Source organism: Hesperophylax consimilis, chromosome 2 (assembly GCF_061612785.1).
Source record: "Hesperophylax consimilis isolate HC1 chromosome 2, BYU_Hcon_1.0, whole genome shotgun sequence".
Lineage (NCBI taxonomy): Eukaryota > Metazoa > Arthropoda > Insecta > Trichoptera > Limnephilidae > Hesperophylax > Hesperophylax consimilis.
In genome coordinates this window covers 16,582,943-16,655,031 of record NC_142837.1, presented here as the reverse complement: position 1 = coordinate 16,655,031, position 72,089 = coordinate 16,582,943, and the positions used below count along the sequence as shown (strand labels likewise).

The following is a 72,089-nucleotide window of genomic DNA, read 5'->3' as shown; positions in this document are numbered from 1 at the left end:
CATTTCTTTGAATAAATTGTACAATTCCTTATTCGAAATAAAACAAAAATGTTACCTACGTAAAACATGTATGGTTTATAATCAAATTAATTAGATGGCCATTTAAAAATCTGTTTACCAATCTTATGATTTCAGAGAAAATTAGAAACACACTTTTTTAGACGCGAGGTCAACTACTAGTTTGTACGTACATCATCGACTGAAATAATCTGACAGCAAAGCACGCACTCGGCTGTAGAATCATTAAGTGAAGTGTGTACTGTGAAACTGTATATTTATAATTGAATAAAGCAAGGGATGCCGTAGCACTCTCCGCTCTTGGGAACGTATTCAAAAGAGCGAGCAGATCTTCATGTGGAAATGGGAAAGACACGAAGAGATGGAAAGAGAATGGATGAAAGATGAGAGTACCTACCTGCACTCAAATGAGTAGGCTCTCATAGAGGAACGGACTTTTCATGCTGCCTCAAGGGCGTATAATTTTTTTTTCCATAGGGTACTTACCGAAGTACACGTAGATACTTATGTTTTCACGGAACGCGTGGAGTTATTGTAGGTATTACTGGTGGGTAATTTTATCTCATGTAAGAAATATAGGTTACATATATTCACATTTTATGTTGATCTTAAATCCTCTCCAAAATGTTAAATTTCAATTCAAAACGCTATGGTACAATCAGTGCCGCCAGTGCAAACCTCAACGGCGCTGTGTCAGGTTATTATCAGCGCCTTTGCTCCTTGCGCTCCTTGCCGCCTTGGCAAGTCAGCGCCCGGAGCGGACTGCTCCAATTGCACCTGCAGTCTGTACAGGACCGTTCCTGAGTACAATCAAATTTCCAATACGATATAGTCACTGGAGACCTATTGAAATTGCGCAACATCTAATTATAAAAATAATATTGAAAAAAAAACTTCTAATTTTGAAAGAATTTTAAGTATTTAAATCTAATGATGTTGTCCGAAATCACATAATAATTCAAATAGTAAAAGAAAATCAAAATCCTAGTTTTTTTACTGAAGGTTTTACTCGTCAAAAATGTATATTTCCAACTCAAAAATGTAACAGCTTATTTGCACAACATCATTACATAAATCTAGGGAAAAAATACTTCAAAAGCCTACTAGAAATTATCAGAATAATCGAAAACGAACCAACACCCACAAAAAGCGATTCAAGAGCAATTCAATATGGAAATATCAACACGATGAAAATATCGTCTTAATTAATATAACTTTGTTCTTAATTAAATTAATTTGTGTATTTTATTGATTTTTTCACAATAATATTTCCTTAAATTAAAATTAATTATAGATTCAAAATATTTTTCATCCTGATGCTCACCACTCTTCTAAGACCCCCCCCCGTAGTAAGCGTTCAAAGATCGTTTGAAATGGAGATATCTAAATACGAATGTTAGAGGGAGGGCGCTTATATTAAAAAACATATAATAATTAAGCGAAAATGATGTAAATATTTAATAAAACACGACTCCTTTGAAATAGAGCAAAAATCTCTCGACAAATGGTTTAGTTGCATTTAAAGATACACTGTGTTTTTTTTCATGCATACTCTACCGGACAGCCGATGGAAGTATCTAAATAATAATTAGATAGTGCTTATCTCACACGATGAGTCATCTTGATAAGATTTTAAATCACCGTACACGTGTTATATCGCCATTTCAAAGATGAATTACTTAGGGACCTTAGTAATTCATTCTCGGCGCTATGATGCATTCAAATATTTCTGTTTAGATATAAAAATAATTGCTCCACATTAACACGTGTAGAAACTGTTGAATTTAAACCCAAAACCTAAGTAAGGTTAACGAGAAACTTATAAATCGGTAGAAACTGGGTATGCGGGGGGTTAAACATAGGCGCCTGCTTTTATAAAAAAATATACATAAAAAATGTGAAAACTAATTTTTTGAATTATTTTGGTTAGCAAAAAATATTATACTTTGAAAACTGATAAATAAACTGTTAAAATTTAAAAAATAAATAAATCGAAACCCATAAATGCTCTCGTTTTTTATTCGCGTCAGTATCCCAACAATATTTAAACCAAAATCATTTAGTATTTTCTTAAACCGAAATATTTTTGGGTTGTCTAGACTCTAGAGCGACTCTAATAACGGGGGTTTGCTCGACGCTCACATTTTAATTATTTCTAATGAACGTGTTACTAAAATCCCAAATGTTTTTACAGGGATCCCTACGGGATATGTAAGTTATTTATATTTAAGATTAATAAAAACGGTTTAAAAATTTTATAAAACGTTTTACAACTACTAAATTAGCGGTAAGCACCAGATTTTATTTTTCTAGACAATGAATTAGTTATTCTAGACTTCCCGAGGGATCCCTCTACAAAAATTTGATAATTTAGTACTACGTTCATCAGAAATGATTAAAATAAACCCCACGGAAAGGTCGGTTTTGTAGGACTGCTAGGGCAAAGTCGACTGTGCGTAGGTCCGTCCATTACGGCCGGCAGGCCGCGCGCCGAATACTGTTTTCACTTTATTTTAGAGATTACATTCGATCCAATACACGTGCGCTTCATTTGCGTCGCTTTGATTCTGGCTTATTGTATGGTATTGTCTCGACTTAAGGTTAAACGCAACGCTCGTTGTATTCTACGTGTTCACAGATGGCGTTAATTAATTAATTTTGTTTAAATACGCTTTTGCAAGGTATTGTTTTACAGTATTAAGACAAATTATTTGTTTGCGCCCTCATATACGCAATATGAATATGAATAAATAGTTTTGTCCATATAAAAACTCAATTCTATCGAGAAAGGCATACAAATACAATATTGGATTGAATCATCGGTAAAATATTGTATTTGTGTGCCTTTCTCGAAAGAATTAAGTCTTTAAGGTTAAACGCAGCGCTCGTTGTATTCTACGTGTTCACAGATGGCGTTAATTAATTAATTTTGTTTAAATACGCTTTTGCAAGGTATTGTTTTACAGTATTAAGACAAATTATTTGTTAGCGCCCTCATATACGCAATATGAATATGAATAAATAGTTTTGTCCATATAAAAACTCAATTCTATCGAGAAAGGCATACAAATACAATATTGGATTGAATCATCGGTAAAATATTGTATTTGTGTGCCTTTCTCGAAAGAATTATGTCTTTAAGGTTAAACGCAACGCTCGTTGTATTCTACGTGTTCACAGATGGCGTTAATTAATTAATTTTGTTTAAATACGCTTTTGCAAGGTATTGCTTTACAGTATTAAGACAAATTATTTGTTTGCGCCCTCATATACGCAATATGAATATGAATAAATAGTTTTGTCCATATAAAAACTCAATTCTATCGAGAAAGGCATACAAATACAATATTGGATTGAATCATCGGTAAAATATTGTATTTGTGTGCCTTTCTCGAAAGAATTAAGTCTTTAAACGAACAAAACTATTGATTCATATTCATATTGCGTATATACGGGCGCAAACAAATGATTTGTCTTAATATTGTAAAGCAATACCTTGCAAAAGCGTATTTAAACAAAATTAATTAATTAACGCCATCTGTGAACACGTAGAATACAACGAGCGTTGCGTTTAACCTTAAACGAACAAAACTATTGATTGTTATAATCTACACGTTCATAGATGTACACTTTTTAAAAATAATGTAAAAATCGGCATCGGCCGTGGGCCTCCACCCTAAGGTTGGTCCTAGGCCTTGGCTCCTCATACATGTGTTTATGGCACTAAACTTGATACATAGTCACATTTATTATAAAAATAACAGATTTGTAGTTATGGTGAAGCCAGAGATTGCTGGGGAGGGGGCAGGAGGGGGAAGCTACAAAATATACAGTTTTACATGCTTAACTTTGTACTAGCTACCAGATCTGAACAGCCAGATTCTTCCAAACATTCTCTATCTTTACTCTAACCTTTCCCTAGTATATGTCGCCTCTCATCCCTTAATATTTGGTACGTCGCAGTCCCACCCCACAGGTAGTTGGAAAATATCATTAAAAAATCTGTTATTATATGTTTCTCTGAACAACGAAATCATATTATTGTCGATTAAGCGGCATCTAATTTCCATTTCTCAAACCAGATTTTTATTCAAATTAAATTTACAATAAAATTGCATTACGAAACCGTTGGATCAATACTTATGCACATCAAAAGGTTCAAAAAAACTCTCGTAGATGGCGATAACTTATACTTGCTACGTTGCTACTACCAGAGTCAGATAAGTATATTTCGGAAACACGTTAATATCGCATATTTTTACATTTGCTTTTGATTTTATTCAAAATAAATTTTATTCAAACTTTTTCTCTCCATTTAAATTTTATTGAATTTAATTTTATGAACTGACTTTTGACAAATAGAAGCTAATATGACTATATTATGTTTTCGTAATCACAAACGCTTCCATTTTGATCGCCATCTTTCGGTTTGCTTTCACACGTCTACTTTCGCTAAACGAGACAAAATGAAGTACGTTGACAGTGATGAGGTTTCGTAGTATCATACGTAAAGGTCGGTAATTTATATTTTTTTTACTATTTGATTATCATAGAACCCTTCTTTACTTTTGAATTTCAGCTTTATCGTTAGGATCTGTTTTCTCCCAAATACACCCGAAGCCGCTAGGCTGGGTTTTGCATCTTCCGCATAATTAAGTTTATTATATTGTATAGCTAACTAGTTAATATTATGAAACTTTCTTTAAAGGTTCTCGATGCTGATGACGTTTGATATAGGAATTTCGTTTTAGACGATAATATACGTCAAAGAATCAAGATGTCAACAACTAAGCAAGTAAAAGTTGACAACTGGGGAGTTTTCTTCCTTCAGCGTCTGAAGCATTTCTTTAACAGAACGGACTATTGCGACTTGACTTTACAATTTCAAGATTATGCCCAGTTGAAAGTCCATCGACTTGTTCTTAATGCCTGCACAGAGTACTTTGAACTTTTGGAGAGAACGTGTGAGATGTACGACGATTGCTTGGTGATGCCGGACGACCTACAAGTCGATGTGGTCGTTCCGATAGTAAATTTTATGTACACGGGGCAGCTGGAGTATGAATTCAGTCTCTACGACCGTCTGTATTCCACCGCGCAAATAATGAACATGACCGTTCTGACCAAGCTCCTCGACGCCCAGAAGGCAGAGTCGACTCCTTCTCCGGGAAACATCATCTTAATGAACGACCAAATTGACAAGAAGCTCAACAACAAACCTACGAATGCAGACCTCAGCAACTTCTCCAAGAAGAGGTTAATGAATCGGCGCCAGTACGGCCCGGGCCCCGGGCTGAAGATGGAACCTTCCAGTAAAGTGTTTCCCTCCCCGAGAACCAAATCCAAGTTTGACACCCCCCGTCCCACAAGATATGAAGTACCGGAGGAACTAGAAAATGAAGATATCTTCGAGTCTTCCTTTGCCGATATTTCCTATGAAAGTCGACCGTTAATGAAACCGGCTAAGAATCGAGATGCGCAAGGATCGGTGAGATCCCAGAATATATATGATGAAGCTTCTTGCTCCAGGAAATTTGAAGAACTCCAGCGCGGGACTTCCTACAAGAGGCCGCGCTCCTCGTCCTCCGACAATCCGGATGGCAAGCACATAGATCTAGACCAAGTCAATGAATTTGCATACCAACAGAAGCTGCGTTCCGAGTATATAGCTCAGGATGATCAATCCGATGATGATATGTTTGAGTCTTTAAATATTGAGTATGAAAATAAAGACCCTTTGAGCCAAAGTCTGGTCAAAGAGGATTCTAACCTCCTTTTCAGTCAAATCAACGATAACTCTCAGAGTAAAGGTTCCAAGTCCGTGGCTCCCAAAGACTCCCGGGCCACATTCAACCATGCCAAAATCATCAGCGAAGTTTTAAAGAAGTATCCGCATCTCGTTAAGAATAATAAGAATATTAAATTAAAAATAATGTCCGGAGCGAATAAGGCTCAATTGAGCCCTAAGAATTCTCTTAAATCCTTCACGCCCCCTCAATCCAAAAAGTTTGCTCACAACTCTTCCATGAAAGGTTCTCAGGATGACGGGGATATTAAACCGGAATGGACGTATATCAGCAAGAACATGAACTCGGAGGCCATGGCCAAACTGGTCTCCCTGGGTGCGGGCAACACAACGGGACCGTGGTTATGCCTCATGTGCGGGACGCCCGGCAAGGCCCTAAACTTCTCCACCTACCACAACTACTACCAACACATGGTGATGGTGCACAAGGAGAAGATCTCGGCCAACATCTGTGAATACTGCGGCTACAAGTCCGGCAAGAGAAACCACCTCTTGCACCACCTGTACACCAAGCACGACGTGCCCCCGCCCTCCACACACAGCTTTCCCAAGTGCAACCAGTGCTCTTACATCGCGCTCACAGAAGCTTTCCTCATCAAACACAAGCTGTCCCACTTGGACAACAGGGAGTTCTCTTGCAACGTTTGCAACGCCATGTTCCGCACCAGATCTCAGATGCTCTTCCACATCCAAGTTTCTGGACACAAGATCAGTCCCGACAGAAAGGCCTCCAATCAATGTGTCTATTGCAACAAAATATTCTTAAGAGAAACTAATCTGTACACTCACTTGAAACTGGCTCACAAAGAATTAGCAAGAAAAGATGGAATTATAGACAATTCTGACGAAGAAATCTACGACGATGAAATCAATTACGCTGATAGCGGGCAAGGGAAGTATGCGCAAGAGAAGCATGTCCAAATTAAAGAAGAATATGATGGAAAAATTCAAATAATTTCTAATAATGTTATTAATAAGCGAAACAACAGAACTATGCAGAAAGTTTTGAATTCCCAGCTTATTAACAAAAATGCTATTGAACAAGTCAGGAAGGCCTACACTTCCCCTGTGCGGAAACTCAACAGGGCAGAGTCATCCAGCATGATGCATATGATGGACCAAAGCTCAGAAGCGGAAGCTTCAGCAAGTGTTTCTAGTGGAAGTCTGGGACTCGTAGATCGTATCGTTGTATTGAATGATACGGAATACATTCTTCAGTCGGGCCAAGGCGATACCATTGAACAGACAATAGGTCATGTTCAGGTGGGGAATGAAGAGCTCATCCTTTCCAATCTACCTGGGGATGAATATGAGAATCCTCCAGAGATCAGCAGACCCCAACAGGTTTGTACTCCTCAATTAGTAGCCGCCAAAACATTCAAGCCGGCGCCAAAAAGCGCACCCGTGAGAAGCTACCTTCATAGCCAAAACCAACCTATTCAAATAGTCGTGTCTGGGAACCAACAGTTTAAATCAATCGCTACAACGGCGCCCCTAATGTACGCCACAAGTAGCAACTCCAGTACTGTAGATTCCACTGTAAGATATTTACAGGCACCGCCAAACACAGTTCAACTTCAAAGTACGTCTCAAGGTAACGTCATGCTTCTCCAGGATCAGGACTTTATGAGCGAAGCAATGCCTGCAGACGGTTCCAACATCGTCGTAGTGTACAGTCACCCGATGGGAGAGGGAGATCAAAGTCAATTTACCGAGGTCCATGAACATGAATTTGTAAATTTGGGTGATAATCTGCAAGATCAGGAAATTGAATCACACATCGATAATGCTGAGCCAGTGGGAACAGAATCGGAGGTTATCCTATCTGAACAAGGAATTGTTCATGAGACTGTGGAAACTTGGCAAGAGGACACTATCGAAACTACACAGGAACAAACCGAGAAAGGAGATGTAATGGAAGAAGTGCAGTGTTCAGAAGACGTGCTTATTCACCAGGAGATTCCATTGACTGAAGATGACAAGGTCACCACTTCTGAAGATTTATCTTCTGAAGTGCATATTGAAAGTAGTGACCCCCTGGCAGATACGCATACTATCACTTTGGAACCCAATGAAGTTATCATTTCAGAGCAAGAGGTGGAAAATCATATATCTTCTGAAACTGACACGGATGAACAGCATAACGTCATTGCAGACGACAGCTTAAATGCTAATATTGAAGAAGTATCTTCAAGCGTAGACCAAGAAAGTATAGAAGAACCACTCGGTGAACTCGGCACCACCGATCAAGATGAAATAGGGAATATAGACCAGCCAGATAACCTTATCGTGATAGAACCAGATGAAGCTATGGAAGTAGGGCATGATGATTCCAGTGTTATGGATAATGAAGTTTCCGTAGAAGCGGTAGAAGTCGACGAAACCATTGAACATGAAGGAATCATTGAACCAGAAGGAATTTTAGAACACGAAGGAACCATTGAACCAGAAGCAATTATCGAACACGAAGGAACCATTGAACATATAGAGAAACTTGCTTCCGAGTGGTCTGATGACGAAACGTCCCAAAACAAAGTTTGTAGCCAGGATTTGAACAAGTCTGACTTGGGAAAGGAAGAATTATTGATGGATCCATCCATGGAAGTAGAGGAATCAATCGAAAATATTGAAAAAGAAGTTCAAAAACATATTTTACAAAAGGAGAGAGAAGCGGAGTCTAAATCAGCATCGCCGTCAGCCGAACAAATTATCGAGGGCACTGAAAAATCATTAAATGAGGAAAGTGTCGAAGACATCCCAATTACTGAAAGTACGGAAGATGTACAATCAAATAATGATATTATTGAAGAAGTTGTTCAAAATAGTGAGAGTGAGATTTTAAGTGAAGAGCTGACGGAAGACAATGGCCACGATGTCCCCGAGGAGACACCGCCTTGCATCAGTTCTACCCTGAAGCAGAAGACTGTTGAGAAGATCTCCAACCTCTTGAATGACTGGGAAGACAATGACTCACAGCCGGAGGCCATGGAAGTGGATGGCAAGAAGGGTACTGTTGAACCCCCAAAAGACCCTATCCATAAGTTAGTAAGCGATTGGGATGACGAATAAGATAATTAACCCATTTTAAACTATTTCCTTTTTTAGCAGTGAATCTACAATAATTAATTAAACAAACATACATTATACATATTATCAGTGAATTTATTTTTCACTTGATTTTTATTAGTTTGAAGATAATTTTATATATCTTTATCCTTATACATATTATAAAATTCTATTTGGTAATAATAATAAAAATATTACCAAGCATGAATGAATGCATACTTTTGTTATATTTTTATGCACTTTCCAAATCGTTAGTATGAATTTATTATAAGTTGTATTATTCTCACATTCAATCTTATCACTAATACTAATTTCTTTATAAGTTTAAATAGCAGCATCAAGTTAGACATGTTCGCTTCAAACATAAACATGGCCAACTTGCCCACGTCCAGGCAACTCAGCTTGTTCTTTATCGCAGACGCCAAACATGCGCCAGCTGAATGCAAACTTGTTTTTTTTAATTGTCTTACCAGATAATGTGTTTATATCTATATATATAAGTAGTTTCCCCAGAATAGCTACTTATATTCTGAGAAATAATTTTGTAATAGGATACACCGGCGAACAAGAAGTAAAAGCTTGATATATGTATATATATTATCATAATCACATTTCTTTTTAGGAGTTATTAAAACTGGTAATGGTTATTACTTTAATGATTTCAATCACCTAATTATTAAGTGTATAAAACTGTACTTTTATAAAATCCATGTGTTAAGAGCTAGGACCGTAATGACAGATTTTATAAATTACCACAATTACAAACCATTTGAAATATGTACCTCTTTGCGAAAATTTCCTATTGCAAGTCCATTGCTAAGGCCAATTCTTTTAGATTGTAATACATATTATATTTGAACAATAATGGATAAATGATTATCTTCTAGCAAATCATTAATAAGCTAATCAATCATTCTAATTATATTGTTAATTGAGTATCATTTTGAAATCACTGCTTTCAAATAAATTATTAATGTTATTCCAGTATATCAGCCCTCCACACTAGTGATCAAATTCATGTAAAGTTGTCAAAAAATGTGAGATTGAAGATTTATATAATATATGTACCTGCATTAAGATCATTTTTCTTTCATATTTTCAAAAGATATTACGCATAATGAACCTCTTAATTCAGATTAACCTCTTAATACAGTTGGCTCTCCGCTCATAATAGCCGGGAAATATTAAAAACTTAATAATATAAACATAAACTCAATAATATTGTGAACATAAATTAAAGCATAGAAACGGATTGAAAAATTTTTCTATGTTGAAGTAACAATGTTTCATTTTTTCTGATTAATTAATTGGATCTTTGCTTGCTTTTTGATTGAAGCTTGGTTCTTCAGTTGAATCTAAGATTTGTTTTATACTTAACAAGAATTTGATGGCTAGTGTGGAGGGTTGTAAAGGAAAAGGTGCCTGCGTTTTTATACCATTCATCACAGTTGTATAGATTATTATTTAAATCAATATAATAAACTTAGAAGTAGCTTTTTATCTGCACATGAATTTGTATTGTTTCGAAAATGGAAAAAATTAAGGTTATATGTATATATAGAATATTATCAAAAGATGTTTGTTTGTTATTTCGACCATACCTATTCCCAAAGTTCATAGTAAATATATACTTAACAAGGTTGGTTCATCGGGGGGGTAGAGCAGTGATTGGTTACAAAGTTGTGACATCGTTTATCATTTTCCATCGGGAGATTTGAATTTACAGCCATGCAAGTGGCTTCAAGCGACCCTGAATGCATTTGCAAATGATTTATTTATAAAACGTTGGTAATATTATACTATGTAATTATTATAAATTAATGTTTGGAATAAAAGGAAAAAATTCTAGCAATATTTTCAGTGTTATTTCTACATTGATGATGTAGACTCGAGGTTATTAGAACCTTGTACCTATAAAATATTGCTTTTGTAGGCATTCAGATTTTCAAATAAAAGTCTCATTTAGCAAACTAGATATCATGACGGGGAAAGTGTTGAGAATAATTTAATTCATACAAAGAGTCGCACAGGGTGGTAGATATTCTCAGTATCACCTTGGTGAAAGACCACCATTCAGATTTTGAAATGCTTTAGCCGTATTTTGTTACCATATGTGAATGAAGTTCCCTGACATACCTTTAACCACCTTTGGTTTGGAGCCCCAAAAGCCTTGACTCAATGTGGAAATGAGTGGTCCGTTTGATAAATTCCCCCGTCTTAGCAAACGGATTCCAATCTTTAGAGCACAGTCGTCAAGTATGAATGCTGTCCTTGTTCTGCTGGTATGCCAATGAAAGATGCTCCGAGGAACTAGTGTCATATATACATCCCTGATGCACACCCAACATTTATACTTGACATTATTTGTCTCATGAGAATGGGTCGTTTCTACAACACGTTTTTGAGTTTGGCTGTGAAAAGCATTTCGTGTTTCCTCCCTTCTACAACTATCTTGAAGAGACCCATGTTCACAACCTCATCTTTTCAAAAAGACCGCCCACACAGCATCCCCAAAAGATGACAGAGATTAGTTTCCTCGAGGACTTCTGTTTGGAGTTAAAGTTAAAAAAATACTTGTATCTTTATACATGTTCAAATTTGGCTTATTTGGGTATAATTGTTGTCTATTGACATACGGCTAAAGCCATTTCAGGCAACGTTTCGATTCTGAATGGTTGTCTTTCACCAAGGCGATACTGAGAATGTATACCACCCTGTGCGACTCTTTCCATGAATACTTTCCCTTCCATGATACCTCCTTTGCTAAATGAGACATTTATTTGAATGTCTACAAAAGCCGATGATATTGACCATACCCGTGGGGGTTACTTGACATTACATCACTTGACTTGCAATACAAGGGCATCAATATAAATCATGTGTATCTAATAGCCATTTTCTTAGATTATATTTGACTAGCAGTACAAATATTTATTTATTTTTATTGTCATTGGTAGTTTATTAAATATTTTGGGTACAATATAGTTTAGGGATCTTTCACTACACTTAGGAACCACTAAACCTTCATTTTGAGTGAATCTTGTATTATAAACTCTTTCCCTAAACAGGGAATCGGGAAATATAACATTACTTGACTTACAATATTATACAATAATATTCCTCTAACGGGTAAATCATTCAGAGACTTATATATTAATTTATTGTTACTTCTGTGCGTATATTTATGTATTAACAATTACAGTAATGTTTTATGTAACTTATATAAGTGTTTCAAGAATGTCCCCAAGAAGTTATTCCATATCGGATAATGGATTCAGCCAGAGATAAGCAGATTAATTTTAAAGTACCTGCATAAATTATTGAAATATTTTATTTTATAAATCCTACCCACAAAACAAACGATACTAATGTGTACAACCCATTTCATGCGGCCGTCAATAGTTACACCCAGATATACATATTTTTTGACAAAATCAATGGTTCCACATGAACAGGAATGAGCAACATTTTTATGTATGCAGTCAAATGTGTGCGTACATTGCGAAGGCATTATATTATATCTGGCATGTGGAGATTTTTTATGCATAATTTTAGTATTTTGGCATCTATTATGAGGCCTGCATCGTGAGATCATTTCAGTGGGGCTATAAAATCATGCTGCATAAGGATCATTGCAGTAATCAGGTATTTGTGTGATATTACAAGTGCGGTATTGTTTGCATACACAAAATGTCTAACAAATGAAAACAATTTTCTCATTATTGAAACATTTATGATATAAAAGGTTGGTCTTAAAATTGATCCCTTTGCAACACCTGTTGAGTATTATTTATTATAATATATTTTATTTTACTACATTTTTTGAGAATTTTTACTGTTATTTGTCGATCAATTTTTTTAATAAAACTAGCAGCTTTTCTTCGATTCTTATTGCCACCATTGTTTCTTTGTATCAATTAATATCAGTATCTGAAATTAGACGACCATGAATAGTAAATAAACCGGTATAATCAGCCAAATTGTCGAGGGGATGAACGCAACTGACTTGCAGGTCAGAAGGGATATGAAATAACATATCCAAAGTGATATAGACTTCATTTATTATTTAAAAGAAGAATTTGAACACTTATATTTGTACTTGTATTTTGCATCTCCTCTACTATTACCGACTTTCTTCAATATTTTTCATCAAGTACAAGCCATCCTCTAAAATATTTTGATTGAAAACACTATGCACCTTTTCAATCTGTTTATTTTTGACCGGACTTGACTTTTCAGACTAGTATGATAAGCTAAGGTATTTATAACATAATAATATATGCAAGGTGAAACTAAAAAACGCATTGCTAATGTATTAATAACATATTGATTTTTTGATAAATATACAGAAAATAAGGGACACGGTTAATATGCATTTAAATAGAAGACACTTTATATCAGTTAGATAACAATGAGAAATATTTCAGTTTCCGAAAATGGAAAAAATGCATTTTAATTGCCATTTTGTTAAAAAAATTGATAGTTTGACTTCTTTTCTTCACGCCTTGAAACACCAAAACGTGTTATCTGTGAAGTAAAAATTAGACACCAGATCTCGTGAGACGTGTACTAGGTAGCTGACAATTTGTGGAATTATTGAATTCGTAGAGTTATTGCCGGGTGGCAGACTGGTATAACATAGCAGTAACATTTCGTTTTTATCTTTACTTTTCTTCAGTGTTGTAGCGATATCCTTTGGTTCAACACGTTCTCCATTTTCGTTTCTACCTCCATTCCTGTTACAAATTATTTTTATAAAAAGATACATCATTGTGAAACACAATTTGGCACGCAAATCTGCTTTATGGAGTGGATCGATAAAAAAAAACCACCCGCAAACATTGTGTTAAAGGGTGTAAAAACTCTGTCCCCATTCTCCGTAGTTTTACGGATTTTTGTTGTTAATTACATTTTAAATAGTTGAAATTACATATTTATTTATTTACATATTAATTAACCTTTTTTTGAGACAGACTACGTAAAAATGAAATTAATGCATCTGTGCTTTATACATAACATTATTTTTTACTAATAAAAACCTAATTTTTCTATTTGAACACAAATTAAAATAAACAATATTTTATAAATCAATTGACTTCATTTTCATCATAGGGCCGTGGAATCCGGACTTGTTTCCAGTTGTCGATATCTGTTTCCTTTATTTTCTCATATTCTGATTCCAATGTGACTTCTCCGGGTTTCTTCATTCCAATATTTCTTCTTTCCTCTTCTGTCATCAAACTTTTTTGTGAATATTCATATCTAAATAATAAAATAGAAATGTGATCGCTTAAAAATAATGTCCACACACACAATATTTCATGTTTTATGTCGTAAATTACAATGACAAATGAATATAAATAGCGTAAACTTTTCGAAACATGCCGAAGTGTGAAATTTAACCTCACCTTAGATTAGTAAACTGTTTTAAAACGAATGATGCTCCAACTACAAGTATTAAAAATGGCACAGCTAATTTTATGAATTTCTTTTTTGATAATTGTTTGATTTTTACCATAAAGCCTTCCATTATACAATAACTTTAGTAAAGTTCAATCGCTCTTTTCAATTCCCATGACAATATCCATACCATACAATTATACAATATCTGTCAGATGTCATTTCAATTTCATAGATAATTTTTGTATTTTGGTTTTCATTTCAGAGATTTCTAGTGATGGGAATGATCGAAATATTTATATAATCGATTTTTTTTAACCGAAACATCAAAAGAATCGAATGATCCATTCGAATGAATCGCTCGGAGTGCGGGAGCAATAGCTACGGACAGGGGCAAAAAATTTTCCGTCGAGGGGGGGGGGGTAGGATTCTAAAATAGAAACTCGAATATCAAGACTATTCCTATCGTAAAAAAAATTGTTTGCATATTCCGGTTGTAATTTATTTTCATTAGTATGGCAATATTTTTGGTAAGCAGGTACTAGCGAAATTTCAATCACTAATTTTCATTCCTGGCAATGATTCCCTTGTTGTCTGCTAGTAACATTAGAATTATTCCTGTTAGCCACGAATTTCAAATATGTATGCATATGCAATTAACATTTTTATAAATAATTAATAAGATTCGAATATCTACATACGTACAATTTAAATAAATTATTATACAAGTTTTTTTAAGTACAATTAAGTAAATAAAGTTATTTTACTACAGAAAGCGTTTCATTTTAATTACTAACTAAGAGACACCGATGTTAATTTCAAATAAATTAAATATATTTGTTCGTAGCATAGGTAGCAGATATATTATGTTTATATGAACGAACACATGTCACTTGATGAGTTTAATATATACTGAATATTGTATACTGCCCGAAGAAGCTACGGTTGTAGTGAAACCCGATCAGCATTAAATAAAAAAATGGTGTTTGCTAAGTTATTGGTTTATTTTATTTTAAATATACACTACCCGAATGTCCCGAATAGATGATACATAACCTAAAAATAACATAGGTAGGTATTAAACCTTCAATTGTGAAAAACTATCACCATGAAAATCTTTTACACATAAACTATACCTACTGGAAACGTAAATCGTCACCTAAAAGTATTAATTCATAATTTACAATTCACACACGAGGTTGATTATAACATCAACACGCTTCAGTAGGCAGCCAACAATGTACTTATAAAATATTTCGTTTGTCAAGCAATCTGAGATATTTTGACATCTCGAAATATAACCTCTCGAATGTGAGAATCGATTTGCGTTTTCGAACGAATTCTGACAGTTTGAAAACGATTGTCTCGGACTGAACATTCGAATGATTTGACATTTCAGAGCGATTGTCTCGATTTCACTTTCGATGACATTTGAAAACGATTATTTCGGACCGTGCATTCGAATTAATTCTGACCAATCACACCGCTTGGCTGGCATCGATTATTTCTGACCAATCACAGCGACGACTTTCGATGACGTTTCAAAACGATTGTCTCGGAGTTGCATTCGAATTAATTCTGACAATGAATCGAGATATTTCGAATGGTAAAAAAGATCGAGTAAACCATCGATGATTCATCGATTCCGCCCATCGCTAGAGATTTCATAATGTCGTCAGTCTTCAGTTATTATTATTTTTATATCTTTAAATGGCTTTTACATAAAAAAAATATATCGTGACCTACGCATGATATAAAACGTAAGGCGGACTACGTTTTGACAGAAAATATGAAAGACTCATTATTGACAGTGACTGACATAAATAAACCACTCTCGTGACTGACTACTGCTACTGGCCACGATTGTGATGATAATTATTGACTGACATGGCTGAGCGTATCAAAGTCCTTTTTTACATTTCGTATGTGTGTAAATTTGTTTCTACGGTCCGTTTCAAGATGGTGGCCGTTGTAAAGGTTCAGTAAAGATTATTTGTTCTAGATCGTCGTGTGTATTTGAACGTTCTATTTCGATGATTTTTTTTCAAAATTAAGGTACCTACCTGTGATGTTTCTTTTATATTAATTATTACAGCGTGTCACAGTTGAATACAAGAATAGTAAAATACCTATAATATATATATATATATATATATATATATATATATATATATATATATATTAATTATGTATAATAACCAGAGATGTACTTTATTTGAAATAAATCCATTTCAAATGGAAATGCAAAATGCAAAATGGGTATTTTCCATTTTGCATTTTAAATGCTTTTCTAAAAACCATTTTGCATTTTGCATTTTAAATGCTTTTCTCAATGCATTTTCCATTTTAAATGCTTTTTGCAACATTCTTCCTGCAATCTCCACTCATCTTTTTTTCATAAGCCCCAAATATCAGTCGGTCCTCAACCTCACTATGAGAGATAATTTACATTTGTCAAGTTGCTCCCTGGTAGAAGCCCTGGCAATTGAGTGATACCATTACAAAAAATACTGATTCAAATACTGAACATGGGGCCATGACGCTGTAATATTAAATGTTAGATAGCAGTTTCTATGTTTTTACGTTGGCAACATTTGTCCCGCGCAAATTTTTTGTGGTTTATAAACCGTAGTCGTGGCATTTTTTGATTTACCATCATGTAATATGTCTGTTCTACATTGATGTCCATTATTAAATGACAAAACTGTTTAAAAATTCTAAAATTATTTTAATTGTTCGACCTGAGAAACCATTTTGCATTTTCAATGCATTTTGAAAATAGGTATTTTGCATTTTGCATTTGAAATGCTTTTCTAAAAACCATTTTGCATTTTCAAATGGAAAAGTTTTGACCCATTTCCATTTTGCATTTCAAATGGTTTTGGGTACCCATTTTGCACATCTCTGATAATAACACACTTCATTCGCAAAATCCAATTCGAGGAAATGGATTTTGTTTCCTTTTAAATATATATATTTTTAGAGATTTTCTATATATTTGTCACCACACTCCAACTTTAAATTTTTTTATCTGAAAATAAAGCCTACTTTTGTAATAAGACTCCATAAACTGAAGTTAATGTCAGTGTTTAGCCATTTAATGATTTTTATTTGTAAAAAAATTATGTATTTTACTATATGTTTTCTTTCTTCATTATCGCACAAACAAACACAAACACACACGGGCGTTTAAAAAGAATGTATCATACTATATTAAAATGCAACTTATATTTACATATATTTTTAAAACTTAAATGCACTTTACCAAATTTGCGTACTTATATCATTATAAAATCATTTTTAAATGCAATTTCAAAAAACAATTAAAGCAAACAAATCCCAGTATTAGAAATTATTGAGGATCAACTCACAACCATCTCATATGAACTAATAATTCTTCATCCAATCTATCAATTTGTGGATCGGCACAAATTAATATATTTTTTTAAATTCAGGAAAAACTTTATTAGAAATGAACTCTCACACTCTTGTCGGAGAAAAATTCAATGAACAGTTTTTCTTCTATCTCTAATAGGTACCGAGATAAAGACGTACAAATGCAAAACAGGTTAATTGCACGACTAGGTTTGGTTTTTCGTGAATTTCAGTGCAACTTTATAAAAAAAATTACTAAAAAACTATAGGTAGGTATAGTGTTTTAAACTTTCTTGGAATTTATTATTATTTATAGAAATTTTATATCTTGAAATTAGTAGTGCGGGCGCAATAACAATATATAAACAAATTTCACCAGCTAAATTTCGTCTGATTATAACTAGTTATTAAAAACTAAACAAAACAGGAAATTGGATTTCACACCTATTGTACTGCTTTACCGCGAGTCCACATTTCCTGAGAATATTTTTTCGTTTTCTTAGCTTGGTTACATTATTTGTTTTTGTTTTTACTCCCCATTTTCAATTATGGACATATAAAAACTCATTATTAGTATTTATAAACACAAACAAAATGCATTTTTCCATGAGAAATAAATCATTAACTCAGTTAAATACAGAATAAAAACATCAATTTACAAGTAGTATTTTGAGATTTAAAAAATGAATCTGTAAAAAACGAAGTTTTTTTTGCTGTAAATACATCTGTTTTTATTAATAAATATGTATATAGATTTTATTGAATAATAAATCTTTCTCCCCAGGGACTGGAGTCAACCACGCTAACATCTGAGCCAAATCCCAATTTGGTAGGACCGACATTTATTGCGTATACTGTAATGTCATCCAATTTCAGAGAAATGCGTATATGTCCACTTCTGTGTCACCAAAATGCATTATCATCGACAACGAGTATATCTGTCGAGTTTCAGCTCGATTGGATGTCTGGTAGTTCGTACATACTTTCAAGAAAACGAAAGTGAATTTCAAAAAGATTTATGAAAAGGTATAATATTTTGGTCACGAAAAATAATAATATCAGAAAAAAACACAAGCTTACCCTCACGGTTTGAGAACTAAAAATGCTCCTAGCTAAAAGTCACCAGGAAAGAAACCGTTAAAAATACTGGCACAGATCTGACGTCTGTTCGTTGCCACTCTCAGCGGGTGGTTCATTTATGCTCAGCGGGCTTCTGAAGAAATACTAGAATTCAATACAAAGTTTCATTCAAAAAATTATTACGTAAGCGCCAAAGTGTATTTTAATTTTTTATGAATTATTTAATAAAAACGGAAAAAAGTTAATCAAGTCAAGTGGTAGCAAATAAACATAGCCATAACAGAGATTCTTTTTAAAGTTGTTTCTTATGTTTGTTTACGCTTATATTTTGCATGAAGTAATTAACAATTTAATTTTAATTCTGATCAAGCCAAGCGATAGAACAAACTTCAATGTATCCATATTATATTTTTGGTATTAATAACCTATACCGATCGGTAGTAAAGATTAATCTAAATAGTGCTTTCACTTATAGTTTCACCTTAAGTTGGCACATAGGTGTGTATTTTCTCACTAAGATTTTTGGGGAGATTTATTAAATAAGAGAAAATTAGAAACACATTTTTAAAAGTGAGGTTTATCGTTCTCAGAACTTCAAGTTATTACCTGTTGACAATGATATGCCGAAGACACAAAATCACATTTCATGAAAACAATAATTTACTACCACAAAAAGATGAATATTTGTACATGGAAATCACTTGGTTTTATGAATGGAAAAAAAATAAAGTCTTGTTGTAATATGGAAATATTAATAAAATTATATGTAATTGTAAACATGCTATTTTTAAACTATTTCAATCTGCTTTATGTGGTGCTTTTATATTCTTTATAATAATATAAGGTTTCAAAATATTCCAACATTTGGATATGGCAACACCGGTCAGTTTGTTTAGGAACGGAATTTATCACCAGAGGCGCCAATAGTTGTATGAGAATAATCATGGCCGATCAAAATATCGCGATATCTCTTCATAAAAACTGAAAATATTTCAACTAATAAGTTAAAAACTGAACATTGTGTATGATTGACCAAATTTTCACGAGTGTAAGTGTTTCCGAAATCTAAAGGGTGAGTGTTTCAAATTAAATTAGAATTAGGTATTGATAATAATCTCCGTCTTAGGATTTTACGATTGTTGAGATGTAAACATTCTATGAAATACAATCTGTTTATTTTTACTGATCTGTGTCAATCCTTCGGGATTGAGCGAATATTATCCATTCATTGATTAGTGGCAGGTACTACTATTACGTGATGTTTTGAAACATCGCGTTCGTTACCAACAACATCTAATATTTTGGTCAATTTCTATTTTCATTTAATTTTGTGTTTTTCTTCTTTTCAGGATAACAAATAGCCTATCATAATGTCTATAAAGGTGAATTTTGAAATAGGACACGAAGCTTCTATCAGAACTAAAAGGACTCCGGAGGGATTTACCCATGATTGGGAGGTATTTGTCAGAGGTGTTGAAAATGCAGATATCAGCCAGTTTGTTGATAAAATAGTTTTTCAACTGCATGAGACGTTTCCAAAACCAAAACGAGGTAAATACTAACGATCCATAATTAAGCTTCATTAATACAACAAGGTGTCTTTATGTTATCTTCTAATTGAGAAAAGTTGTGTAAAAAAGTGTTCAGGGTCCTTTGCTAGGTTCCACTGCTTTTTGTTTACATTGCATATTTTCAAATATTAGAAGTATTAGTACCTATCTAAGAACTCCTTATGAATATCGTTTTATTTGTAATTCTAAAAATAAAGCAATACATACAATGTAAATGTAACAATGTTTTTGACAAAATAAGAGGTAATTTTTTGTTTGTTGTTTGATCCCCCCATATCTGTGTAAGATGTACCAGTTCATAAAATAATGTTTATATTTACAGTTACAAAGGAACCTCCATACTGTGTGAAGGAATCAGGGTACGCCGGCTTCAACCTGCCCATTGAGATTTATCTGAAGAACCGAGATGAGCCCAAGAAGATCCGGTTCAACTATGACCTGCACTTGCAGCAGTCAGGGCCCGCTATCATTAAGGTACAAAAAGAAAAATTTGTATTCCAAAGTCCATCAGAAGAATTTCGGCGCAAACTTCTCAAAGGAGGTGGCATGGTCGTCACCAACCCATTCTCCCTCCATGCCAACACGGACCAGGAGAGAAACAGCAGGGACTCTTTTACAGATGACAAACCTCAGCAGTTAATCGGGAAACCTAAACTCGGGGGGGACAGTTCCAAAAAACATAAATCTAAGGAGCACAGATCTGAAGATCTGCCCCGGCCTTCCAACAACTTTGTCAACCTGTTTGGTCCGCCCATTCACAAACCTTCCCGGATGTCCCCCAATCCGGAGAAACCGCCACTTCCCAAAGTCGAAAAGAAGGAGAAAGAAAAATCTCACTCTGAGAAAGACAAACAGAAAATCAAACATGACCTCAAAGAAAAAGAGCATAGGGAGGAGAAACCGAAGCTAGTTAAAGAGGAAAAGGAAAAATTCAGAGAAGAAAAAAGGTCTAAAGCTCACAAGGAAAGGGACACGGCCAAGGAAAAGAGTTCCAAGAGGGCGGCGGAAAGACCCCCCTCCCCCGCCCCTCCCCCCAAGAGGGTCGCACCCACCCCGCCGCCTCCCTCGCCCTCTAAGACCAACAGCTCCTTGGCCAAGGAGGAACCCAAACCAAACAAGTATAGTGTAGACTCAGTGGACAGCAAGAACAAGATGCCAGCCGCTAAAGCACCCGAAGCCAGTCTCCCCAAAATGGAAAAGAAACTTAAAAAGGATAAGAAGAGTCACGAAAAAGACAGGGAAAGTAAAAAAGAACACAAGAAGGAAAAGGAAGTCAAACTAATTGTTCCAGAAATCAAAGAAACAAAAATTAAAGAAGCAGTACCTGTTAAAGAAATCCCCCCCGTAAAAGAAAAAGCAGTTGTTAAACCTGAGAAACCATTCAACAAGTTGGCGCTGGAAAACTTTATCAAGAATCCGGCTGAGGCTGCAAAGTACCCTGATGGATCAAAGCACAAAGACAAAGGAGACAGAGAAAGAAAGCATAAGCATAAGAAGAAGGATAAGAAACGCGATGAATCCAGAGACAAAAATAAAGAGTCAGGCGGTAAAGAAAAAAAGCACAAAACAGATAAGCACTTGAATAAAGAAAAAATACTCACGGAGAATAAAGAGTCTCCGAGTGTGCCCGAGAAGGTGGATCCTAATACAATACCCCGGGAAATCGATAAAGTCACTCCCCTGCCTAAACTATTCAAGGAAAAAGATCGAAGCCTTCTCACCATCTCGCCAATTTCCATCGACACGAGTTCTCAATCCAGTTCCAAAAGTGCTTCCAAGACAAGTAAATCATCCAAAAACCCCCTGAGCTCAATGCTGGAAGAATTGAGCTCAAACAGCGAATCTGACATATCAGTCATGTCTGAAGATGAAGACGTATCATTAACTTCAGAAAATAATAGTAGATCTGCTAAATTACCTACTAAACCACCCGCCGAACCTTTAAAAATAGAGCTAGTTAAAAGTGTAATTCCAGAGATCCCCAAGATTGAAAAACCCCCCGTAGAGAAAGCCGAGAAGAGTGGCCAAGGGTCCAGCCATAAATCCGCTAAGAAAGATAAACCAAATAAGCACGAGTCTAAAGAAGAAAAGAAGCAACGCAAACGAAAGAGCAGTTCCAACATAGACGATCCCGAGAACAGTTCTAAAACTTCTAAAGTCGCTACTGAACTGATTGATACTGGATCCAAAAGTAAGCGTTCCGAAAACAGTGGGCTGCTGGAAACGGCCTCGCGATTGAAACCGGAACCTTCGCCACGCGTTAAAACCGACACCAAAGTTCAGGATGACGGAGTTTCAAGTAGCCTCAGTGACCATCCACTCAAGTGCGAGTCTCCCCTGAGCGAGGATGCCTCCCAGCTGGAGAGGAAGCAGATCTCTCCCGACTACATGATCCAACTCAAGGAGCTCCAGCACAGGATCATGACTATTCAGAGCAATGAGGAGTTGGAGAGGGTAGTGAACCTGATAGCTGAGACGGGGAAATATGAGGTTACCAAAAAGACATTTGACTTTGACCTTTGTCTCCTGGACCGCTCCACTGTGCAGCAGCTGCAAGACCTGATTGGATGTGAGTCTCGGGCGTAGTACTGACTGACCTTAGTACATAGTACCATCACATTCAATAGTAACAGTTGATCCTCAGCCCGCACTCATCGCGACAACCTTACATTTGACTATGACCTTTGTCTCCCGGATCGCTCCACTGTGCAGCAGCTGCAAGACCTGATTGGGTGTGAGTCTCGGGCATAGTGCTGACTGACCTTAGTACATAGTACCATCACATTCAATAGTAACAGTTGATCCTCAGCCCGCACTCGTCGCGACAACCTTACATTTGACTATGACCTTTGTCTCCCGGATCGCTCCACTGTGCAGCAGCTGCAAGACCTGATTGGGTGTGAGTCTCGGGCGTAGTGCTGACTGACCTTAGTACATAGTACCATCACATTCAATAGTAACAGTTGATCCTCAGCCCGCACTCGTCGTGACAACCTTACATTTGACTATGACCTTTGTCTCCCGGATCGCTCCACTGTGCAGCAGCTGCAAGACCTGATTGGGTGTGAGTCTCGGGCGTAGTGCTGACTGACCTTAGTACATAGTACCATCACATTCAATAGTAACAGTTGATCCTCAGCCCGCACTCGTCGCGACAACCTTACATTTGACTATGACCTTTGTCTCCCGGATCGCTCCACTGTGCAGCAGCTGCAAGACCTGATTGGGTGTGAGTCTCGGGCGTAGTGCTGACTGACCTTAGTACAAGTACTATCACATTCAATAGTAACAGTTAATCCTTAGCCTGTACTCATCGCGACCACTTTACATATTTTGTTTTTACATTTACATTTTAAAGATTCTTACAGTTATTTATACACCTAAGTTATAATAATATAAACTCAAAAGATGTTGTCCTGTGTCAGACAACTTATACCTAGATAATCTTTTATTTATGCGATTCTTTTCTTCCTAACAAACTATTTGTACTTAAAGTGTAAAGTGTCTCGACAAGCTAGCTTCGTATGATGTACATAATGTATATTTATATAATATTACGTATGTATTACTATTTCACTTCGTAAAGTTAAATAAAGATAGTCATTAGCATCTTAGAAAGAAGCTAATTTTGTATTGCTTAATTGGAGAATATTGTTACCTAAATTAGATATTAAAACATGTGTGAGTTGTACAATTTAATTTTTCTTGTCTATTTCTACTTAAATTGTAGGATGTTTTCATTTGGTCACATAAGAGTCGAATTCTCTTTACCTCATTTCACTGGAGAAAAGTATTAATAATATTGTTCTAATTTACATCTACTCAAGGTTTTTCATTTTAAAAAGATATATATTTATGTGAATACTGCACAAGAGTCCCAACTGCTCCCAACCATCTGGAGCCAGTGATACTATGACAACCTCAATTGGGGTATATGTGGGACTGAAAGTGGGGGGAAAGGTATTTGAATATAAGTATCTGAATAAAGGCATTTGAATTAACATCAATTTATTATCTCTTGCTCGTGTTTTGAAGAATCCTACCGATTTAGCTGTTTGTTTTGACAGATGAAATAAAAGTAGCAATTAACCTTATTTCGACATAGAGCAATCTTATTAATATCCATAAAGCGTTGCGTAGTGGTAATATTATTTATATTTCAACATGCCCTGCCCTGCCCGTGTTTTGCTTCATCTGTAAATCTATTAACCTTGATCAGTGCAAAATTTAGGATTTTTTTCTTTGTAGTTTTACCAGAAAGTATCCTGAAAAATTAAGATTAATATTTAAGAAATGCAATACTAGTTTTAAATACATAATATAATTTTTTCCAATGATAAAATGACTAATTAGTGCAATATGCAGATTTGCTATTTCATACTCAAAGCGCATCTCGATTTTATCACAAAATATAATAACGATAATTTGTTTCTAATATTAGATATTATTTTCAGACTTCTTCGTAATAATATTAAAATAAGTTCATACGAACGTTGCGTAAGCACAATCACATCAAACTGATATGTGAATTAATTAACCATAGCAATTTCTATAGCATTTATATAGCAAGGTGTCAATGGCAGGTAATCTGGAAGCTGGAATCAGTGGTTAACGCTGTTAGTCGGCTGGTGGTCATGCTAGCTGTCAATCAGTGTTTATTAAAATGTAATTGTAATTAAAATACCTCAATGTTGTATTGTGCCTTTGTGTTCCTCAAGAATGTCTGGACGTAGGTTTTCAAGTGGATTGTGCTATAAATAAAGTGAAAGTCTCAAGTTTTACAAAGGACCGGAAAAAAACTCGGGATGTATTGGGCCATTTATCAAATTTAGTCTTCAAGGGACCGAAAACTTCTTAAGCGAGTTTAATAAACATTATCTTCCGTATATGATGCCTCTGGAATCTGTTATAAGTACAGTCTAATTTGAGCAAAACAATATTTTAATAGGTAATAATATAAATCAAAAAACTTGAGTTACCTCACTGTTCAATTTTCTGCTTTTCAGAAACGCCACCAATCTGAAAACCGCAAAACTTATTTTATTCAGTTAAAAGTGTGTGTAGATACATACACGCTAATAGGAAAAAAACCTGAAATAAGTTGATCACACTAGCGCCGTTTGCTTCCAGATTTACCTGTCCTTTCCTTAGTTTGGACTGGTTTCTGTTTAAACATTAGATTTGCATAATGTAATAATAGTATAATGTATATTGTGGCCCGTGCCAAAATAAGATATTCATGAAGAACGAATTATTATTGATACTGTTACAATTACATCAATCAGGTATGCAAATATTGTATATAAATAGTATAATATGGGAATTGTCAATAAATATATATATAATGATGCAATGAAGATGTATTTAAAATATGAATTTGTTCTCAAATCACTATATTGTATTATATTATTAACTATTATTTTTATAAGCAATAATTGTTCGCCTGAAACACTCATCCACATTGAAAAAATCTCTTGATAAAAAATACATGACGCCAACGGGACTCGAACCCGTGTCCATTCGATTTCCGGTCGAAAGCTCTAACCACTGAGCTATGGCGGCTTATTTCTTACCCGAGAAAATATTCAATATATGCTAGTGTTTCATTCAACAATTACTGCTTTTTACATTTTTTCACCTGAGAACAACCAACTTTATTTATTTATTTTATTATTAACTAACTTATTTTATAGGTATTCTAGCATAATGCAGTATGTATATGTATATACACACAAAACATTAATTAATTTAAAATAATGGAGTATGTATGTAAACACAAAACATTAATTAATTCAAATAATGCAATTTATATGAACGCACAAAACATTCATTGATTTCAAATAATGCAGTATGTATGTACACACAAAACATTAATTGATTTCAAATTGTTTCTTCAAATAATTAAGTTTATTTCATTATTTATTAGCCAAGACATTTTGATACGAGTTGTAAATAATTTGTGGTTTTACTAGAAATATATTAAACTTGAAATAAGGAAAATTTAGCTCTAAATCTTAACATTGGATTGTGGGCAATTCTTTTATTGGTAGTTTTTGCAGTTTGTTTGTTTGTTTCCAAGTAAATAAGTGATTTGATTTATTTTTTTACATTCAAATAATGATCACTGATCTCATACATTTAAATCGATGTGATTATAAGGGTGGTCAATTTTTAGACTTGTAATTTCCTGTTAATTTTAATGTATTTTAAAAGGGGTTCAGGTTTGCATTTTCCATAAGTCGCCTGCTTTATTATAGCATTTTGGTAAATATTAACCTTCAATGATATCATAATATATTATATTTTAAACATTAACTTGGGAAAAAATTGAAACAAATATAAGTGTAATTTTATCCCCGTAATATATATTATAAAATTAAAATTTCACTAGATTAAAATATTATTTGAGCTGATATTTTTGTTCATAAGTCAGTGTAAGAATTTGATATGAAGCCGTGTTAAATGTCCAATCAAGGTCATAATAATAATAAAATTTCTGATTAGGTTTTTTTTTAATAATCAGTCATTACTAATTAATTACTCATTCAATATTTATTGCAAAAAAATATCTAAATACCAAACACAATCTTTTTACTAAGAAGATTGGAAGAAAACTTATTTTTACAGAGTAATAAGCATCAATATTAATTTGCAGGTTCAATTTAACGAAAATAACTACCTCAATATTTTGTATTCTTAGCTATTTGTTTCTCAATAAAAATGATGTACCTATTCAAGATCAAAATATCTTCGGTGAACAAGCAATTCCTTCCATATGACAACAATGAAAGAATTGATCAAATCTCAAAAATCAGTTGCATTTTATGTAGTATGGATGAGTTTCCTTGCATTTAGGTTATATTCATTGTTACAATTTCTTTTTGCATAGAATCGCTTGTTCAAAAAGAATGTTACTGTTTTATATCAGATATTGAAGTTGCCGAAGTCCCCAGGGTTGGCCAGGCCTTATGCAGCCTTTTCGAAATCATTACGTACACTCTTATTCTGAATGTCAAGTCTGCAAATTCTGCTTGAATTCTCGGAATAAAACTCTACATTTATTTTAAAAACATCCACACCGGGACACTCCTTAATAATATACAAAATATGTAGATTATTTGGCACCCAGTATTTAGTCATAAGTGAAATTTTATATTGAATTCCACCAAAAGTTCATTTTCGATCGAGTCTTGCTTGGTCAGTTTTAGATTTGCCGTGGATATGCTGAATAAGCTGAAATGCTTATTGTATTCCTATTCTCCTTATTTTTAAACACTGAAAGAATATTTTGTTGTATATTTGGTGTACCTAATATGGATAATGGATAGTCTGTTTATGCAATTCAAAATTTGTTGCGCATGTGTAATTTAAAAAAAATTAGATTGTTTATCTACAATTTGGAAGAATTTATGCTTTCTGGTTATGTTTCCCAATTCCGTCCTGCATTTTAAGCCCTAAGTTAAAAACTGCACCGGGCTTAAAATGCAGGAAAACTAAATTATTATGCAGCATATTTTTTCAAATAATTTTTATTTGAAAAAATATGCTGCTTAATAATTTAGTTTTCCTCGACTCGGAATTTTGTGTTTTTTCTCGCCTTGATTTATTTACTTGTGGCAGGTTAAAGAACTCTGCAAAGAATATGCATAAATTTCATAATATTTATTGTACTTTCTAAAACTTCAATAAACTGTTTTATTTATATTTTTTAAATTATCCCCATTTGATTAGGCGTAATCTTCTATGTTCAATGTTCAATTGATGTGTCGCAAAAATGAGCTCTTAGATATTTTAGTTAGGATAAATCATATGAAAAATTAACTTTTCTCCTTCTGGTAGAGGTAAGAGATGAACCTGTCTTCTCTTGTGATGGTCAAGAGTCGACTGAAAAAGCAGATTAGGTACGTTGTTAGTACATAAACCACAATATCAACAATAACAATGGTTTCAATTTAGGAAAGGAGTTAGACCCATTCTAAAAGGCACCAACAGTTGTGCTAATATTATTTGTGTGAATCCTTCAACTACTTAAAATAAATTCCATCCTCCGGACTAAAAAAACTAAAAACTGTATCTACAGGAAAAATAACTTCTTAATTAACCCTATTGTGCGACTGGCTACATTTGCAGTCCAGTGAAATGAGGTACCTTGAGGTGCACTGCAGTGTGAAGTGTGTTGAGCTAGGTTTTAGAAGATTTTAACATATTTTGTTAACTCTCCATGAAAATTCCAAAGTAAAATTTGATGTTGTAGAATCGTGCCTATTATTTGAAATCTAATTTGGCTTTGAGATATTTACAAGGGTTAATATGGATTTAAAGATAACCTTACTTGTTTTGGGGCCCCCGTGGGAAAATTACAAAACAATGTTTCTTCTCAAATTGAAAGAAGCGAGAGTTTTTCAATAGACAATCATCAAACCCTCAAATAATTATTGTCTTAGCATTATCTCAAATGCTCTTTGTAGTTCTGAAAATGACACAATGTCGATAAATTGGGTTCACTTTTGTACAGGTAGAGGTTAAAGATTAAAAAAATGTATCCTCCTGTCACCAAATTTTAAAAGGTTATAAGAGTTTTCTGTTTCAAAATTATTATAATGTATGATTAATTTGAAGTAGTGAACTAAACATACAATGCCTCTCTTGCACTTTGGGTAAGGTAGGTTGTTTTCAATTCATTTCCTTATTTGCCTTTTTCCATGCGTAAAATAAAATGAGTATCAGAACAGAACAGTATTGCTTTTATTTTATTGTTTCCTTTTTTTAATTTGTTTTATTTTATTGAAATAGTTATTCTAGTTTGTAGTGTTTTTTTTTCATTTTGTATTTTTCTTAATCATCAAATTATTTATTTGTTTGTTTTGTTTAGTATATCAGGCTTTAAGCAAAAATAAGTATGTTAGGAGAAAAAAATATTTGACCGTACTCAACTGCAATGTAAATATCTTCTTGTAACTATGAGAATGGCAATGCTGTAAACATAAGATTTTATCTTCTACGAGAAGAATGTTTCCTAGAAATAATGTGAATTCTGAACTATTGAAAATACATATATTTATAAAAGTATATTATAAGAATAAAATATAAATTGTATTTGTTATTATCGTGTTTAGTGTGAACGTTTTTTCATGATGCAAGCAGATACATGGACTTTTTGTCTCTCAATAATGTAATGTTTTATACATTTTTGTGTCTCTTATTTGAATAAAGGAAATGCACAACAAATAATTTTTTTATCATCACTTTAGTGAGTTATGAAATTACATGACAGTTTTCAACTTTCCCAAATCTAGTAATTATACTGACACAAAGAAAATGATAAGCGGCCGCTACACTACTCGCTTCGGCGCTTCGACGAAGTCCTCGACGAAGTTAGCCGAAGTCCGAAGTGCGTGCCCACACACTCGTGCAACTTCGCGAGTAGCTCAGTCTCTCGGAGTCCGTGCACTAGGCAACATGGACGTTCAAGTGGCAAATAAAGGATGAAAGTAGATTAAATGCTGTTGAAATGAGATCCCTGAGGCGTATAATAATAATAATAATAATAATTGGATAATTTGTAAAGCGCCGTTTTTGTGAAAAATCACCTCAAGGGTGTATGTGTGGTAAAACCATGTTTGATCGTGTGAGGAATGTGGAGATCCGCAAAGAGTGCAAGGCTGATGTAAGCGTAATGAGTAAGATTAAGTAAGGGACGCTTAGATGGTTTGGGCATGTAGAGCGAATGAGCGAAGATAGGAGTGTGACGGCCGGCATAGTCCAGTGGTAACGCATTGGACTGCCATTCCGAAGGTCGCGGGTTCGAACCCGGCGTGCGCAAATAAATTTTATTTGATTAATTTGTGTTATTTCACAATTAATTAATTAAAATAATATATAGTATATTTGCGGCACGTTCCAGAGTGGAAGATACTACCAGTATCGCCCTGGTGTAAGACCACCATTCAGAATTGAAACGTTGCTCCAAATGGCTTTAGCCGTGTTTAGTGACTAGATCTGAATAGCCAGGTACTTCCCCACCTTCCTCTTTCCCTTCCCCACTTACCTTCAGCCTCACAACATCCCCCAATTGGGGATGCCATAGTCTCACTGGCTCCAGACGGGAGCAGTTGGGACTCTTGTGAGGTATTCACTATAAAAAAAATATAAAAAAAGGAGGATATATGATGCAAATGTGAATGGTAGCAGAAGTCGGGGACGCCCGAGGAAGACATGGCACGATCAAGTGAATCAGATACTCGAGTCGGGCCATGTCAAGAGTCAGAATAATAGAAGAGTATGTATGAGACGATGTATGAATGTGAATGAGGCAAGGAGTGTGTGCCAAGACCGAGTTGTTTGGCGGTCCGTCCTCTCTGCCTACCCCTGCGGGGAAACGGCGTGATGGTTAGTTAGTTATCTTTATAGTCCCTTTCAATTGGGTCCCAAATAACCGCCTCGGATTGGAGTGTTTCTAGAAACAAAAAAATTAGGTCCTGTGACCACAGTGTAGAAGCCATATTTTATTACGTATAGTCACTATGACTCTGCGCACGCACAACCACCAAACACGACGTCTCGAAGCGAACTGAAGTGAACCGAGTAGTGTGGGCAGACACTTCGTGTTCGAACTTCGAGTCCTTTGACTCGGGCGCATTTACCGACAACAATCGGAAGTCGGGCCAAGCGAAGCGAAGATGCCCGAAGCGAAGCGAAGTTCGTGCCCACACTATCGTATTAGGTCAACTTCGATCAACTTCGCGAGTAGTGTAGCTGGGCTTATACAATTTGTTGCATTCCTTGATAAGCAAGGTGGAGAATTTATAAAAAAAAATAAACCACTTATTTATCAATTTTGGGCAGGCATTGGTATCACCTGCTGCGGAACAATTCATCAGATAATCCACATTTCTGGTGTAGGTCACCTAAAGGGCCAAACCACTTAGCAAACTACATTTGGTGACAGAGGGGCGCCTGAGTTCATGTTGTGAAATTTGTCCAGGTGTTGATGCTGGATGCATCCGCCCATCAGTTGCGTGGTGAGCCTGTTGTTCTTGAGTTCTTTGACCACTTCAGCCGGACCGGACCTATCGCCTTGCGCCACAGTGGGAGAGATGGATTCAAATGGCCGTCACTCCTGGACACACTGACCCCCCCTCATACCCTTTCCCTTCTCAGAACTTCCTCTCCTGACCGGACCGGACCTATCGCCTTGCGCCACAGTGGGAGAGATGGATTCAAATGGCCGTCACTCCTGGACACACTGACCCCCCCTCATACCCTTTCCCTTCTCAGAACTTCCTCTCCTGACCGGACCGGACCTATCGCCTTGCACCACAGTGGGAGAGATGGATTCAAATGGCCGTCACTCCTGGACACACTGACCCCCCCTCATACCCTTTCCCTTCTCAGAACTTCCTCTCCTGACCGGACCGGACCTATCGCCTTGCGCCACAGTGGGAGAGATGGATTCAAATGGCCGTCACTCCTGGACACACTGACCCCCCCTCATACCCTTTCCCTTCTCAGAACTTCCTCTCCTGACCGGACCGGACCTATCGCCTTGCGCCACAGTGGGAGAGATGGATTCAAATGGCCGTCACTCCTGGACACACTGACCCCCCCTCATACCCTTTCCCTTCTCAGAACTTCCTCTCCTGACCGGACCGGACCTATCGCCTTGCACCACAGTGGGAGAGATGGATTCAAATGCCCGTCACTCCTGGACACACTGACCCCCCCTCATACCCTTTCCCTTCTCAGAACTTCCTCTCCTGACCGGACCGGACCTATCGCCTTGCGCCACAGTGGGAGAGATGGATTCAAATGCCCGTCACTTCTGGCACACTGACCCCCCCTCATACCCTTTCCCTTCTCAGAACTTCCTCTCCTGACCGGACCGGACCTATCGCCTTGCGCCACAGTGGGAGAGATGGATTCAAATGCCCGTCACTTCTGGCACACTGACCCCCCCTCATACCCTTTCCCTTCTCAGAACTTCCTCTCCTTAACCCCATCCCATCCAAAGTTATGTTGACTGAAACTGAACACACGAACCCAATTATTAATTGTGCGAACTTGTCCTAAATTTATTGATGAAGTCAAAATAACATTTCTTTTGTATTTATTTAATACAAACAGATTGAGGAAATTTTAAACATTAAAAAAAATTACATAAGATAAGCAATGCGTGGATAATATTTACGTGGCTCTAATTATGGCGGCTCGGAGGGAAGGCCTTCTGAGATAGCTTAAGAAGGCTAAAATTGTGGCAGCTCAGACGGAATTGGTTAAAAAAAACCTCCACAAAGTGTCCCCAAAAATGCAGGAGTGTGGAGTTAATGTGAAAAAAAAATTACCCCAAATATCGAGAGCCGCACTCCGCAGGGTTTATATTAAACGAGATGGTTTTTTTATTTTTATAAAATGAATGAAGAGCAAAAAGTAAAGAGAAACGCAAATCCACTTTAACCATTAATTTATTAAGCAGTCAAACGAAGGATATAAATTGAAATAATATAACAAAAAATAACAAAACTTAGTCAATAACAAAAATAACTTGGACAAACAATTTTCATATTGTTTGCAAAATAAAGACACACGTATCTTGTTTCCATTTTCTTGCTAAGTTCTGAAAAGCCACTGGCTATTTTCAGCCAACACCATAGAGGGACAGTCGTCTCTGAGGAGTCTTTTTCTTCTTATGAACCATCTCTTCACCAACTGTAGGTAAGCCGTCCCTTTAAATTATATTTCCTGCCCTTGACAGTTCTAACTAATGGCGTTCACCTCTTCCTGACGCCTTTACTGAAGCAATGTTTCCATTTTGAGCAAAAACCTTGGATACTGTCTATTGCGACACCGGCGGATTGCGCCACTCCTGAATAGCTGAAATCCTTTTGTTCCGTATATGTAGAATAATTGGATCCAGTCAACAACACAACTAAAACACCATTATTTTCATTATTTTTTGGGGGAGAATTTTCAGCTATTTCCACATTAGTTTTCTTAGTTTCTTCACCAGTGTTTTCTTGACCGTCTCCTGAACCGTTGAACTTCTGGCTGTTGAGAGAGGACTCGGCTTCTTTTGATAGGAAAAAGTGACAGAATTCAATGACTTGGATGAAGCTGTGAACGTCGCGGTGCATCTTCTTAGGGTATTTGACACACGGTATGGGGGCTGTTTCCGAAGGGCGCTGAGTACGGATGAAGCGAGATCCATTGCGCAGTTGTAGTTCCAACCATCTGATGGCGCTGCGAGCTGCTCCTGATTCCTTCTTCAGCTCATCCATTGTCTGCAACACTGGAACAAAATTGATTAAATTAATCTTTCATACCTGAAATCTTATTCATATCACCCGAAAGAGGGTCACTAGGGTCCCCAATATATCACGGAGCGATCGTGTATCACATATTATTTTAGCCCTTTCCTGCAAAATGCACGCTTTACAACCGCATCTGAGAAAAAGTAGAGGGGATCTGGGAGGGAAAGAGTAATTTTATCAGAATTCATTAAATAATTTTTCAATTACCTAATTCTTTTCATAGGATAAATTAAATCATTCAAGCACTAGCCGAACTCCATGGCATTGCTCGGGTTTACAGAGTTTTTAAAAATCAGACTTAGACAGTAACATTCCTTCGGTTTTGAAGGGTAAGTGTGCAAAATTTCATCAATATCAAAAAAAAACTATAGATTTGTATAAAAATCAAACAAACGCCAGTCGCCACAGACAATCTTCTTTATATAAATAGCTGAAGTGATCCCAGCATTGTTCGGGGGTTATTAATGATCTGGTGGTTTCGAGGTGGAAATAATAATATGGTCAATAATTGAAAAGTACATTTTAGTGGGTATTTAATTCACTTCATCGTGCCATGTCTTCCTCGGGTGTGTCCGACATCAGCATCATCGTGCCATGTCTTCCTCGGGTGTGTCCGACATCAGCATCATCGTGCCATGTCTTCCTCGGGTGTGTCCGACATCAGCATCATCGTGCCATGTCTTCCTCGGGTGTGTCCGACATCAGCATCATCGTGCCATGTCTTCCTCGGGTGTGTCCGACATCAGCATCATCGTGCCATGTCTTCCTCGGGTGTGTCCGACATCAGCATCATCGTGCCATGTCTTCCTCGGGTGTGTCCGACATCAGCATCATCGTGCCATGTCTTCCTCGGGTGTGTCCGACATCAGCATCATCGTGCCATGTCTTCCTCGGGTGTGTCCGACATCAGCATCATCGTGCCATGTCTTACTCGGGTGTGTCCGACATCAGCATCATCGTGCCATGTCTTCCTCGGGTGTGTCCGACATCAGCATCATCGTGCCATGTCTTCCTCGGGTGTGTCCGACATCAGCATCATCGTGCCATGTCTTCCTCGGGTGTGTCCGACTTCTACCATAAACGGCATACATTCTGCTTACAAACCTTTCCTAGTTTATCAAAACAGCAATAGGAACAACGAAAGATTTCAGTTATGAACACCAATTAGATAGACTAATTATCTTATTAGACATATGCGGAACTTTTCAGGCATCGAGTGCGGAATGGGAAAGGGTTATGAACTCTATAAAATCTAAATCAAGGAACAGAATGAATGTTGATCATTTAGAGTGTCTTTTACCAATAAAGTTGTACATTTCTTGTTGACGAAACATTGACTTAGATGTAGTGCACAAATATTGGGCAGATAGGATGGCCAGGAGCCATCCTCAAAACCATGATTACCAAATGATGCTGATGCAACATGGTATCTTCTGTACTATTAATACCCCCACCAGGGTAACCGAGTCTTGTATAGACCATATTATAGTAAAATCAAAACCATGATTACCAAATGATGCTGATGCAACATGGTATCTTCTCTACTATTAATACCCCCAGCAGGGTAACCGAGTCTTGTATAGACCATATTATAGTAAAATCAAAACCATGATTACCAAATGATGCTGATGCAACATGGTATCTTCTGTACTATTAATACCCCCACCAGGGTAACCGAGTCTTGTATATACCATATTATAGTAAAATCAAAACCATGATTACCAAATGATGCTGATGCAACATGGTATCTTCTCTACTATTAATACCCCCAGCAGGGTAACCGAGTCTTGTATAGACCATATTATAGTAAAATCAAAACCATGATTACCAAATGATGCTGATGCAACATGGTATCTTCTCTACTATTAATACCCCCACCAGGGTAACCGAGTCTTGTATAGACCATATTATAGTAAAATCAAAACCATGATTACCAAATGATGCTGATGCAACATGGTATCTTCTGTACTATTAATACCCCCACCAGGGTAACCGAGTCTTGTATAGACCATATTATAGTAAAATCAAAACCATGATTACCAAATGATGCTGATGCAACATGGTATCTTCTGTACTATTAATACCCCCACCAAAGACACTGAGTCTTGTATAGACCATATTATAGTAAAATCAAAACAATATATTAATAGCATAGTCTTTGAATCCTCCATCACGGACCACTACACAACTATGTTAGGCCTGATTATACTAATACCTAACTTGCCCACTTAACGCCACTTCGCTATTAAGCATATTGCTTATGACAACATAAAATCATTTATTTATTGTTATTAAGTTTAATTTGTAGAACTCCATTTTTATTTTTTTATTTTTTATATATTCAATAATATTGTTATTGGGTTTATAAAAACAGTTTATTTTTAAACAAGTTCTGCTGTGTAATTATTATTACGCGTGACAGCTGTTTCGCTTAAATGTATCGTCTGTAAGTGGGCTACCCACAGTTTGATAATGCCTTCAGAGGGCGAAACAGCTGTCACGCGTAATAATAATTACACAGCAGAACTTGTTTAAAAATAAACCCAATAACAATATTATTGAATATATAAAAAATAAAACATAAAATCATGTTTGGAAGAACAATCATGGGAGTATTTAAGGAGTATAAAGTCAATAGATAAGGCTTGGCACTTCTTCGTTACATACTTACAAACCATCATCACACAAAATACCAAGTATGTACTCAATAAAAATTATACCCCAAACCAAACAAAAAAATAAAAACATGGATAACCCAAAGCATAATAGTATTTAAAAAAGAGACAAATTACATAAACAAGTAAAACATAACCCTTCTGATATTCTCTATTCAGTCTACAAAAGATACAGAAATGTATGCAGTCAAATTATACATAAAGGTAAAGAGCTACACTTCAATAATAAACTGATAGAACCCAACTATGATCCCAAAAGTGTATGGTCAATACCAGAGATGTACTTTATTTCAAATAAATCCATTTCAAATGGAAATGCAAAATGGGTATTTTCCATTTTGCATTTTAAATGTTTTTCTAAAAACCATTTTGCATTTTAAATGCTTTTCTCAATGCATTTTCCATTTTAAATGTTTTTTTGCAACATTCTTCCTACTATCTCCACTCATCTGTTTTTCATAAGCCCCAAATATCAATCGGTCCTCAACCTCGCTATGAGAGATAATTTATATTTGTCAAGTTGCTCCCTGGTAGAAGCCCTGGCAATTGAGTGATACCATTACAAAAAATACTGGTTGAAATACTGAACATGGGGCCATGACGCTGTAATATTAAATGTTAGATAGCAGTTTCTATGTTTTTACATTGGCAGCATTTGTTCCGTGCAAATTTTTTGTGGTTCATAATCCGTAGTCGTGGCATTTTTTGATTTACCATCATGTAATATGTTTGTTCTACATTGATGTCCATTATTAAATGACAAAACTGTTTAAAAATTCTATAATTATTTTAATTGTTTGACCTGAGAAACCATTTTGCATTTTCAATGCATTTTGAAAATAGGTATTTTGCATTTGAAATGCTTTTCTAAAATCCATTTTGCATTTTCAAATGGAAAAGTTTTGACCCATTTCCATTTTGCATTTCAAATGGTTTTGGGTACCCATTTTGCACATCTTTGGTCAATACTAAAGGAAAGTATTTACACTCAAAAATACAACGATGATAATATCAAAAATATTATCATAAATAATGAAGAAATCCACTTTCGCAACAATCCTACACTAGTTCTTAATTACATTAACAAACACTACACAAATATTGGAGGCATACTGGCAGAAAACATCACAAGAACTGTGGCTGAGAATTTACATTCATCTATCCAACAAGATACTCATAATTCAAATAACGATAGACAATTTAAACTCCAAACCATCTCACGCGATAAGACTAATAAAATAATACAATCATTAAAGAATAGCTCATCTGCAGGTACTGACGACATAGACGCTGTGACCATTAAAACTCTAAGTGACCAACTCCTCAATCCACTTACGTACTTGATAAACCGTAGCCTAAAAGAAGGTATTTTTCCAAGCTGCTAAAAAAAATGGACTAGTAATTCCTATTTATAAGTCAGGACCTAAAAATGATATCAACAAATACAGACCTATTAATTAATCTACTAAATACTTTATCAAAAATCTTGGAAAAAGCTATTAAAGAACAGCTCTACCATTACCTAGAAACCAATCTTCTACTCTCGAAGAACCAGCATAGTCCAGTGGTAACGCATTGGACTGTCATTCCGAAGGTCGCGGGTTCGAACCCGGCGTGCGCAAATAAATTTTATTTGATTAATTTGTGTTATTTCACAATTAATTAATTAAAATAATATATAGTATATTTGCGGCACGTTCCAGAGTGGAAGATACTACCAGTATCGCCCTGGTGTAAGACCACCATTCAGAATTGAAACGTTGCTCCAAATGGCTTTAGCCGTGTTTAGTGACTAGATCTGAATAGCCAGGTACTTCCCCACCTTCCTCTTTCCCTTCCCCACTTACCTTCAGCCTCACAACATCCCCCAATTGGGGATGCCATAGTCTCATTGGCTCCAGACGGGAGCAGTTGGGACTCTTGTGAGGTATTCACTATAAAAAAAAAAAAAAAAGCATGGCTTTAGAAAGAACAGAAATACACAATACGCTTTAACCACAGTAACAGACTTTATCAATTCTAGCCTTGACTCAAAGAACAAAGTAATCTCAATATAACTAGACTTATGTAAAGCTTTCGATACAATATCTCAAAATATACTATTTAAGAAACTTACTAAACTCGGTATCACGGGAAATGAACTTAACTTAGTTAAGAGCGGGAGCACACAGAGAGCGGTCAGGAGTTCCGAGTTCCGCGTTCATTAGAATGTACTGATACTATAACAACAACGCACACAGCAGGCAGTCAGACGGCGGCGGTCAAAACGGAACGTCGCGTTCTAAGAGTTCTTTTCCCGCCGAGGCAGAGAACGCCAGAACGCCGCGATGTCTGAGGTTACAACCACGGAAAAGTTCATTGAATTAGTTAGGGAAAGGAGTTTATTATACGATTTAAGTGACGTAAATTATTTATTCGTATATTTTGTTATTATTTCTAAATATTCTAATGTCTTTTCTTATCCTTAATAAATAAATACATACCTTAAAAATACAGCCAGCCTTTCTTTTGATGAAACACAGTTCCTCCAGTTAGTATTTTGTTTTTCGATATCGGGTTGTATGATGTTATACAATTCATTAAAACTATTAATCGACATTCGAAAATAAATATAGAATCGTTGTTCATCTTTAAGTAAATCCTGAAAAATAATAGTAAATTCGCCTTGTTCTTCTCGCGTTGTGTAGATTGGGTGCACCCAATACTTCCTTTTCTTTTTAGAAGCTGCTAAGCTCTACAAGAGCAATAATTCTTCATCGGATGATGAACTTTCTAGTGACATGTTGCATAGGCAAAGACCCAAACGAAACTAGAACGTGAGAATTTGAACGCCGCTTGTGTGCTTTGGAACTCTTGAGCGGTCAACGGTCACTAGAACGCAGAACTCTGACCGCTCTCTGTGTGCTCCCGCTCTAAAAGTTTTATGTCAGAGAGAACTCAACAAGTTATTATCAACAATTTGAAAAGCGAACCCCTTTCAGTCAGATACGGAGTGCCCCAGGGAAGTGTTCTCGGTCCCCTATTGTTTCTTATCTATATCAATGATCTTTATGAACTAATTACAGAAGGCATCATTGTGACATTCGCTGATGACACCGTACTACTATGTCAAGCTGACTCATGGATCAAGGTATTCCTTAAAGCTGAGAAAACAAACTAACTCTAAATACAAAAAAAAAACTAAATTCTTAACACACAGCATAACACAAAGAGGTCAACCTCCTCCAATCTTCGTTCTGAAATTACATGACTGTTCTCAATCGTCCTTAACATGCCATTGCGAAATCATAGAAAATGTCAGACAAATAAAATATCTAGTAGTCATAATTGACGAAAACTTACGCTGGGATGAGCACATTCACTTAATTACAACGAAAATAAAAAAAAAGATGTACTTAGCTTATAAATAATATCAAAAATATCTTCCCACGCACAGTACTAAGATCTATTTATTTTGCTCTTTCCCGATCTTTAATCACATATGGTCTACTGTCTTGGGGTAGTACTGAAAAAGCACAAAAGGCAATTATTAAACTAATTCTTCAAGTACCGTACAATACAGACCCCGAAAATTTTTTTAAGATGCTCGACGTTTTGTCTATCAGACAACTCTATGCAATCGTCTATTCTTCACCTCTTCAAATACAAAATACATATCCCTTTACTATCTCAGTCCTCAAGAATAAACCGGTCTTCAACAAACCTAACAATTAACATCCCGCTAAAGCACACGACCCACGGACAGAGATCCTTTAACTACTACTCCATTAAACTGTATAACTGCATGCCACCTTCCTTGAAACAACCTGCTGATAATTCACCAAGACATCAACTAAAAACACAGACCACAGACTGGATAAAATCTAAAGGAACACTATTTTTCCAAAACCTATTTACTCCAAATCAAACATAATAATTAATTTAGTATTTAAAGTATACAATTAATTGTAATATAACCAGAGATGTGCAAAATGGGTACCCAAAACCATTTGAAATGCAAAATGGAAATGGGTCAAAACTTTTCCATTTGAAAATGCAAAATGGGTTTTAGAAAAGCATTTCAAATGCAAAATGCAAAATACCTATTTTCAAAATGCATTGAAAATGCAAAATGGTTTCTAAGGTCAAACAATTAAAATAATTATAGAATTTTTAAACAATTTTGTCATTTAATAATGGACATCAATGTAGAACAAACATATTACATTTTATTTTATTTTATTTGGGAAACAAACAGTTATACAAATATATTTTAATACAAATCATTTTTACCAAGTTGCATAAACCAGTAAAGTTTCCACAGAAGATTCATTTTATATATATGTAGAAAAACATATGAATATAAATAATACAATACAATATAAATACTAACTAGTAGAAAAGGAAAATCTCCAAAAAAATAAAAAGACTACAGATTCAACCCATACAAAAACAATACACACACTAACACTACTAAGTTTCCCGCAACGATCGAACGCTACTCTCTTAGGAATGCTATGAATCCTGCGAGGCTCGTATTGAACACATCGATATTTGTGCATAATCTATTAAAGGTGCTACAGCTTCTTCTTATAAATACATTTTCAAGATAATTAGTATTGCTCTTGGGAATATAAAATGTGTCATGATGGTAAATCCAAAAACACCACGACTACAGATTATGAAACCACAAAAAATTTGCGCGGGACTAATGCCAACGTAAAAACATAGAAACTGCTATCTAACATTTAATATTACAGCGTCATGGCCCCATGTTCAGTATTTGAATCAGTATTTTTTGTAATGGTATCACTCAATTGCCAGGGCTCCTACCAGGGGACAACTTGACAAATGTAAATTATCTCTCATAGCGAGGTTGAGGACCGACTGATATTTGGGGCTTATGAAAAAAAGATGAGTGGAGATAGTAGGAAGAATGTTGCAAAAAAGCATTTAAAATGGAAAATGCATTGAGAAAGCATTTAAAATGCAAAATGCAAAATGGTTTTTAGAAAAGCATTTAAAATGCAAAATGGAAAATACCCATTTTGCATTTTGCATTTCCATTTGAAATGGATTTATTTGAAATAAAGCACATCTCTGAATATAACTTCTGTTTTGCTTTTTTCCCTTTTCAGCTTAACTGCTCATTAAGTTCACTTCATTTATATGTCTTACTTTTCTTTTCGTTACTCATATATAATATTTGAAGTTTAAATCATGTTCTACATTTGTACAATGTATCTGTACTCTTGTACTTCAATGTGTCTACAGAACATTTTGATACGTAACTTACCTCAAATTACTACATTGTATCTATATACTATTATGATAAACATGTCAACACAGTTTCTAACTTCTAACCTAATAATGTAAAATACTGCCACCATTGGTTGAACTGCGGTGGAGACTCCCAAGGAGGATATTGTGTTGCCACCTATGACGGCAGAATAACACCCATGCGAACACCTCAGCACAGGTTCTCCTAGTGAGGTGTTCACAGAACATTACTACCTAAGCTTCAATCATGTATTTACAGTTGCATATCACATTTCGTTCTATTACCATGTTTTATATGTGGAACATCTGTATACATGTATACCTATAAACTGTATGTATAAGTGAATAGATAAATAAATAAAGTTGTTATGGAATGTAACATAGTTTGTAGAGATCTTACCAAACCACTATTAATTGGTTGTGCGACACTGTTACTCCGCGTTGATGCTTGTGTTTCTGGATCTGAGATAAAATAGATTTGCAGAAATTTATGATCATAAGGCTGATATGGAATCCCCCCTCCAAGATACAGCTGACTATTAGCGACAACTATAAATAAAGTTTCAGCGGCGTACTATTACATCACACCCACCGCTTCTTGAGCAGCTGATGGTCGGTTTGCTGATTAGTAGTACATTGATATCAAGTTCCTGCGAGCAGCTGACGCATAATCCCCCCTCCACGATACAGCTGACTATTAGCGACAACTATAAATAAAGTTTCAGCGGCGTACTATTACATCACACCCACCGCTTCTTGAGCAGCTGATGGTCGGTTTGCTGATTAGTAGTACATTGATATCAAGTTCCTGCGAGCAGCTGACGCATAATCCCCCCTCCACGATACAGCTGACTATTAGCGACAACTATAAATAAAGTTTCAGCGGCGTACTATTACATCACACCCACCGCTTCTTGAGCAGCTGATGGTCGGTTCGCTGATTAGTAGTACATTGATATCAAAATCAGCCGGCTTACTATGACTTCTTCATTTGCAACGCTACCTCCCAGACTAGTAGTTTTTCTTTTTTGAAATTATAGTCTGTTTGTAACAATTGGCAAACTTTGAATAGTTATCATTCCGTAAACAGAGTTCATGTTACCTGATGTTAGTTTTTAAGTATCTAGTTGTGATTCCTAGAATGTGCTTGCTAATAAAGGGAGCAGGGAGCTAATGAAGTACTGAAGAAACAGAAGATACATGCAGCTGTTAGCAGTGGAAAGTAGGGAGTGTGAGCACTCATGGCTTAGAGACACATCACAAATAAGCAAACCACGGTTAACTTTATTAAAAGGACAAAGGAATAATAAGTTTATCATACCTATAGTGGGGATCAGCACAATGACCTTCCTGCAAGCCACCAGCTGCTTGACGAGGTGTGTCTGATCACAGAGAGCCTCCGTGTCCAGCACCACGTAGGCTGGCAGCTGCGGCTTCCTCTTGGCTCTGACCTCGCTCTCCAGGGCGCGCACCTGCTCCGAGAGCCACAGTCGCCCCAGGTTCTTCATCAGGGAGCCGCCGGCGGTACCTGTGCAACCCTCTGCGTCCTCACCCTCCCATTTGGGCTTGGAAGCTCGCTGTAAGAGAGAAGCTTCAAAATAACGACTACTATAATTAAAAATCTCACAATTCTAGGCAGCTTGCCCATTTGCCCATTCGAAGACACATGAGTGATGAAGTCTTGTGAAAGAAAGCATTTAACACCCTAATATATGTGTAGAGTTATTCAAGTTACATGACTTCAAAATTAATGTCAAATTATTATTTCAATAAGGGCCAGTTGTTTCACAGTACTTGAATAGTACCTTTGAAATTTGATGAATTGTTCAAGTTCTGTGAAACAACTGGCCCTTACGAGAGGATAAGGTAACAGTTTATTTACCTGATTTTTGGAGTGGTGAATGTCTCGAATTGCTTTTCCATGTTTTTTAAAATTGGAGACTGGCTTCTTATTGGTTGGCTTCTTCAATATATACAGCTTTAAGCGTTTGTTGTAGACTATACCTACATTCAACTTTACAATAAAAATACCAAAATCTAAAAACTTTAAGAGCCGCACGGCATTGGCCTCACTTGGGGATAAATTGGAATTATGGTTTCCCCAATTCAGTCCTTTGATTCCTTTCTCCAGAATAACTAATTTGTTGACTTCGTGATCCTCCATTAGGGGTGTTTTTCTGTACGAGTATTTCAAGGCGAAGAAGTGCTGGTGGAAAGGCTTAAGAGAAGGATGGTATTGATTGTGGATGGTGTAAATATTGCCGACTAGTTTAGGGAATATCTGCCTGTGAACAGTGTTCAAGATGTCCACCAGAGTCTGGAACATGGCTCTTCCGCTAGGACCGCAGGAAACTATGAGTTCCACCTCACCGTAAAGCCAATTCAAAAGTAAATGTAAGGCCATCAGAATATTATCATTTTCCAAAAACTCTTTCAATAAACCCACGTCAAACTCTTTAACACCACTCTTGGACTCTTCCTCAGGTTTGGAGACCTTTGGTAGATCGTGCCCTGAGTCCTGAAGATTTTCCTCATTCTCTTGAGAATTTACAACATCAGGTACTTTTGAATTTTTATTGTGTAAATCATCATGACTAGATTCCACACTGTTTTTATCATTAGGTATTTCTTTAGTGTCTATATTTTCATCGTTTGATGACGAGGCTGATGAATATGAGTTGACGCTGATGTTATCATCTTCCGAAGAAAAGGAATTTTCAGACTTTTCATTTTCGGAACCACTTTCTTCAGATGCAGTTTTATCTGAGCTATCAAAAGAATCGATTCGACGTCTTCTTCTCCGCAACTTCTGTAAGATCGATGGTTTTTTAGTTTTGTTTTTAGTTTTTGCAACATGGTTCCTCTGCGATATTCCATTTTGTAGTTCTTTTTTGTCAACTTCAACATCTGTTAACTCCCAATGAGACGCCCTTCCGATGAGTTCAATGTCTGGAGATTCGGATTTGAAGCTTGCTTCTTTGACCGACGGAAGGTGTTTGGTAGGATATGATTGGTGAAAACCATTTTCTAAGAGATTACCAAATCCCGAAGAGCTTTTGTGGCCTCGTATCTTCTCCTTATAACTGTCGATGATCTTTGAAGGGTTAGCTATCTCGAATCCAATATCAACAAGATCAGTTTGTAGTTTTTGCAGGACTTGGGAAAGAACAGCAAATGTAAAAGCTTTCAAGGGAAATAAATGCGATGAGCGCTCCTTCTGAAGCTTATCCATACACAGCAAAATAATGATCACAAATTTATGAATAAGTTTAGGATTCAGGTATTCGGGGGTGAGTTCATTCTGAAGAACATACTTGGCGTATTCCTCATGGCACTGTGTTCTCTCGGGGGCAGCCAGCGGACGGAACTGAATGCATTCTTTCAGGTCATACAGGGCGCCATTGCACAGCTCATTGAAATCAGGAATATCTTTCTCAAAGTACCAACAGTCCACGAGGGACAGGAACTTGCAGATTAAATACTTGACAGACTCCTGTTGATCTATGATGTCGGGATTCTTCATGATACTTCCCTCCAGCACTTTGGAGTTCTTGTCGAAGATCCTAACAAGATTCCCTTCGGCCCCTTCAAAAGGGGTATTGCACGACAAGCAGCTTATGTAGTAGCGCACAGAGTCCAGGTGATAGTTTTTCCCCGTGTAGAGTGTGCCCAGCTGGTTGTAAGGCGTCCCCGAGGTGGGGTCTACACTGGCGGCTTGCAGATAGTACCTGTACGCCATGGAAGGGTCCCACAACTCCTCGTACTCAGTCTTGTATCTGCTCAAATCCCCCAAATATATTAGGCAGGTTTGGATGAAGGATTTGGCCCAGTCTTTCAACTCTCCTGCCCTGTCGGTGGTGGATTTGACTTCAATATCGAGCTGCGGGTAATCTATTTGACTGGTTAGTTCCAGGTTGATTTCCGTCTGCGCCCTAAAGATAAGGTGGTGGTAGTGTCCTACGCCGGAGTGGATGTGCGCGAGCAGCAGGTCTTCTTGTCCCTTGTTGTCGGGGCGGATCCTCTTGACCGTGGAGACCACCTCGTAGTAACCCTTCCTCCACAGCAACTCCTGAGCCTTCCTGCCGTAAAGGAGGGGGTCGGCGAAGATGAGTTTCTCGCAGTTCTCTCGGAGCTTCTGCCGGTGAACCTCCAGAGAGGAGGAGAACAGCTCCACAATGGACTTGGAGCGTGCACTCCCCTCATCCACCCGCCTAGCAGCTTCACTGATGTATCTGAATAAAAATTTAAATATATGTATCCAGTATCAGTGCCGACAACCTGGTCTTTGTTTTTTTAGTTTTTTCTATTATATAGTTTTCTTTACTCGCCTCCTAGACAAAGTCTTTTCTGAGGCGGGTTATTAATAAATTATATTCATAATATATCTATGAAAAATAAAAGTTATAAATATAGTAAGTAAAAGATAATGAACATTACAAACAAGCAGTACACTGTTTATTTTATTATATTGTAACATTATGTAATTTTGTTAGAAATTGAATGAAGTGTTTCCATAGTAGCGTTAGTTATTTACGAGAGTTTGAATGTCTGTTCGTTTTTTCAGTCAACCACATTACAAATCTTTTGACCAGCCAATTCAGAATATTTGGGGTGATATAAGTTTTATTTGTGTTAGAAGATATTGAATATATGTGGTGGGGTAGTGTTTTGGTACAGATTTTATAGATGATTTACTTAATGAATAGTTTATTGATGTCTAGTAATTTGTTTTTAATCATTAGCTCTTCTGTTGGATGTTGGTAAGGCTTTTAAACATGATTCTAATAATTGATTTGCGTTTTATTTGTAGAGGTTTGAGTTAAGTACATGCTGATCCTACCCAGAACCAGACATAAACCACCACCACCAGAAGTGACATGTTAAAGAAGTAACTACATATAAAAATAAATTTGCATGAAAAGTTTGTGTATTATATAGTATGTGTATATAAATAAATACAATTTCATGACATTTCAATCAATTTATTGTCAAGAAATCTGTCCACAGAAGTGATGAATACACTGAGTAAATTTTAGCTTAGTGCTATTCTACGTTAATTAATTGGGTTCTTGATATTGTCAAATAGACACTTCTTTTTGTAATTTTTTGTATTTGTTGCAGTAGAACAAGGCAAAATGGGTAAACCAAAAAGTAAACTGTCCAAAGAAGCGAAAGCGGAAACAGAAGAGAGATAGCATGAGAAGGGCAAGAGAGAAGTGGAAGAACAACCCAATTGCAATTGAAGAGAGCAGAGCTAAGTATGCCCTTAAGAAAGAGAATGGGTTCGTAAAAGCACAGTCTGCCAAATATAATTTGACATTATACGGAAAGTTGTCACGGTAAGGGAGCCCCCGATTGCATTGGAGGCTGCCTAAAATGCACAGCAGATTCCCTGGTTTCTCACGGAATGGATATTCCTTACTTAAATACCTTAATAACCTCCCTAAAAGATATCTGCAGAAGAATAAATGTGATAGCAATTGAGGATGCCGAGATCCCAATCAATTAAAACGTTTTGAAAGCAGGAGTGATAAAAATGTTCAAAGGTATGCAGGCGATTCACGCTGGTGTAACATGGACTAATGAAGAAAACATTATTCATCCACAAAGACTAAGCTGCAATATTCACAGACCAAATGAAGTATGCCAACATTATAAAAATGGACATATAACTGCCTCTTCATCCCCGGTTCAACATCAGCTTCTCCGATACTCGAGGTGTATTCTTCATCTAGCGATGAAGATGATATTCCTTTGAGTAACATTCGATCTGCTGGTGCTAATCCTAGCACAAATGACTATGTGCTTATAAAGCTGTTCATCAGACTAATCATATCTAACAATGGGTGTAACTCAATGACGGTCAAATTTAACAAGAGATTGGCCTTCCCAGAGGTAGATGACATAGCTGACATCAAAATGTGTGAGATAGTCGAGGTGCTGGATAACCCTTCCGTCAATAATTTACTACACATTCGAAAATGTAAATTTTGATAATGTTCGATAACAATGGCGTCCAATAATGGATATGGATATATGGCGAACCATGCCTACCGTTGACAAAATTTGGGGTTGCTCGGGGGAATGACCCATTTACCTTGTACGAATTTAACGAGTAATTTGGTTGTATGGTAGAGAGCACAGATAGGAAGAATCTTCTGTTGAGCAGTTCAGCTCCACCAAGTTAGTGCCAACATTTGCAAATTGAGTTAATAAAATTAGCTATTTTATTAGGTTAGTTCCTTTTCTATTGATTCTACATTAAAAGGAATAGAAGTAATGGATTATAATATTTATATTACACCGATACATATAGTTTCCATTGACTTCTCATCTCATAATGCATTGCGTGACCAGAAACATAACCCACATGCAAAATAAGGGATATTGCATTTTGTTAAAATATGTTTTCATTTAAAAACATTTCTTCATTAATTTATTGAATACATACTTTATTAATATTATGATGATGGACGGTAATTCTTCGGGATAGCTGGCTACAGATAATATAAAATATTTTTAAATAAATTCTTTTGATTTACCTTTATTACTACATATAAAAGGAAACTGACTGCATTTGGGAAATTTTTAATTTTAGCATTTTACTTTTTAATTATGTAAAATGAAAATTCACTTTCGTTGTATGGGATGACAGCCCAAATAATTTCTGTTGATGACATTTTCTTTTGTTGGTATTCATGATAACGTATCAGTGGATAGAATTTTAACCATTTACTCTATGCAAATACTAGGAGGTACTATTTTGGCAGAACTCGAGAAGCTTTTTAAGGAGGCACTATTTTGCTGCAATATTAAATTACACTATACATTTTCTTATGTTGGTATTTCTGATACCATATGAGTGGCTAGAATTTTTACCATTTACTCTATACAAATAATAGGTAGGTACTATTTTGGCCAAACTCGAATAATAAAATAAAGGTATTTAGGAATGTTTTATAAATCTAAATGTTCGTTAACAAAATTTTAAAACTCCGAAAGTTCTTCACGGATTGCTTTGAAATTTTGACACAAACGTTGCGTTCGAATACGCATGTGTTTTATACTATATACCTAGATGTCACCTGTAACAGGTAATAAACACATTTTGTTTAAAAACAGCGACATTTGTGGGACGTAAATGCAAAATGCACTTTTGTTTCTCTATCTGCACTGACAGACTGAGTCACAGCAACGCGTGGTGGGGTAAAAGTATATTTAAAAAAAAAGGTTAGGTTATTTATTATAGGTTAAAAGAAAGCACAATAAAGGACGAAAAATTGATGGAATATGGGTATTCGGCACTTTTGAACGAGAATCGAAAAAAATGTTCGTCTGTACTGTGGAAGATTGTTTGAAAGAAACTCTTCTAAAGTAATTAAACTGTAAGTAATTAGACTGTTGGAAAGCCTTCGCAAGGCTTCGTTCATTTAAGCGTCAATCATAGCATATCTTTTGTAGATCGGGAGATGGGGCCTCACACTCAAAATATTGAACGTTGTTGGAGAGATGTGAGAGAAAATGTGCGGATATTTGGAAGGGGTGGGGCACATTACGAAGGATACCTTTGTGAATTTCTTTGGAAGAGACCCCTTCCAAAAATAAGGAACGAATCCACTAATTTTTCAAAATGGCCAGCGAGACGTACAACCATTACGATGAAAACCAACATGATGCTAGCGCAACAGTGCAACTCTCGAGTAATTCTGATTAATATCTAACATGATACTAGTGCGACTCCCAAGTAATTCTGATTAAAGGTTTGTTTACATTATATCATGGGTGGCCAACCTTTTCAGCAGCAGGGCCAGATTTTAGAAATGAGATTTCCTACTGGGCCGTACAACAAACTTTCTTTTATTACTCAAAGCAAACAACAAATAAATAGTTTTTTTTAGAAGATATAACAAAAATGAGAATCAAACATATTTATTAGATTAGATTTAGTCAATACAAATAATAATAATAAATTTTAGTGCGACATCTGATTTTGTTTGTCAGAACTAAGTGCATCAATGTTGATAACGATCGATGTTGATGCTACACGCAAACACTTTTCCATATGCTCATCAGTGATTCATGTTCTCATTTCAGATTTAATATAAAAGACGTTTCACAATGTTGCATTTGTAACATTCCTGCCAATAAATTCACGACTACGGAGAATGGCGTTGCAAATGCAGCAAAAAGCATATCAAAAGGATATCAACGAAGCGTATCCGCTGCCATTTGTGTGACGTCTGGCTGCAATAACAATGTAAAATGAGTGAAGATTTTTGTCCTTAACTGTTGTTCCCAAAGCCCAAGCTTCATTTGGAATGCGGAAATAAGATCATACATGTTATTAATTAGTTGATCTTTCCCTTGTAGACGAGTATTAAAACAAATGGGTTTCGGAGGGCAGACACGAATTCCACTCTAAGAATATTGACACAAATATATTCCAAAGCTGAGACACAACATGAAACAACCCCTATTCGATCGCCCCTCAGTCCACTTCTTCAACTTTGGGGATCTGGCAGTGAGACAAATGAAAGATAGTGGTTGTGATGTCAGTGTTTATTTTGGTGAGTCAGTAGCGCAGTTGTGAGATGACTCTGGACCGATGATGATACCGATACCAGGTGTAAGCGGCAGTGGAGTGGTCGAGGCGGTCAAGTCAGTGGGTCGACACCGGGTTGGTGGAGACCGGACTCGAGGATGTGTCCAGCACTAGGAATGAAATCAAGTCTTCCGGGTACTCCAGTGTGAAACAGGATAGCAGAAGGTATGATTGACCTGGTCAGCAGACGTGCGGGAGATGGAGACGGGACGTGGAGCAGGCCGGCGACGATGTCGTGGGGCCGAGGCGCAGACCGGGGAAGGTGTCGCAGGGTCTAGGCGTATGAAGATCGCAGGTCAGGTTGATATCCGGGGCCAGGGCGCTGATGTAATCCCGAGGAATCCATGGAAATCCGTAACCTCTCCTATAAAGTCCGTGCAGAACCGGGCATAGCAAGTAGGTCTGTGGCCCGTAGCGGCGCGGTGGAGTAACGGCGGGACGCGACGCGGGGGCCGGCCAAGTGGCCGCTCAGTACGCAGGCTGCTCATTTGTAAAACTGCTAATTAATGACTGACTGAGTACATCTTGACGCGCCCAGTAGGTATGCGCCGTAAGCTAGCATCGTATCTATAGAGTTAGCTACGAAGTATTTGTATGGGCGAACGTTCCCGAATATTCTAGTAGCATCGCTACACAACATTTAGGTGGCTAACTATATCCTATTTAAATTCTGGGATACTTTTTGACATATTTGCGAAGAATTATTGTATTTCTTGCTTCAAATCAAACACTCTTTTCAACATTTTGGCACGGGTCAGCCATCTAACTTCTGCATAAAATGTAACATCATTTATTATACTGTGAATCCAAAGACTTGAGAAACTCTTGGAACTGATGATGATTCAACCCCTTCGACTTAATAAAGTTCAATGTTTTGATGACCACCTTCATGACATGATCCATTTTAAAGGACTTGGAACATAAATTCGCCTGATGATTAAATGTAACGAAAATTTAGCATTGAAGTATTACCAACTTTGCAGGCCTCATTTTCAATCAATTTTACTAAACCTTTGTGTTTCCCAACCATTGCTGGAGCACCATCTCAGCACTCATCTGTTAAGCCCGATAGGTTGTTGAGTTGTAACGTAAAGCGATTCAATGTCGATGTAACAGCTCCTAACAAATCTCGTAAAATTAATATATTAAATTTTCCAGCTACCATTATGGGGAACTAAAAATACTCGTTAATACTATCTCTGTATTAAAACATAATGTACACAGCAGATAACCTGTTTATCGAGTACATTGGCAAGAGAAGTTTCTGTAGGCCAGATTACAAGGAGGATTTTCATCAAATTAAATGTCAAATGACAGAAAACTGAACTGAATACCTAACTGAATATTTTCATATTGAAAAATTCATGACACAGGTGTAAAATCATTAATTTTTATAAATAAATACGATCCAAAGAAAACAGAATACCTACCACTATTGCTGATTGTTGCAATGTTCACATGTCACTAATAAATATTCTGGAATAGGTTATGTCAACGGAATATATGTCTGGATATGTAACAGAGGGCATGTTTTAGTGAATTGTACAATGCAAGAACACGGATTTCAGTTTAATGTATTGTTTGCACTAATCGAATGCAAGTATAATCCAAGTGTCAGGGTCGCAGATAATAAAATAAAGATAAGTACGAATCTCCAACGCAAAAAGACAACAAACAGGAAAGATGGTGTATTAATTGAAGAATTACCGGTATAACTTCCTAGTGAGAGCATTACGCTCGGTGGCATCACCCTCCAACGTCTGATTTAGACTTTTCTTCATTTTTCAAGTCATTGTCTGGGAAACACATGTCAAGATTTCAACAATACATTGCCAACGTAGTGTGGGTCGGCGCTTGTCAGAGAATGGCTACTCATCTCCGGATCATTCAATTTATTTACCTGCCGCAAGCGCAACACCATAACAATTTCGATTATAAAATATTTAAAGTCATAAAAACATTTTCCGTCAATGTTCGACTACGAAAATGATCGTGAAACAACACAATGCAATAATTTCACAGCTACACCGCGCCGTTGCGGAAGACTGCGAAAGACGAAGAATTTAACACGAATCAGAAGGGTGTGTCGGCATTAATGGCAGCTAGAATTTGGTTGGGAATCTGTAATTTTCGTGTTTTGTAATTTTTATTAACGATAATAGTAAACACAGATGTCGTTAGTATTACGTTATGTTTTACGACTTTCAATTTTTTTCTATCAAAAATAATATCCATAGACGCTGTTAGTGTAAATCATTTTTTTTTACGGAAAAATACATAATTATGTTTAATTACACTATATTTATGTATTACAAAATACAAAAGTTTTTTTACTAACTACGCCGTACACTGTCAAACAACTCGGTCTTGGCAGACACTCCTTGCTTCATTCACATTCATACATCGTCTCATATATAGGTACTCTTCTATTATTCTGACTCTTGAAATGGCCCGACCATCTGATTCACTTGATGGCGCCATTTCTTCCTCGGAGTCCTCGACTTCTGCTACCTTTTTTTTACAGCTTAGCATTATTTTATTTTACTGAGGAAAATATTACTGATTAGTAGGTATAACTAAATACTACTATACACGGTGTACGGAAACTCTTTGTATTTGCGGGGAGACTAGTGAATCTTGTCGACTTAGTGGTATAACTTTTAATTTGAGTTTTCGTTTTCGAGTAAATCGAGTCAGAAATATTTTGTAGGTCAAATTTGAAAAAAAAATCAGCCTGTAGTAACAGGGGTTTAATATCAGCTACTTACTTTAGTTTTTTTTATTGTTAGATGATTGTGAATCTCACCAATTATTGTTGATCTACCTTCAGTCTGATAATTTGTAAGAGTTTACCTGATATTATAACTCATCGTTTCAGTAATGTTGATTTTTATAATGTAACATAAGAAGTAGATAGGTACCACTTTGTTTAAATGCCATTATTTACACGTAGGTTTTTAATTTGTTACATTTTATTATTGACTGAATTTTTTTGTAAGTGATTATAGGTCATAAATAATTATAATGATACTTCCTGTTTAATATTGAAACAATTTTATGCTTATTTCAACAATCCGGTTACTACCTATATAAAAAAAACGTTCGAAAAAAGCAAGCAAGACGATTTGAAAAATAGAAGCCAAAAGCAAGTGGCATTTGTTTTTATATTAATTTCGTCGTTGTTGCATATTTGTCGCTCCTCGTGATAATTATCGTAAAACAGGGCATATCAGCCCCAATTATCATAAATTGAATATATATAACTATTGAATAGTATCGTGTGTGATCAAAAAACAGTTCGTGTCGTGAAACAATACTAGATGTAGGTACATCTATAAACTATAGTGCTCTCGGAACTTTCATGAAAACCTCAGAACTTCCAAATGAAGCAAGATCATTCACAAGGTAAAGGTCTCCTTTCCACACTTCTTTTTTCTTGTGATAAACACGCTTATTTTTCTCGTTAAAAATTACAGTTCATTCGTCGAGTACGAATCGATTGGTACGCAACACTTTTAAATCATTAACATTCCAGTGCTGTGGAGTGGACAATTCGAATCGAGTGTCGGTAAAGTAGGTTTCTAACTACCATTTTTTTCCAGTATTTGGCTGTCAATTCTTAGGTATTTAGGTAGGTACTGTTCCAATTTATAATCCTTTTCTATACCCTGTATTTGTAATCGAGCATAATCTATTTTTACCTATGTGTTAGTGGGTAAGTAACTTCTTCTAAAGTCCTACCTTAGCTCTTATGTGTATGTCTGTTTCCTTTTTTGTTTCTTCTTGTTTGTTCTACTTAATATCCCTTTTTCTATTTGTGTACTGTTTTTTATTTGAAACTTATAATTACGATATTTTTCTATCTTTGTACTGTTTCGTATGTGAAACTTATAATTTTGATACAAAAATAACAATGTAAAATTGTACCTATTGACTGCCACCTATGGATTGTAAGTTCCTCTCGTCCTACAATGAGTTTTGTAACTCATCGGGATTGCTCTAGCAAGATAAAAGAAATAATATTAAATAAAAAAAAAAATTAAAAAAAATATATATAGTTAGTGTCGGTAAGTTGGTACCTACCCACCATTCATAATATATGAAATCAAGTATTCACAACTCAAATGTCGCATAATTGGGAATCTGTTTCGATCAGCTGTTCAAAGGTAGCCATTTTGATCATTTTGTTTGTTTTCAAATTTGATACACTACGTCGTGTAATATTTTGAATCGAGCCGCTATCAATAACACACCTTACGTAGATGGCGATAAGGCTTAAATTCCCGCTTCACACCATCCACCTGTTTCGATTTATTCAAGAAAAAAACATGCCCATAAAGTGCCTTTTATTTTATTTTGTGGATGTTCAGGCACAAATATTTGAATGTTTTTCGATCATTTTATAAATAACTTAATTTGACACATTATACAATAAAACCATAACCGAAAATGGGTTCGTAAGTAGGAGATTTTGAACATTAAAGCAGTTTTCATAGGCCTTATACATTATTTTTTTCTGGGCTTATAAAAATACTCCCAAAATTTAAAACCAAAAACGCGTGATTTTAAATTACTACGTTAGTGCCTTAAGTTAATTTTTGAAGGAATATTTTAATTCTACAATATGTATTTATTTAAGAGCTCCGGTATAATAGACCACAAATAAATTCATATAATGTAGTCGAATTTAATAAAGAATGGTTTGGCAAAGTTGGGTATCGATAATTTGCACGCGTAGGTATATTTTCTAGTTTTTTTTAAATATGTGAGTCGAAGTCTTTAGGAAGCTCGAGGAATATGCCAATGCATTTTTATTTGAGTCTGGAGAATTTTCAATACATTCAATTACTGTGATTATGGCTTTGGATGTTCCTAGATTTATCCTGAACCCAAATTGTTTCTGTGATCATAGTTTGTTTGATTTTGGGTAATTGGTGAGTTGATTTTTGATCGTTGTTTCTAAAATTTTAGAAAAGGTGTTTAGAATAGTATTTTTTAGTGATTTGTTTTTGGGGTATTATGCCGTGTTGCGCTACCTCCTTCTTTAGCCAATTTTTCGGACAGCATTGCAGTGTCCATCATCAGGGCAGATAATATATGTGAAACTGCAGATGTCCCAAACGTGGGCTAAAGATATCATCTAGGTATATGGAATGTGTGGGACTGCACTAACCTCCCCACATACCGGAATAAACACCTTATTATTATTATATTAAAGAAGGAGGTAGCTCAACACGGCATAATACCCCAAAAACAAATCACTATAATAATTTTGGCCATGAAAACCTCAAATCATACCAGAATAATAATTGGTCTATAATTATAACTTTATGACTACCTGATGTAAAAATTGGTATGAGAGTCTTGAATGTAGCTTTTGTTTCAAGATGGTCCACGAAATTAACATATTGTACAAAACATAATATGTTAACCCAAAATGGTTACTATAAACTAATAAAAACGTAATAAAAGAAATAATTTAACTAAAAATGCACTTTTGTTGGTATTTTTAAAGCTCGTAGGTACGACCTAATGTTACAAATCTTGTAAGTCTCTTCATAAATTCAATCCACAGCATTCGACAGTTCTTTAGGTTTCTCCAAATATATTATGGTGATTTATAGATTTTTTTTTAATCTTGTTTTATATTTTTCCCTACTATTATTACCAACATTTTTAAATATTGGTTTCATCATGAAATTCTTTTAATATATTATAATTTAATTTATTTTACTGTACTTACACAAAATAACTTAATTTATATGTATAGGTATTAACCTGTAACCATGTCTTAAACCACATGACTTAATCACGGGGTACTCTGGAAAGCAAGCAATGGAAAGCAAGGACACATTTTCGTAAAGTTTAAAAACCTTCTAAAAAATAAATAAATATTGGAAACCAAACTTTCAATGAAATTTCTTCTTTATCTGAATGCTAAAAATATAATAATATTTTATTCCCGAGTACATAAATTAAAACAAAAATAAACAGACGCGGTCCCTTTGTATTTGTGCATCGCACTGCTTCACATACCTTACAACGACATCTGTGCCCCGCAAGCGCCAACGGGTCATGCATATTCCAAACCATGTTTTACCATAGGTACTACTGATATAGCACCTAGCGGTATCGAGACAGCTCGATATGGCCGAAACGATGAGCGAGATCAGGTGAGCAGTGCAGATATACAACTCATCCCGTGCATTATCGACGCATGTGCGAAGCTCCAAGTGAATTTTGCACCATTTTGATCAGGCGTAATCCAATGCGCCTGGAGTGTATCCGTTTAGGAATACTAATCTAATTCTTAGTGATACAATAATCTCAAACGTTAAAAAAAGATAAAAAACCTAAAAATTAAAAAAAAGTATAATACACCTATAAATCAGATTCCCAAATCACATTTTCCATTTGTCAGAATTTTTTTCAAAATCTCATCATTAATTTCAGAAACCCAATTTTGTTTTTCTTAATGCATAATTTATCCAGAAGCACTAAAAATAATCATGAAAAAATACCAAACAGTTTTTTTTATAAACAGACCATGTCCGCAAAAATATCTTTTTCGACACCGACAGTAGTCGTAACCCCTACAATGCCTCCAATTTCTGACGTTTCTTATAAATTCTGATAGCAGCATGCAACACTAGCGCCTCCTAGCGTTATGAGTTGTGCGCCTGGTTTTCTCTCATACATTTTAATGGATTTTATGTGACATTATATCCTTTATCTTACGTTGATAAATTATAGAAGTCGAAATTTAATAAAAAAAATTAGGTATCTCAAATACGACCGACCATACTGTTTTTTTGCTCAGACAGCAAAAAAAAATAAAGCTTCAATTAACTCTGTCTTAGATGGTTTAGAAATGTAATAAAATTTCTACTTATATATCTAATTGTGATAAATTTTACAAAAAGCTTTCAATATTTTATCGAGTATAAAGTATAAGTAATCAAAAATTTATTTACTGGGCTAAGTAGGTTAGGTTAGGTTAGGTTAGTTTAAAAAAAAAAAAATTTCATCGTTTCTAATGACCACTTTTTAAAAGTGTGTTGAATTGTCACTGTGTTCAGTTATCATGGAACCTATGTATCATATATCAATTTATTCGAAAATTCAAACACAAACAAAATTCTGTTTTTCGTCTTTCATATAATCCGGGCATCTTCATATCAAGAACCGCATTAATAAGTCCTTTCTTACAGCCCCTACTTAATCCGCCTCACAAGGCTGCCCAAACGGGTAGCGACATAGCTCCCCTGCCTATACAGGCAGTAGGTACTGTGTACATCTAAAGTAAATGTAGGTACACTAATACTGTTTGTAGATAGGGGCGCTCTTATGAGGTGTCACATAATAAAATACGAAAAAGTGTTTTGAACATCAACATCAGTCAGATTTATAACTTCAACTAGAACACAAAATGCTATATGGAACTTATAGGTATTTTCATGTAATCAAGAACATTTAAAGAAAACATCTCACCACATATAACTTAAACACTTGGGAGTGTTTTTGTTATTTGTTCGCAAGCTTAACCGCGGAACCTACCTTTTGAAATATATTTTTTTTATCAAGATTGATCAAAATACAAATTAGAAAGCGCAAAAAGACCGCCACCATGTACCAAATGTACGAATGTAAAAGTCAACGTTTTACACGAGCTCCCTCTAGCGGCTAGATTTGTTTATATTTCCACTATTTCTCTGCAGTTGGACGTATTAGCGTCCGTGAGGTGATTTCTCACGAAAACGACGCTATATAAATTAGCCAAATATTATTATTACTAACGCACGAGCATGCTCGGGTAACTGCTTGGCCCATGCTCGGCTTGCCGCTCGTCATAGGTGGCGATGGACAGGCGAGCCGAGAAAGTCCGCCGGACAAACCCATCCACACAGAACACGCTCGTCGTTCGGCCTGTGACGTCATGCTCGCTCAGACGACTGTGACGTCGCGCCGCGCTCGTGAATAGTCCGCTCTCTATCTCCGGTTCGCCCAAACAGCTGATTTGTGTCTACGAGCCAATGCTTTAAATACTTCTGTTGATAATGTAAGTGCCCCCGGAGTAATAATAATATGTTCGTGTATTGCGGCTGGCACAATATATTAAAATATTTATCAAGTGCCCAAAGTACGCACTCACAAAAGTAAAACCGAAAAAACACGCATTCGGAGCGCCGCCAACTTGAGAGCCTCTTATGCGACCGTCTAAAAGTGGGAAAGAGAAATAACTATACGTAGTAGTCCACGTGGACTCGAGTAACAAATGTCAAACAAAACCAACCAATAGACAGTCACTTTACTAATGTATTTCTCACCTCTTCCTATGAAAGATAAATACATGAGAGCTTACGTGTGTAAGAGCGAGACACCACTCTAGGGAAGGATGATTAATATCGGCGAGAGCGAACAGGACGAAAGATTATTCTTACCAAAAAGAAATAAGAGCAAGGTATATTTTTTCTCTATCGCTCATGTTTAATTTAAATACTCGCTTCTCTTTTTCTCATTCCCACCTTAATTATATAGCATTTAATGGTTACCCCGCGCCGGGCATGGCTATTGAAATTTCTTCACGGAAATGTTTTTGTTTTTTTTTTTTCGTCGAGCAGTAAAAGCGACTAATAGCTCCTCCATAACTTACCCACTTTCCTGAGAAACAGAAATCTAGATATTATTATTTTTGAATATTTATATCCGAAATTCCAGCTTTGAGAGCAATATTTTTTTTATTAGATTAAGTAGGTACCAATCTACTGGGCGTGGAAAATTAAATATCCTTAAACTTTATCAAGGGAATGGGCAAAAGTGTCTAAGTAGGTTCCAAGTTCATAAGTACTAGATGGTTAATAGATTTGATATCTTATTCCTAGAATTTTTTGTTAGAGTCGAATTTTATATCGGATCCTCAAATGTTGATTTTTTTAAACCTTCAACAAAGAAATGTTGTTTCAAACAAGATAGACTTTTCAAATAAAGTTTTCCTAAAATTTTCATATTGTTACATCCTTAAAATAAGGTAGGTAATGTTCACAAGACGCGTGTTAAAAGTTATAACCTATGCAGTTAATATCTTGTGATGTAATTTCCAAGTCATTTGTCGGCTCTCATCTTGATCCATTAATATTCGTGTCATAAACATTGTCCATGCAAGCGATATTGATGCAGAATCAAAGAAATTCATTTTTCATACCTGCTAATTACTTTTTGGTTAATGTTGTTATGGTAGATACGTAGCTACTTTACAATTTACAGTGTCGTAATTTCGTAAAAGACACGCTCTTCGTTCGGCCTGTGTCACAATTCTCGCCCGGACACGCTTGCCTGTGAATAGTCCGCTTTCCTATTCGGTACCTAGGTAGGTACCTACCTACATAAAATACTACTAATTTTTTCAAACTTAGTACTCTATTACACTCAAGAGTCACGAGCCGCCACTGTGGGGTATTTACAAACCCACACAAGTGCGTGGAAAGATATGGCAAAAATAATATTTAATAGCTGACGTGTACCCAGCATTGCTCGGGGCTATGTACGGTTTGGAATAAAGTTTCAAGGTTGTGAATTCTGGTGCAGGTACCTGAAAACTGGGTGTAGTTTTAAGGTGGTATAATATTATTGATAAAAATGGAAAAAGTTTTTTTTTGAATTTGTTTAACTTGATCTCACCCAGTCTTCATCTGGAGTTCTCGCCGTCTTCTACCATTCACTTTCATATCATACATTCTCCCTACACCCTTTTCTTCGTTAATCACACACGCCTCATTTTACCACACATAGATAAGTATTTGATTCGATTTATCACTTTCTCGCACCCATCTTTCTTCATTATCACATTTTGCCACTATATTTGTATTTGTTTCACTATATTACGCCAAGTATTCCTCGGGCGTCCCCAATATGTTTTATCATGCCTTTCGGACTCTAAATGGACTCTTCGAGCTAGAAAATTAATTCATAAATGGTTGCACTTTTTTGTTATTAAAGACATTTTTTTGTTTAGTAATTTCAATTTCAGCACTGAAATAAATCCCGACTTCTAGTATTACTTAGCGGAATCCAAAAGCAGCAAGAGTGTTGTAGTTTAACAAAATTGCTGGAATACCCATTTTAAAACTTTGAATACGTATGAATATATTTTATATTCTTTCTGTAGGTACATAAATATTATAATGTGGGTTGCAGACGGGAGAATTGTACTCATGTTGACTTCTAACAAAGGTAAAATATAACAGTTTAATACACCCTATGGGCGTATAACAACAACAATAACAATAACAATAACATAACACCAACATTTGTGGGGTTTATAACCGTACCGCAACCTCGTGTTAAGCATTTTAAAGGAATGCCTTTAAGTGTAGATCGTGTTACAAGCAGCAAATATTGTTTTATTCGGAAAAATGTATTTCTTTCATTAAAGTGCCCGACAGATGATTAATTAATTTTTATCGAGTGTGGATACGTGACTTCTCATTAGTTCCAAGTTTATTTTAGCTGACGGGAACTTTTTTTCTTTAAAACTGGATCCCAAATGAGAGTTTTTTGTAAATGTTAGAGAGTGTCAAATTGCGAGGTTGCCCGGCGCCCAACCTACCCACATAAAATACACAGTGGCTTGCCAAGTCTTTTTTATTTACGATACTTAAAACAAGATATTTTTTTGACAAAATTTTATTTCGTCTGGGTTTGTGAATAATTTAGTTTTAACAAACATTAACACTTATTTTGTCTAGGTTTATGAATAATTTAGTTTTAACATACATTAACACTTATTTTGTCTGGGCTTGTGAATTAATTTGTCTTAACTCACATTAACACTTATTTTCTCTGGGTTAGTGAATAATTTGGTTTTGCACACATTAACACTTAGGTATTTTGTGAATAATTTAGTTTTAACACACATTAACACGTATTTTGTCTAGGTTTATGAATAATTTAGTTTTAACATACATTAACACTTATTTTGTCTGGGCTTGTGAATTAATTTGTTTTAACATTAACACTTATTTTCTCTGGGTTTGTGAATAATTTAGTTTTAACACACATTAACGCTTATTTTGTGAATAATTTAGTTTTAACACACATTAACACTTATTTAGTCTGGGCTTGTGAATAATTTAGTTTTAACACACATTAACACTTATTTAGTCTGGGCTTGTGAATAATTTAGTTTTAACACACATTAACGCTTATTTTGTGAATAATTTAGTTTTAACACACATTAACACTTATTTTGTATGGTCTTGAGAATAATAGAAAAAAATAAAAATATTTTTTTTATGATGAGAATTTATTTTCGGTTGTCACACAATGTTTAAATGTGATGTCTCACTGTAGGTAACGTACCTGCTAACCGTGAATTCTGGCGTTAAGAAATTTGCACTGCATTTTTATCTCTGAAAAGTACCTAGTAGGTACCTATGTAAACTTTTCTTTTTTTAGCTGGAAACTTTGTCTATCATGATCTATGGTCCTTTGAAATATCCAATTTACTGTCTAAAATTAAGTTGCGTGAAATTTGTTCGAAGCTGGATAGTAAAAATACAGGTAAAACTGGTTTCTTCTTGTAAATAAATTATCTTACGAGTGTAGAATAATCGAATACATATTGATAATGTGTTGCTTTATGAAGATTCACGTTTCAATTTTTCATAAAAAAATATTTACATTCTGTACAAAAATAATAATAAATGCCTCACAACTCTAATTTTAGAAAAGAAACGAAATCTGAAAGACCTAAAATAACATTTTTTATCAAAATTATTAAACGCTAAATTGTTCTGAACCCCTCCATTTAATTAATCTGCACGAACCTTAGCGATCCACTAGAACTAGACAGACGTTAACAATTTACATAAGTACCCACCTAATCTGTACCTATCTCATTCCAACTAAGGTTTGCATCCCCCAATACCAATACAATGTATGTACCAAAGATGTTCTTCTAATATCTTTGGTATGTACACAGTCGTGGTAACATTATTCATAAACGATACGTATGTAAGTGAAATTAGATATTATTAGCGCATCAGCAGAATGCTGCCTGCTCATTAAATAATAACTATGTAACTAACTAACGCGTAGAATATAATTCGTACACAGGTTGTAAGGCATACACCAATAGATACATATCACCAATATTAATCGAATTGTCTGTGATTCTAATATAGGGACGTGCTTATTTTTTCTCTGTAAAACCAAACTACTATCTTCTTGAATGAATATATATATATATATATATATATATATATATATATATATCCCGCTACATTTGTTGCGTCCGACCCCTAAAAACTCCATAGCATTGCAGCGTCCACCGACTTACAGCGTCCGATATACGGACGCTGCAATGTTTTGACCTCAAAATTGGCCAGAACGATGCTTACCCCATGTAGAATCATATGGCAAAAAATTTTGTGGAAGCAAAAAATGTCTCAGAATGTCTGGAAACGAATATTGAACGTTTGACATTTTGCCGACAGGTTCGCTACACGATGTATATATCGAGCAGTGTATGTTTTTATTCATTTCTACGATCTTGCCGCGTCCACGAAGTAATATAATTTTCGATACATAACGACGATCATGCTGCGTCTACGCATTACATCGTTAGTATTGCGTCCTCAAGACCGATTACGAGTAGATATTATTTTATATACATAACGACGGTCGTGCTGCGTCCACGCATTACGTCGATAGTACTGCGTCCCCGTAGCCGCTCATGAGAATATACTATTTTTAACTCATAATGACAATCATGATGCTTCCATGCATCACGTCGATAGTATTGCGTCCCAGTGAACGATCACGAGTAGATATTATTTTGAATATACAACGACGGTCATGCTGCATCCACGCATTACTTTGATAGTATTGCGTCCCCCTGGCCGATCACGTTGAAATATTATTATGAATACATAACGACGGTCTTGCTGCGTCTACGCATTACGTCGATAGTACTGCGTCCTCGTGGCCATTCGGAGTACATTGTTAAATATTATTTGAGCGTTTGGTTGAGTAAATCATCAGATTTGGCAACATTTGGTTAATTTACAACGATGCCGCTTGATACTCAGAACTAAGAATCGTCTTGCGTGGTTTTTAATGCATAACGACGATTTTGCTGCGTCCACGCATTACTTCGATAGTACTGCGTCCCCATGGCCATTCACGAGTACATTTTTATAAATTATTTGAGCGTTTGGTTGAGTAAATCATCAGATTTGGCAACGTTGGGTTAATTTACAACGATGCCGCTTGACACTAAGAACTAAGAAGCATCCTGCGTAGTTTTTAATGCATAACGACGATCGTGATGCGTTTACGCATTACGTTGGTAGTATTGCGTCCGTTGTTGTTTTTTTTAAAAGAAAAAGCGTTTTTTTTGGGAGCGAAACCCGGTCGGCACAAAGTATAAAAAATAAAAGTGGTGTTTACAAAGTTATTGTTTTATTTTAAATTAAATATTGTTGTCAATTAAACAAACAATTTATAATTCCCGAATATTATCTGAATATAAAATAAATCTTATAGAATAAAATAAAAACCTCAAGATATGAATTGAAATCTAGCAAGAATATCGTAACACAAATTGTGAGGATTATTATTAATATATTCATAGAATTATAACTATATATTTTATCACACCTTCATAAATGCAATGAAAACTTTAACTTAAATGAAATCAACAAAAAATCAAAATATAGAAGAATACGTATGTGAAACATACAGCGAATGCACTAAAATCTAGAACAATATAATAAATCTACTAACAATCTTGCACTTAAACATAAGGAGTATAATTTGAAACATGGACGAACTTCTGGTATACCTATGTATTTAACATTATGTCCACAACCAGATTTTTTAATACTATCCGAGGCACACTCGCATGCAATACATAAAAATATACCAAGTATTCCAAACTACAAACAATATGTCACAAATTATCACAAAAATAAAAGTAGTGGAATTGTAGTCTATGCTAAAGAAAAATTTACTGATATCAATGTTAACGAAATACCAATATGTAACGCAAACTGTTTGTCAATTAATGAATCTAAATAATTAGCCAATTAATATAATCGCATGTATCGAATACATAGCTCGTTATACCCTTATAGTCCAGTAGGTACCCAAGCGATTCCTTCAGAAACTTGATCAGGGTGCTTAGGCTGTGAACATCTTGGAATAATTATCGATAATAACATCAAATGGAAAAGTCAAATAAACTCCACAGTAGACAGAATGAGAAAACTCATCTTTATGTTTTTTAGACTTAGAAATACTGTATCATTAAAAATACTTAAAGGTATTTATTTTGCACTTGCACATTCTACACTACTAAAATATGAAATCGTGGTTTGCGGGGGGGGGGGTGCGTTTAAATCATACCTACGTCCACTTGTGACAATTAAAAAAATATTAATAAAAATCATATTTAAAAAAGCCATATAACTATCCAACAATAAATATTTTCCAAGGTTTCCCGGTTCCCCTTCTCACAAAAATTTATGACAAAAATACTCGTACATTACGAACTTCAATTACATAAAGATTTATTTGATAAAAATAATATTCCATAATTAATTTTAAGCTAAATAATTATTTATATTGGAGGACTAACCGTACCACTACTACTACTAACTACAACAGCAAAACATCATTATTTATTTAACGGTATAAAATTATTCAATAAATTACTCCTGGATATATCTGAGGAAAATTATGACAGTTACAAAAAAAAAACAATTTAAAATTCTCTAATACCACCTAATAAATTTTCTTATTGTTTTAAATTATTTATTTTATTTCAGGGAAATCAACAGTTTACAATGTGGTTCATTTATACACGTGTAATTTACCTAACTGAGAAACAAATTGCAGATTTCCGCAATATTCTATTCTATTATGTATGTAAAAATTTAAAAACTATACTTACAAGAACTAAAAAATATTAAATTTATCGAAGAAAGCAAACACTTAGTGGCTTGACATTATACAAAATGAAACAAAAACTTTGTTTTAAACCACTTTATTTTTGTTTATATTTCGTCGACCGGTTTGGATTGAACCCAAATATTGTATAAAATAAATATAAAGTGGTTTAAAACATAGTATTGTTTCATTTTGTAAAAAATATAACGTTATTCAAGAGGGAGATTATTATAACATGAGATTATTTTAACTGGAGATTATTATAACAGGAGATTATTAAAACAGAAGATTATTATAACGTAATACTACATAATATATGTCATTACATAATATAATAACATTTTATGCAGTTTGGTACACGTTTAATACATTTTTAATATAGTTTTTATATTTATTTTGGTAACATTGAAGATAGAATCAGAGAGAATGTTATTATACATATGTTGAACATATTCTTCTAAGACAAGCATTTTTATTTTACTAGATTACATGAGCGTGGGTGCCGTGTAGGTACTTTCAAATCAATTCTGCTTAATAAACTCCACATATTATGTTTCTGCTTATCATTCCTTGGTATTATTTATAACTAACCTGTTTTTATTACTTTTATTGTATTTTCTTGTAAGGCTATTAATAGTTTTTGTAATAATATTTGCAATATAAATAAGTATGTAAAAATATATTGTTGTCCTCTCCTAAGCACAAGCATCTTACTTATCAGAAAAGTGATTTAAATATTATTTAATATTATGTTGTAAATATTGTAACACTAAAGATGTTAAGAAATAAAAATAAAAAAATATATTTTTATTTTGAACTTAATGGTATTAATAAGTTTAACTCATTAATTAAAATATTGCAATTTGAGGTTGAACTAATTAAGTTAAATATAAAAACAGATATTATTATATTGAATACGTAACGACAGAAGTTCTGCGTCGATGGTATTGTATCCTCGTGACCAATCACGAGTAGATATTATTTTGTATACATAACGACGGCCGTGCTGCGTCCACGCATTTCGTCGATAGTATTGCGTCCCCATGGCCGTTGGCGAATTTGTACATTTTTATGTATTGTTTGAGTCCTTGATGAAGCAAAACCCCAGATTTGGCAACATTCAGTTCATTTACAACGTTGCCACCTAGCACTCAGAACTAAAAAGCGCTTGCGCGGGTGGACATTTTTGTAAGATGGTTTACAGTGTACGGTAAATTGATATCCCGACCTAAAAATGTCCGACTGCCCTCTGCAATGGAGCGAACTGGCGCGTTATGAAATGATACATTTTTACTAAGGATATCGTTGTAAAAAAAATTGTCGCACGCCTGCGCCCAGTAGGTACGTTTGTATACAAGGTGCAACAAGATATTCATTCCAACTTCTCACTATCAATAGACAGTTTGTTGTCAGGTCTGGTGTGTTTCTGGATGTCAAAAAAATAAAACATAAATATATATACATATATTTTTTATATACCGCACAAGAGTCTCAACCGCTCCCGTCTGGAACAGCGAGACTGTGGCATCCCCAATCTGAGTACTAGGGTGAAGGTATTGGGGAGGGGAAGAAGATGAGGAAGAGAAATGTAGAAAAGTACCTGGCTATTTATATCTGGTCACCAAACACGGCAAAAGCTTGGAAATAACGTTTCCATTCGGAATGGTGGTCACACACCAGGGCGATACTGAGAGTATATTTCACTCTGGAACGTGCTGCAAACACACTTTATATTATGTTTAATGTATTAATTGTGAAATAACACAAACAAATAAAAATTTATTTGCGCACGCCGGGTTTGACCGTCAGATTACGGGCTTCGGATTGCGAGTCGAGAGTCTTATCTCTCAACCACAGATGCTGTAATTAATTAATTAATTCACTATGAACGTGAAAACTTCACTAGAAAAGTAAGAAATATTTTGTGTTGTTTATTTATTTGTTAATTTATTTATTACACCTAATAGACGTTTACATTCTAGTTTAATAGTTGAGTATCGCAGTTATTATAAATTCTTCAAAATTAAAACAATAGAGAAAACAAAATAGAATGAAAAAAAGTAAAATGTTACAACAAAAGCGTATAATAAAATAAGATACATTGGTAAAAATGATAAGAAGTCTCACATAAGTAGATATTCAAAATAAAGAAAAGATTGCAAAAATTATAGATGTCTATTTGTCTCGATATATAAAAGAATTAAAATAAACAATATTTATGTTGATTATTTTTAAGGTGAAATATATCTCCCATATCAGAATAAGTCATGTAATTCTAAGGGGTTTAATAATATAAGGGGCATAACAACGGCCTAAATTTACCTTTTGAAACTCTCAAAACAAATCCAAGAGTCTTAAGGGCCGTATATACGGAAGACGTAAAAATTAAATCGACCTTCAAAACGCCATGTAACAAACAAATAATATACACTCGGACGCAAGAATATATTATTCAGTATGGACGTGAAACCTTTATTAGAATAGTCAGCAATATACGGCAGACGTAACAATTAAATTAGAGTGAACGGACGTGAAACCTATATTAAAAGGAACCTTCAATATACAAAAAATATACACCCGGACGTGAGTATGTACGTGACGCTAGAAATGTATGAGAGTGTAATAAACATCAAAACCTGCATTATTATGAATATTAAAAAAATATGATATTAGCGATTATCGTGAGTAAAACATAGTGCAATATTCACAAAAACAATCTAAAAAAAAGAACTAGAAGTGCTGGACGCCCAAAGACGGATTTACGCACGGACGCAATAAATGTTGTGGGACCTATATATATATATATATATATATATATATATATATATATATATATATATATATATATATGGGTGACGTTACATGCATTTTTTTGTGCCATTTTGTTAACACCACCCTAATAATCTACCCTCTCACAGCCTCATACGTTTATCATGTGCCTTTTTAAATATGTATCGAAACATATCTACCGTGTAGTTTGAAGACTTTTGGCTATTCGATATAAACTATAGATTGAGGACTGTCTTCAAATAGGCGTTATACATAAAATGGTGACCGGGTATGTCATCAAAATGACAGTTCAAAACACCTGCAAAAAGTGATATAAAGTCATGAAAAGTGATGAAACAAAAACTAGGTTACATAGGTAACTATTAAATCTAGTTTTTTTTTCATCACTTTTAATGACTCTATATCACTTTTTAAAGGCGTGTTGAATTTTCATTTTGATGAAATATCATGGAACCTTATTAAAGGGAACCCATAGATATTAGAAACAAAAGAGATATGGCACGGAGGCGAGCGAACTGTCGTCGAGCATAGGCCATACTGCACGGGTTATACGTTTGGTATGTAGGGGCGTAGATGTGATTGGCATCGAATTAATAATTGAATTAATAATACTTACATCGAATCAATAGGTGATCAATGTTGGCGACACTACATACATACTAAAAACGGTTCATGACCTATCTTCCTTCCTATCATCATGTTATCTTTTTTATATGTACCTACCTTTACGGTTTTACCCGTAAATAATAGAAGCGATGGAGATATGGCATGGAAGCGTGTCGACTATCGTCGAGTTTAGTCCCTACTGCGCGGGTTATACGTTTGCTATGTATTGGCATTGAATTAATGTATAGGTGAACGATGTTGGCGACACTACACACTGGTTATTTGCTCAGGGAAGGAAATATTATAAAGAATGCCTTACATCTTAAAACTGTTATTATTTTTTCATATTTCTCGAGTAAAGATTTTATCTCTAAATTAACTTTCAACAAAAACTTTATATTACGCTGATGCGATCATTCTTTTTTTTATTTCTATTATCAATAACATTATTTTTATTTGTATCCTAGCTTATTTTTATTTTATCTTTATTTTTACAAGATTCACCATCAAAAATCAACCATCTAATATTATATATTCAGAATTGGTTATTTATGAAGGGAAGGAACTATTTTAAAGAATGCCTGACATCATTAAATTAAGTTCATTTGCTTTATTATTCTTTTTTTTTCATTTCAATTCTGTTTAAAATTTCTTTTTAAAATAATTAATTAATTTATCTTTATTTTCATCTTTTTTTTCAGTTAAAGTATACCTACTTTACAAAAACATTGAATTTCACAAAATAATATATTAACAAATGAATCATGTATTACATTTATATAATTATACACAAATTTCGACCACCATAATACGGACATGTGTCTAGTGTGGTAGTCGAAAAGCATGTAAAAAACTGTATTCAAATATATTTTATGAATAAAGAAAAAAAAATAATTAATCAGACTGGTTAATTCAACGGTTCATGGCCTATCTTCCTTGTATCAATTTATGTTAATTTTAGCTTAACGGGAGGTTATTTTGCACAAAAACGGCGCTATACAAATCATTCCAATACCATTATTATTATGGGTATGTAATATTTGGATAATTTGTAGAGCGCCGGTTTTATAGAAAATCACCTTTGTGCAAGCACAATATGAACCTAAATAGCCCATGTAATGCCCTCACAACGTCAGCATTGGCAACGTTGGCATAATAGCACATAATACTAAGTGTTGTAGTGTTGTGTGCAGGGTTGCCAATGCATATGCTGTAAAATTCCCACAATAGTTCAAATTCTAAAGAAAACCAAATTATAGTACCTACACTCTCACAATTATTGTAAATATTATTTTTAATATTGTTGGATAATCGAGAAATGTCCAGACCCCCGGATTATCTACCCAAAATACCCAATTCTAGAAAAAAACTTATAAATTCCCGCAATTTAAGGAATTCCCCACGAGTTGGCAACCCAGGATACTAAGTGTTGTAGTGTTGTGTGCAGGGTTGCCAATGCATATGCTGTAAAATTCCCACAATAGTTCAAATTCTAAAGAAAACCAAATTATAGTACCTACACTCTCACAATTATTGTAAATATTATTTTTAATATTGTTGGATAATCGAGAAATGTCCAGACCCCCGGATTATCTACCCAAAATACCCAATTCTAGAAAAAAACTTATAAATTCCCGCAATTTAAGGAATTCCCCACGAGTTGGCAACCCAGGATGTGTTTTGTGTCGGTAGGTAGTCGCACTGTCATACTGGGTGTTTCCAAACTTACAAAGAGACCTTCAATATGTAAATTAATTAGATTTTTTCATTATTTATTTTAGGAAGTATTTAATAATGTTAACTAAACTTGTATAATTTTTTTTTATCATTTACAAATGGGATGAAATATTGAGATAACCGAAATAAAAATAATATTTTTATTAATGTGTCTATCTATGGAATAAATTCTTATAGTTTCTTTTATTATTATTAAAAAGCCCTAATTTATATTTTATTTAGTACACTGAAATTTTCTTATTTTATAAGTAAAAAATAAATATTCTTAATCTTATAAGAAATTAATATGAAATTAGCATAGAGCCAAGTTCAAATTTTGCCGAAGCCGAAAAGTTGACAGTAAAAAAGGTTTACATGGCTAAATGAAAAAAAATCAAAATAACATTATAACAAAAAGGCCAAAGAGAACACATTCTGTATCCATTTAAAATGATCAGAATAGCACTGGTTTAGCAGTAATTTTAGTATTTGCTCCAAATTGAAACAAAAAAACATTTAAAATATTGTTCGTTCGTACAAACCTCGGGGTTAGGCCTGTTATCGAAAGTGGTCGCATCCATTTCATTATTATTTTAAAACTTCCGATTTTATTGTCCGGGTTAAATCTTCCCCATAGGAAAAAATAAACCCTTCCACACACTTTTCCACAAATGATCATCTAGTCAATCAAGCTTATGCAAGTGCATTATATAAGCAAAATAAATACAAAACAATACAAGAACAACACGTCAACTCACCAGAGATCAAATGGGAAAATAATTCACCGACTCCAGATATTTTCATATCAGAGGGTTCGGCTCGGTAGAACTTCTAACAGAGCCTATAAATCCTACTGATCCCTCAACATAAATACTTAAAAAAATTTTCGTTATCCTACATGTATTCAAAATGACCGACTTTTGCATCTTTATAAATAATTTTTTTGATAGATCTAATACGCCTAAATGTTTAATGAGAAAGCTAGGTATAGTGCCAGTAGCCGAAATAACGAATGGTAATATTTTTATAGTCTGAGAACGCCAAATTCTTTTTTATTTCATATCCTAAATCTTTGTATTTTCTTATTTTTTCATTAACAGATTTTTGAATATTACAGGAATTTGGAATAGCGACATCAATGATATAAATTATTTTTTTAATTTTGTCATGTAAAACTATATCAGGTCTATTATGACTAATCGTTCGGTCTGTTAGTAAATTTTTATCATAATATATTTTATAAAATTCGTTTTCTAAAAATGAATTTGGTTCGTATTCATAATATGGTACTATATTACGGCAGTCAATCAAGTTATGTTTATTTACCAAATTTTGGTGAATTATTTTTAAAACTTGATTGTGCCTAAATGTATACTCGGACGGTGCTAATATAGAACATCCCGATATAATATGTTCTATAGTTTCCGGAAAAGCCAAACATTTTCTACACAAATCATTAATTTGATTTGTATCTTTGATAATATGCTTTCTATAATTTTTAGTATTAATGACTCTATCCTGAATGGCAAGCATAAATCCTTCTATTTCTGCGCTCAACTCTCCAATACTAAACCATTTGTTTGACGAAAATTTGTCAACATACGTTTGGTTGAGATAATTGAAGTGTTTTGCGTGTAAAATTTTACTTTTTTTTATTTTTGACCAGGAATCTAATAATTCCTGGTTGGAATTTATAGAAATGTTGGCATTCTCATCGTATAAATTTAAAGGTGTAATATTTCTATCTGCCTTGCAAATTATTTTGTGCATTTCTGAGCTATGAGCTTTCGTATGGAAAAAAGTTCTTAGCATTTCTACCTGATTATGTTTCAAATAAGTTATTTTGACTATACCTCTACCTCCTAAATT

At 35.1% G+C, this 72,089-nt stretch overlaps 4 protein-coding genes and 1 non-coding gene across 5 annotated transcripts; 2 read left to right on the top strand and 3 right to left on the bottom strand.

Annotated features, from left to right (window-relative positions):
- The first annotated feature begins 4,256 nt into the window (after positions 1-4,256).
- Positions 4,257-10,466, top strand: Cp190 (centrosome-associated zinc finger protein CP190). Its single transcript, XM_089641450.1, has 2 exons — positions 4,257-4,531; positions 4,727-10,466. Exon 2 carries the CDS (start codon positions 4,796-4,798, stop codon positions 8,891-8,893), a length of 4,098 nt encoding a protein of 1,365 aa, XP_089497576.1. The 5' UTR covers positions 4,257-4,531; positions 4,727-4,795; the 3' UTR covers positions 8,894-10,466.
- A 2,329-nt stretch (positions 10,467-12,795) lies between these two features.
- On the bottom strand, positions 12,796-14,499 carry l(3)neo43 (cytochrome c oxidase assembly protein COX16 homolog l(3)neo43). Its single transcript, XM_089644638.1, has 2 exons — positions 14,299-14,499; positions 12,796-14,152 (listed from the first exon to the last, which is right to left on the bottom strand). The coding sequence occupies exons 1-2, from the start codon at positions 14,418-14,420 to the stop codon at positions 13,978-13,980; spliced, it is 297 nt and encodes a 98-aa protein (XP_089500764.1). The 5' UTR covers positions 14,421-14,499; the 3' UTR covers positions 12,796-13,977.
- A 5,153-nt stretch (positions 14,500-19,652) lies between these two features.
- ear (ENL/AF9-related super elongation complex transcription factor) lies at positions 19,653-26,174 on the top strand. The gene is made up of 3 exons (XM_089641439.1): positions 19,653-19,817; positions 20,095-20,296; positions 20,639-26,174. The coding sequence occupies exons 2-3, from the start codon at positions 20,116-20,118 to the stop codon at positions 22,900-22,902; spliced, it is 2,445 nt and encodes an 814-aa protein (XP_089497565.1). The 5' UTR covers positions 19,653-19,817; positions 20,095-20,115; the 3' UTR covers positions 22,903-26,174.
- Positions 25,806-25,878, bottom strand: TRNAS-GGA (transfer RNA serine (anticodon GGA)). The gene has a single exon. It is a non-coding gene; the product is annotated as a tRNA-Ser (tRNA).
- A 6,585-nt stretch (positions 26,175-32,759) lies between the features above and the next one.
- Smg5 (Smg5 nonsense mediated mRNA decay factor) lies at positions 32,760-52,202 on the bottom strand. The gene is made up of 4 exons (XM_089641428.1): positions 51,867-52,202; positions 43,440-45,789; positions 42,879-43,134; positions 32,760-33,601 (listed from the first exon to the last, which is right to left on the bottom strand). Exons 1-4 carry the CDS (start codon positions 51,938-51,940, stop codon positions 33,084-33,086), a joined length of 3,198 nt encoding a protein of 1,065 aa, XP_089497554.1. The 5' UTR covers positions 51,941-52,202; the 3' UTR covers positions 32,760-33,083.
- Between the last annotated feature and the right edge of the window lie 19,887 nt (positions 52,203-72,089).

Coding starts and splice junctions, on each gene's coding strand:
- Cp190 (XM_089641450.1), top strand. CDS start 4,796: ATGTCAACAACTAAGCAAGTAAAAGTTGACAACTGGGGAGTTTTCTTC.
- ear (XM_089641439.1), top strand. CDS start 20,116: ATGTCTATAAAGGTGAATTTTGAAATAGGACACGAAGCTTCTATCAGA. Junction 20,297..20,638: donor GTTTCCAAAACCAAAACGAG/GTAAATACTAAC, acceptor TTATATTTACAG/TTACAAAGGAACCTCCATAC.
- Smg5 (XM_089641428.1), bottom strand. CDS start 51,940: ATGAAGAAAAGTCTAAATCAGACGTTGGAGGGTGATGCCACCGAGCGT. Junction 45,790..51,866: donor CTCACTAGGAAGTTATACCG/GTAATTCTTCAA, acceptor ATTTTTATTCAG/ATACATCAGTGAAGCTGCTA. Junction 43,135..43,439: donor TTCACCACTCCAAAAATCAG/GTAAATAAACTG, acceptor TCTCTCTTACAG/CGAGCTTCCAAGCCCAAATG.